Below are 72,089 nucleotides of genomic sequence, written 5' to 3'. Positions count from 1 at the left end.
TCTAAATCTTCAACGATATCCTCAAAGAAAAAAAAAATTAACAACTTTATTTTAATTTGTTTTGATTGAGGCTTTGGTAATATGCATATTACATAATGGCTCACGATATGGACTCATAACTTTGCTTTTAAAATCTAAACAGTTGATTTGAACCGTTCAACATGATTTTTATATAAAAATTTACTAACATACCAAACTTCACATTTTTTTTTTAAGTTTCTTACTGTTTTTTTAGAAGGTAGAAAATCACTTAATTTAAAAATTATGGACTATCTAGAAGCAGTGGTTTTAAAATAAATTCTAAAAATATAAATTTTGGTCTACAAGTACATGCATTTTCAAATGGAGATCTTGTTTAGAGGTTCGAATTGATTATTTGAACTTTGAAAATAAAAATACAAGTCCATAGCACGGATCAATCCATAGTATACATATATATTACCATAATCTCACTCTTTTGGTAAAAATGGTAAAAAAGTTCTACGCATAGAACTAATTAAGCAAACTAAACATAAGAGTCTGAACACATGATGCATTCGAATTAAACTTTAAGTGCATGCACAAATAAGCTCAGTATAACTATTAACACATACAATTTAGAAAGTAAGCATACATGTAGTTATTAAACTTAATCTTAGTTCAGAAATATTATTGTTAATTATCTACAAAATCAGGACATGCAGACACAAAAAAAAACTTATGTACGTTATTTTAGGTTTGATATTGCACTAATTAATTTTGATACCCCTAAAGTTTTGTTAACTTCTAATATAAGTATGTCATGATCAAATATGTATATGAGCCGTTCAACTACATTTACTACAGTATGAAGCTTGAGCAGTATTTTATAAATACTTAAAAAAAAAACCTAACAATAAGACTTGAAAACTAAGTATTAGAGGCTCATCATGTAGATTTTTTAATATATAATTTATATGTATTTGATTCTTGTTATGCATATATATAGGCGCTAAATATAGGAGGGAGTTTTTTTTTTTAAAGAAAATAAGATAGTTGTCATCAAGTCCTAATCTTATATTTTTATTGATAAATTAAAGACAAGATAATATTTTATGGATAAAAAAGCATGAAATTGCTCAATGCATGAGTATTGAGCAAAAAAATTAAATAAAAGTTACTCTAGTAATATTGAAGGATGGAGTTGTCCACTTTTATCGATATTAAGCACCTTTTCTAAATAGGAACACAAGTTTATCTAGAATTTTAGAATCAATAAAGAAAACATAGTTTAATAATTTAATAAATTCCAAATTATAATTCTAGTTCCAACAATATATTGTATATAGGCTCTGCAACTTCGAATAAAAGGAGTCCACCAATTTTTTAGCTTTTTTTTTATCGAGTAAAGATTGGAGGTTCAATCATTCAACTATTCAACATTCGTAAATGATTTTTCTATCCAAATTTCAAACCTGCAACCTCTCATGCGGAGAACGTTATCTTTACCACTAGATCAAAGGCTGACTCTCATTTATGAGTTTTTTTAATAATATATCTTTTTGGGGTAATATGAAAACATAGTCAAATTATTGCATGGAATTCTCAAATGATCTATGAAAATACCAATGTTCTAATTAAATAGCACGCTATAGCTTTTTCGAATCATAAACGCTAAGTTATGAGATAAAAGTGCACTAATTTAGCTACGACTGCTATAGCTGTTATAGCTGGCCGCTATTTCCGCTATGCTACATGAGAGTTTTTTTTGCGATTTACATGGGATTATGTGCTTTTGTTCCTATTTCTAATGCTACATGGCATGCTATGATAAGTATGCTAAATCCAACTATGTGCTTCCTTTTCTATTTGTGATTTTCTCTCATTTTAGAATCAGAAAATATTCAAATATTAATTATTTCTTTTGCTTGTTCTTTGTCTAGTATTCACTTGTAAAATTGTTGTCGTTTGTTTTATTGAAAGTTGATTTTGATTATTATAATATATAAAATATTCAAATAAGTATGCTGACTTTATTTCATTTGTAAAATCAATTGCTCTTCATCTATTATAATATGTAATACTATGAAATATGAACTATTAAATAATGTTACTTTGTAGATCTTTTTTTTTTCTTCTTATTTGCATGATAGAAAAAAAGGTATAGACTTATATTAGTTGTCATTTAGTTGTTATTTCAATTCTCCAATATTGATCATTTGATAATTAGTAAACATATAGAACATAAAAAAAAATTTAAAAAAAAACGCTATGTATGATAGCTTTCGTTATAGCTTTGCTATTTGCAATATTTTTTTTTTATCTGCACACTATGCCAATATAATCGCTATTTAAAACCTTAAATATATATATATAGAGGTTGGCTAAGATCAAAGTGGTAGTTTCTGAGCTTTGGTACTACCAATTCATTTTTTTAATTTTTAAAGATCAAAACGTCGATCCGAACCGTTCAAGTTGTTTTCCATATTAAATTGTGCCTGGAGACCAAATTTTACATTTTTCTAAATTTTTTTACTATTTATTAAGCCACTTTGAAAACAGCTGATCCAACGGTGGCTTCTGATTTTACTGTTTTGTTAAGCCACCGTTGGATCAGCGATTTTCAAATTGGCTTAATAAAAAGTAAAAAAAATTCAAAAAAATGTAAAATTTGGTATCCAAGCACAATTTAATATGGAGAACAACTTGAACGGTACAGATCGATGTTTTGAACTTTGAAAATTGAAAAACGAATTGGTAGCACCAAAGCTTAGAAACTACCACTTTGATCTTAGCCAACCTCTATATATATATCATAAACAAATAGTGTTCTAAATAGCTAGCTATAGTGGCGCTATAGCTTTTTCGGACCATAAACGCTAAGCTATGAGATAAAAGTGCGCTAACTCAGCTACGACCGCTATAGCTATAATAGTTGACCTTTATTACCGCTATATGTGACCCGCTATAGCTACATAGCCTTTTTTTTGCAATTTATATGGGCTTCTGTAGTTCTATTCTTATTTCTAATGCTACATGGTCTTCTACGATAAGTATGCTAAACCAAACTATGTGCTTCTGTTTTTATTTGTGATTTAATCTCTCATTCTATATCGAGAAATATTCAAATATTAATTCTTCATTTTGATTGCTCTTCGCATAGTATTCGTTTGTAAAACTATTATCGTTTGTTTCAATTGAAAACTGATTTTGATTATTATTACTATTATAATATATAAAATGTTTAAATATGTATATCGACTTCATTTACTTTATAAAATTAATTGCTCTTTGTCCATTATAATATATAATATTATGAAATATGAACTATTAAATAATGTTACTTTTTAGATCTTTTTTTTTCCTTTTTATTTGCATAATTGATCAAAAGTATAGACTTAGATTAGTTGTCATTTAGTTGTTACATCAATTCTCTAATATTAATTATGTTGATAATTAGTAGAAATATAGAATATAAAATTTGAAAAGGGAAAATCGCTATGTATGATAGTTTCCGCTATAGCTACGCTATTCGCAATAGCTTTTTTTTTTTTTGTCTCCCCGCTATGCCGCTATAATCGCTATTTAGAACCTTATAAACAATTGAGGAGAGTGATCAGTCTTGTCAAAACTCATGGAAATTGAAATTTCACTAATGGAGCGGAGTCAAACTATCAGTCAGGAATGGATAAAAAAATTATTTACAGGAATTTTACAAATCAGGTATGAGATCTTACGATTTTTTATTAGCTATGCAGGAATTTCGCAAGTCAGACCAGAGACCAATTCAGAGGTATAAGAGCTGAAGAGAGATCTTGACCTAGTTATTTTTTCATTAATTAGTCATGCAGAAATTTTACAAATCAGAATTGAGGTCTAGTTCAGAGAGGCAAATTAGTTATGCGGGTTCAAAAATTAAAGTCTCATGTTACAAAATAAGGTATGAGATTCTAATTTTCAAAATTCAGGATAATTTTTTTTTATGAAAAATAGAGATCAAGTCCCTATTTATATAAAAATTCAGGATAATTAAATAACTGACTATCCTTGTTAAACTTTGGCTCCGCCAGTGCTCCCACTTGAGTAAAATGAAGCAACGCTAGTTCTTCTAGTTTATGTTACAGTTTTTTTTTTTTTATGTGGAATAATAAAAGAACCTATATATAGTTTCACATACCTAAATATATTCAGTTTATTTTACCTATCCTCGTTCAATAAATTTATTAAAAATAAAATGCAGCTATTTTGTATCTTTTATATGAGTAGAACTAGGGTGTTCTTAAGTTCACCAAGTCTCTTGATGAACTCAAGTTTAAAATATGTCAAATCGGCTTTAAATGACGAATTTGACTGTTAAAATCAGTCTACCTTACAAGTGATGCGTCTACATGTGAAAATTTTAAACATTCGAATTAATTTAGTATAAAGTGATCAAGTGGTCAAAATTAGAATGTTAATAAATTAATTAGCTATCAAACAGCACATTTTTTTTTTATTGGAAATCAAGTATTTATTACCTTGTATTGGAGTTGGACTGACCGACTGATTACGACTTTTGGGTTCATAATTTCATATTGTCAAGGTGACAGAAGATCAGATGACATATAGGAATATAAGTTAGGTTGCAAGGACAGCAAAAGCAAGATATGCGGGATGCACTGTTAGAATCGGTCAGACGCACGTGCATTAGCTCAGTCATGATCTTGTTGTGCCATGAACTTTATGTTCCATCATTTGGCGGGTTTATGATCTTAAGTGAGATGGAACCGATTTGTTACGGTCTTGGCAATTTTTAATTTTTTATTATGGCTATGAGCCTATTGTAATAGTATAATATGAAGAAATTTTGATAAATTAATTGTTTGTTGAATTAAGGGAAATTGTTGGATCATATGTTCTATTTTTTTTTTCTTTAGATTGTTTTCTCCAAATTTTTGTCAAAAGGTATTAAGAAATCTTATCCTGAAAAATTATATCTCATAACTTGTAAGATTTTTTTTTATATATAAAATAATGTTAGAAGAGTGGACTGTGAACTTAATGTAGTGTACCCGTTCTTGTCTTTTTAGTTTTTTCGAAAAATATTTAAAAGATACTGAAATATATTAAAATCTTTTAATAAAAAAATTGTTAGAAGAGTGATAGTGTAAGGGTACGATGAAAAAATACACTGCAACCGAATATACATTAGTTTGGGACTGTTATTTTACGAAGAAGGTGCACAAAATACGTATGTGTGCGTAAAATATGCATGTGTGCAGAATCACTAATCAGATATTTCGAATTGTGTGGACAAACCACTTGTAACGTACGTACGTAGTACCTAAAATGCTGGAGTGGAGCGAACATGGCGAGTGATCAGGCATGATTTACGATAATTTTATAAATAAAACATTACTTTTATAGTTACCTTTTAGTACATGTATAGTTCTACAAATATACTTGTAGTTAGTTTGAGCCAGAGGCAGAGGGAGCTAGGCAAGAGCTCCATCCTGCTTCCACCTGATCAGTCCGTCACTTCTACGAGGAAATGATTTTTTATTTTTTTTATTGAATCGATGATGTGAATTTTAGTGATTGAAGGATGCTATATTGGTATGTAATGAAATAGAGATACGCTAAGTAGTGTTTTTTTTTTAATAAAAATATAGTGTTGTACAAATTGGTATGTATGTAATGAAATAGTGATACGCTAAGTAGTAGCAGTTTTTTTTTTGTAATAAAAATAAAGAACAACGTTAGAGGGAGCAACGAAGAACTTGTCTTTAATCTAGTGGCAAAATCGCATAGCTTCTATGTGAAAGGTGGAAGGTGGAAGATTATGGATTCAAAATCTATAAAGTGAGAAAATTCTCTATATTAATACATAGAATTTTGAAATGTATTGGGTGACTTGACCCCAACTCATATTTCTCAAAAAAAAAAAAAATAGAGAGAAGAACTAGGAATATAGAATGGTGGAAGTAGGGCTGCACAAAAAATTCGTAGTTTGTGATTCGATTCGAGATTGATTCGAAAAAGCTCGTAAAAAATTCGATTTGAAATAGTTCGAAATTAATTCAAATCAAATTCAAACTGGACCTGGTTCGTTCGAAATAGGTTCGTGAACTATTCTAGTTCTAATCTCAAAATAACATAAACTGTTGATTTCTACTGATGACTTATGTTCATTAATGACTTAAAAGTTAAAACATAAGGCCGCCCAACCATAAGTCATAACTCGTAAGTTGTAACTCTTGCTCTCAGTTCTAAAACTCTAGATGATTTTCATCTCTCGCTTTCAACGACTACGATCACTCTTCCTTGTTGTAAAAAAGTTCGTAAAAGATTCGAAATTGAGCTCGTAAAAACTTCGATTCGAAATTAATTTAAAACAAACTTAGTTCGAAATTAATTCAAACCAAACTCAAACTGAGGTAAGTTCAATTTGTTTGTAGCCCTAGGTGGAAGTGACTTTCGTTGAAGGAGCAGTCAAGAGGAAAGAGTAATGTTATAATAACAGGAAAGTGAGATAGCCAAACAATTGAAAAGAAAAGAAATTCAGGCTATGGTAATGTATATTGCAGATTAGTCCGTACTCAAAAGTGTTCATCAGGGCAAAAATTCATAATTCAAATACTAGATAAAATTATGTTAGCTTTTCTTATCAAATATAAATATTTAATGCATTTATAAGGGCCAAATTGCATTTTCTATTTCATTATCTTCTCTCTCTTTGTCAATCACCATTCATAGGCTCAAGTTTATGAAAATATGTCTTTTTAGTTGTCTCTGATGTTACTTTTTAGTAGTCGTTGATGTTACAACCTCTTTTGAATATTTTCTCATGTGAATTGTTTTTTTTTTTTTTTGTGCAATACCTCTGTACTAGCCTTTCTTTTTTTTGAGTTGAAGCCCTTAGGCATCTGTACTAGCCTTTCAAGCTTCTGTACCAGATTCTGCTACTGTTTTACCAGTCAAAACTCAAAACAAGAGAATTGGTACTGGTTCAGTCACCAGAAAACTCAATTATCTGACTGTTTGAGAATGTTGATAAAATTCTGTAGGTTTTCCATTAAATCCCCAAGTTTAACAGAGAACTACTTAAAACAAATTTCAACTTAATCTGATAACCCCATAAAAAGATATTGAAATTACAAAATGGTACCCAACATAGCTTCTGGAAATGCTGGAAGTTAAGAGATCATGGATTGAAATTGCAATTTTGGCGATGGATTCAGCTAAATTTCTCTTATTACGAACTTACAAAATTGTACCACTGAAATTTTCTTTTTTGTGTCTCTCCTAAAACTTATTTGTGTTTCTATCAGAGTCAGATGCTGTAACTAGTTAGCAGCGCACCATTTTTTTTTTTACGTATCTTAATTAAACTAATTGGGCCATCTCTATATACAATTTACATAATTTGATAGAGTAGAACTAGGGTGTTCTTAAGCTCACCAAACTGTTTGGTGAGCTTAACTCTAAAATCCATCAAATCGATTTCAAATGACGAATCTGAACCATTGGAATCCGTCTATCTTACGTGTGATGTGTCTAGATGTGAAATTTTTAAACATTAGAATTAGTTTAGTATAAAGTCAATCGGTCAAAATTAGAATGTTAATAAATTAATTTTAGTGCATTCATTTTTTGAACGTTTTTTGACCGCTTGATTTTATATTAATTTAATTCGAATGTTTAAAATTTTCACATGTAGACTCATCACTCGTAAGGTAGGCGGATTTCAACAATTCGAATTCGTCATTTAAAACAGATTTGATGGATTTTGGAGTTAAGCTCACCAAACACTTTGGTGAGCTTAAGAACACCCTAGTTCTACTCTAATTTGATATCTCCATTATATTATTAAGCACGTTGGGTGTCCGATCCGCCAACGGCTACGATTGAGAGATGAAATTTCAGATTTGATCTCAGCTCTCCAATTACATAATTTGTCTTCTTTTAATTAAATACATCTCTTTTATGTATAGAAGTCTAAATTTAGTTAAAAACATACCCACCACATGTGCTGCCACACGATACGTTACAATTAAAATTGAATAAATTCTGAAATTTAGCGATATATTTATCCGTTTTCTTATTCCTTTATTTCAATATTTCTTATCTTCAATTGAGAAGACTCCACCTTCTATTTTCTTATTTATTGTTTCCTTATTTCTTCGTTTCTATACAGATCACAATGGAAATCATTTTTTTTTTAATTTCCTTATTTCTCTTCTTTGTTTCTATACATATTGGTGTGGGCAATTTAGAATATATTTCTAATATAGAATATATCAATGTGTACATGTGTGTGTGTGTGTATTCTAAATTGGAAACAAAGAAGAATATAAATTGGAACATGTGTGTGAATATATATTTTTCTTATAATATGTGTGTGTGTGTGTGTGTCCTATACATACACACGATAACACTTTTTATTTATGTTTTTTGATATTATATTATATGTTGATATTGAATTATTATATGATATTTGATATTAGATTCAAATCGAGCTATTATTTGATATCATTGGTACTTAAAAATAAAAATCATCACATCATCAAATTGTTATTAGAGATCACGATTAAAGTTAATTAAAAATACATAATCATATAAATTTTCTATCAACTTGTATTTTAATTTTTAGATAATTATTATTTTCATTAATATATTTGTTTCTTATAATGTCTCCGTTGCAACGCATGAGTATGATACTAGTATAACATTATTGAGCTATCTCGGATTGGGCAATATTAATTTTCAGCTCTCAGTTGGGCCAACTACGCCTACCAATAATCCATTATCATTTGACATTATCTACTCTTTCAATGGCCTTTTTGAATAATATGTGGCCCAATAACGCCAGAATTCAGTCGCAGGTTGAACATTTCTGATCTGATTGTAATCGCCCCCTTTTTCTCTCTCCACTCGGAATTTTTAGCTCTTCCCTTCCCATGGCCGACTTTACCTGTAGTGGTGTCAACTTTAGCGCTTCTAAAAAACCCTGGAACATGCTACGTGTCCAGAACCTTACACGTAAACTCTCGAACCTTCTCATATTCCACCACGTGTCCACTCTATCTTCTTTAAAAACCAACCCGGGAATCGCATTTTCGGCGTCTAGCTTCTCGCCTTTCAGAAACGAATTCAATGAATCCACACAAGTTATTGGGGGCAACTAATGGCTGATCAAGACGAGACCTTCAAGCTAGTATCTCCATCCTTCGACCACGGAGACCGGTTACCACGCAAGTATACCAACGGCGGTCAAGGTGCGCTCAAGGACTTGTCACCACCACTAGAGTGGTACAACGTGCCAGATGGCACCCAATCGTTGGCCCTCGTGGTAGAGGACGTTGATGCGACGGCAGAACCGGATGGGCCGGCAGTGCCATGGACGCATTGGGTGGTGGCTAATATACCACCGTCAGTTAAACGTCTGCCCGAGGGCTTTTCTAATAAGGAAAAGTCTCTCGGGCACGAGTATGAGCCGATTAAAGAAGGTTATAATGACTGGAAAGTGCTAGGATGGTGCGGCCCAGTGCACCAGTCGAGCGACCACCGGATCGTTTACAGGCTTTATGCACTCGACGATGAGATGCACCTTGGGAACAAGGTATTTCAATTTAATTACAAGGAAAGAAATTAATAATTAAATTGACAAAACTTGCCGTGGCTTGAATCAAATATGCTTACTTATGAAATATGTTGGTAGGGGTGTTCAAACGGTTCGGTTTAATCGGTTTTGGACCGAACCGAATTAGTTCGGTTTAAACGGTTCGGTTATTTCGGTTTATTGGATCGGTTCGGTTGGCTTTTCAAAACCGAATTATAACTTTGGTTCGGTTCGGTTTGAAAATTTTCAAAACCGAAATAACCGAACCGACTAAACTTTCATATAATATGAATTTGATCAGACTCACCCCGATTTATTTTTTAATACTCCGATTTATTTCTTAATCAATTGCTTTAAATACTTGATTTATTTCTAAATATCTTAGTTTATTTCTTAATATTTCAGTTTATTTCTTAATATACTTCGGTTTATTATAAATCAATTGTTTTAAATAAAAAAAATTAATATATTTCAGTTTGAACCGAACAAACCGAAATAAAACTTCGGTTTGGTTCGGTTCTATTTTTAAAACCGAATTATAACTTTGATTTGCCAAGTTCACCGAACCGATGAACACCTCTATATGTAGGAAGTTCGGTTTTAAAGGAGATTGTTTGAATTCTGTTGTACAAAAAGCATGTGTTCGCCATTATATAATTAGATGAATTTAATGAAAGCTATATATTCAGGTCATTTTCAAATAATTTGTATGAAGCACTGAATTTTGATAATACAGGTGACCAAGCAGAAGCTTCTGGAGGCGATCGAAGGGCATGTTTTGGCTGAAGCAGAACTGATGGCTGTTTTCTGAGGAACCAGTGATCCACTAGAAAGTTGATCTTTCATCATTTCTTGTTTTTGTCCACTTCCAAGTTTTTGTTATGTCGAAGACCTTTATTGTAAATTTTTGTCCACTAGAAAGGGGATTATAGTCTCCTTGTTTGTTGTTAAGGTTGCTTCTTATTTGGAGATTCTTGTGATTTATAAGGTGTGTCAACTCCCGAGTGTAAAACATAAAAGGAGTTCAAATTATTAAATGCAAAATCTCGGCCCAATTTGTTTCAGCAAACCGTTCGGCAACTCAAGACCCATGCGATGGCCTATGCAAATCTATATTCGATATAATTCAGTAATTTTAAAATGTCCATGATCCGAAGCTAATTCACGGGAACTCCAGCCGATCGTAAATGGTCCTCCTATAAGTGATTCCATCTAAACTAGATTTTGATATTGGTTTTGATCAAAATCGTAATTTAATATTTTTCAGAATAAAATTATTGTCGTACTATTTAAATAATAATTAATCGAAATTAACCCTATTTTGATTGATAATAGCTCGCATTTGAAGTAATTATATTTTTATTTGTTTTTATCTAAATTTAATTTCTAGCATGTAATTTATAGCTTTCGATTAAGTATCTTTAAAACAAAATAAACAAAATAAATTTGATGGAGACATGACAACAGTTGAAGATTTAATTGATATAATATGGTGCATAAGTCGGTTACGAATTTAGCGGCCATTTTTATTAATATCTCTAAAAAAAAATTAATTTTAAAAATAATTCTGTGTGCTATTTTTTTATTTCTGCTGTGACCGCCTGGGCTTCGGGCGGTCCAAAATACAAAGTGGAGCGCCCCCACTATAGGCGACCCACATGACAAGTGAGGCGCCCCAGGGCCGGGCGGCCCACATGCCAAATGAGGCGCCCCATGGACGGGCGGCCCATAAGCCAACTTATTTAACCTTTTTTTTTCATGTTTTCTCTCTCCTGTCAACTTCTTCCCTCTGCGATTTAAAACTTCTCTCCAGCTGAATAGGTTTTTTTTTTTTTTAAATTATGATAATTAGTAGTTACTGTTCCAAATTGACTGTAGCTAATTTACTGTAACGCACTGTAGCGCAAAATACATTTACTGTAGCCGTAATTATGTCATATAATAATTAGTCATTAATGTTGCAAATTTACTGTAGCAGTTTACTGTAACTGTTGCACGTACTGTAGCGCACTGTACATTTACTGTAATTGTTGCAATTACTGTACACTTACTGTAGCAAAATTGTAATTTTTTTAAATTTCTTTTTAAAAATTTCCCAATTAGCCATATATTACTGTACTCGTAATCATGTCATGTAGTACTCATAAAATTATTTTTTAAATGTAGTTTGTTAAAGAAAAGATGTTAGTTGCACTGTACACGGGCGGCAAGCTACAAAAGGGTGCAGACGGCGTGCAGTACACGAAAGAAGCCGCATTTGGCTTCGAGGTTAATGAAAATACCACATTTCAAGAACTTAAGCAGCTAATTTACGAAAAGACTGCTGTAAACCCCAACATGTATGAAATAGAATTGGCTGCACGGATTGACAACTCACGTGGGGGGTAGACCTTACTTTGTTAGGTTTCCAATAACAGATGCGAATTTGTGGAGAGTTGTGTACACTCAATTTGTGGCTAGTGGGGTCCCGGTAATGGACATATATTCGAAGAGGGTTCCCCGGACTAGGGTTGGACCTTCAAGTTCGGCTGGGGCTGGACCTTCAGGTTATGACAATTCGGGTTATGACAACCAGGGGTACCATCATCACTCCCCTTATGACAACCAGGGGTACCACCAGCACTCCCCTTATGACAACCAGGAGTACCATAAGCACTACCCTTATGACAACCAGGGGTACCACCAACACTCCCCTTATGACAACTAGGGATACCACAGCCCCGGTTATGACAACCAGGGGTACCACAACTCCGCAGAAAATACTAAAGAGTTACCACCACCACCGAGACAGACACCCATAATCCCTAGATTTCCAACTATGCCAGAGTCAGGACCGGTACCCGTTAATCAAACTGATATTGATATTGATATTGATATTGATGTAGATGCTATTGATGCCGTACCAGAAAGGAAAATGGAAACGGGGGATGAATACCAAGGGGTTTGGGAAGCTGATGATTTATGAGATGGTGATGCAAATGTACCAGGGTTGTCCAGGGCAGAAAAATTCTCGATTAGAGGTCGGGAGAATAAGCATCCGGTTGCCACATTCAATGACACCACAGCTTTCGAAGAGGCGGACATTAGTTTCTTTGGTCCTCGTGTTGAATACAATAAAGAACTTGCCGCAGGGTTTACAGTTTAAGCCGCGGATTGGCAGGTTCCATTACCTGTGAACATCTGCAATTTTGCATTATTCATTAGTCATCACCAATTCCTTGAAGATATTGTAACATTCCGTCACCTCTTGAAAAATTGAAATATTATTATTAATTATGGTTACAAAATTTGTCATAATATAATAATGATTATATATCTTTCCTAATGTATTTTGTTTATATTGACACACTAATATGTCTTTTAAAAAGAATGTTTCTAAACCAATATAATTTTTATTAAAAAAAAATATAGAGCTTTTATTTTCTTAGATTCCCTAAACTATGGACTTGGCAACATTATATTTCATATATTAAAATTATATATATCAAAACTTGAATTGCATAATAACTGAATAATAACTTCAATGTCAATATTATCTCATTAAACTAAAACACTGACTTAAAAATCATTTTGATTATTCTCAAATAAAAGGTAATTAATAATTGAATTCTACAATAGATTTAATTTTAGCCGAATGCAAAATTAACATAATTTCCTGGTGGTACAAAAGAAATAATGCATTATAATTATTTTGTTTCTTTTATTTAATAATTGAAGAGAGATTTGTGCAACTTAATTAAGGAATTAATTGGTTGTCATTTAAATATTGCATTTCATTTAAAGCAAGAACCATTAGGATATAATTGATTAATTATTAATTATCATTATTCGAATAGAGAAGTATATGCAATTTACCATTTTGTATGATTCTTGATTCCATACGGCAAGCTAGTTTCTAAATCTATAATCTTGCATGAAAATCCAAATTGTAATTTCTCACACATAGACAACTGGATTGAGCAATTGATTTCATTCTATTTTGACCTAATTGCCATTATTTCTAAGGAGCCGTTCAAATAATATAAATATGTATTGAGAATAAAGAAAATGCTCATTATTCATTCTATCATACCTCTCTGTCTCTCTCTCTCTCTAAATAAAATTTGTGTCGGCCACCAATCAAAGCCCGGTAGCCATCACAACTCTGTGCGCGTGTCCTAGTTCATACGTTGATCGTGAGGCGCTTCCCCGCCGTACATAATCCGAGGCCACTGTCCCTACTCTGACCTGCAGCTATCATTCTCTTTTATGTACGTTCCAAGCTCCCAAGGTAATCCAAGACCGTTAATTAGATTTAAACGTTTAAGTTAGTGTTTCGATTTAATTTTATCTCAAATAATAAATATAAATCATAGTTTGAATATTGAGAAATTAGTAAAATTGTGAGTTTATTCTAATATTTTGGTCAAGACCCATAATCCGTGAATGAACTATTTTAACTGCACAAAAATATAGTTTGAGTTATTTCTACAGAAATTATAATTCAGTAATTTCTATATTTATGAATAATTAATACATTACATTTTGAAACCCGTAATATGATTTATTACTTTTAATATCTAGACTATCATAATACTTTTTAAAATAAAAGCTTATAATTAAAAATGTGTTCTAAATTGATTTCAAGTATCTTCATAAGTATAGTGAATGATATACTCTGGTATTGAGAATTTATTATTGTGTATATGTTTATTAAAATTATTTAATTTACCTTTTCAAAATTAGATGTTTAAATTTAATGTTTTGGCAAAGGACGAATGAATAAACTATATTTTCCTACCGTAAATCTTGTAGATTAGTAATTAATTAAGTTTCGACAAATATAAGTTCGGAGAATTCTTTCTATAAATTATAGTAGATTAAAATATTATTTTCATAACTATAGATATTCGTTATTAATTAGTACTTAGCATATTCTTTTCTGGATTTGTTACTATCGATAATAAAAGTTAAAAGAAATTAGGGTTCATGATTTGTAACTATAAAGTTTCAGTTTACTTTTGATTTTACTGTCTCGAGTTCATTAAAAGTCCATATATATTATATAATATGATTAAACTAATTAAAGTGTAAGAGTTAGCACCATTAACATTAATATCATGTGAACATCATAATATATAAGTAATATATATATTAAGGAACCGTAGGAAATGAGAACACGTAGATTTAAAATATTATTAATTAGTGGTATTTGTATTATTTATTAGGTTTAGTTTTTGAAGAATTAGGAGATGTGAGAAACGATCAACGATTTGCTAAACTAACAAGTGCAGGTTTCCTAGACTTTATAAAACTATTTTACTTTCCTATTGTCATTCAATTATTTATTATTATTGCATTAGTTGGATTTATGCATGTTGTTGTCGAACCACTCGTATGACTTGAGTAGACACAAATAACTTGCATGAAATGATAGGATTCATATATTAACCAATGAACTTGCATGAATATGATGTGTTGAGCATGGCATGAACTGTGTGATTGAATAAATGTGTTTTTGAAAAACAACAAATATGGTAATTGAACAGGGGCCAATATGCTTGCATATTGGGATGTATACATTGGATTTAGTTTCGACTAGACCCCTCGTTAACGTGACTGTAGGTGAAAGCGGTCCTGTCACGGATGTGATTGTAGGCTGACGCGGTCCCTTCACGGACGTGATCGGTAGGCACAAGCGGTCCTTTCACAAACGTGATTGTAGGCGGAAGCGGTCCTATCACGCCAAGACCTAGCGGCATATGAATTCACCGTCTAATGAGGCAAATGAACAAGATTAGCGGATTTTTCTTTAAATAAATGAAAGTAGTAAGTAATGATATAATATGCATTGCATTAGAAGAAGCATACGTATTTTTATTTTCTTATCATATTTGTGAATGTAAGTAAAGGTTTTATAAGCTCTGGGCTGGAACTAAATCCCGCACTGAGAGAAGGTTCGATCTCTCACCTGTTTCAATTTTATGTGGGTTCCAGATAATGAAGAGGAAGGATTCGAGCAAGGACAAGAGTGAGGCTGAGCGGGAAGAATTATGATTGATAAATTGCCACATGTTGTTTAGTTTTGTTTTTCATAATTCAATAATTGATACATTGAGCAGGCATGGCAGTGCTTGTGTTACTAGCCATGCCCGCCAGGATCGTTTGTTTAAGTCGTTTGATTTTGAAATAAATGTGGCTTTATTTATATTTTTATTGATAATGTATGTGATGTGCACACGCCTTACGTAGAAATACGTGGCGGGTTGTCCCGGGGTGTGACAGATATCAAACAATTCAATTCATTATAAATTGAGGGAATTTCATATATATACCTCAAAAATTTCAATATTACATATTTATCCCTCCAAAATAAGAAATTACACATTTATCCTTGAAAATTATACAAACTCACATATTTGTCTAATATAACTGTAACACCGTGAAAATAAAAAAAAAATAATAACATAAAATTTTAAATGCAAATTGAATTAAAAGCCTAAGTGTTAAATTAAATTGTATATATATATGTATATTCTTCTTTTAGTAATATCAAACAAGTGGAGGGTCTATTTTGAAAAATGTCCAAAATGCATGTAAACAATTCAACCCCCTCTCTCCCTTCGTTGCTTCCTTGTGTGTTTGCTGCCAAAAGAAAGAGAAGGAGAGATCATCTCTTCTCTCTTAAAAATCCACCAAGAAACCTTGAGAAATTGAAGAAAAGAATGAAAATTGTTGAGAATCTCTCTCTCTAGTGGCCATCTAGCTTCCCCATTGGTATTCCTTTTCTCTCCTCTCTCATCAAAAATCTGAATTTTATCTCCATTGCTAGGGTTTTGCTCAAATCTGAAATGTTTGTATAAATGATGAGTAATCTATCTCCATTATGCTTCTAGGTTGTTAATTTAGTGATTCTCTTCTCAATTCTATCTTAACCTTGATTTTCTATCTAGGGTTTGGTTCAAATCCGAAAATTAGAGAAATATTTTGATTTGCCTAGTCTAATCCAACAAACAAAGGTGTTGATTGGTAAGTTCTTCTCTCACTCTCTTAAAATCTGAAATCAATTTGGTGTTGATCTCTTTTCTTTGTTCCCTCTTTTGTGTATGGTGATAATTAAACAAAGTCATAATATTTTTGATGAAGTGCTAATATTGTCTCCGAAAGGCTTAATATTTATTGTGTATGGTGATAACTAAACAAAGTCATAATATTTTTGATGAAGTGCTAATATTGTCTCCGAAAGGCTTAATATTTATTGTGTATGGTGATAACTAAACAAAGTCATAATATTTTTGATGAAGTGCTAATATTGTCTCCGAAAGGCTTAATATTTACTGTGTATGGTGATAATTAAACAAAGGCATAATATTTTTGAGGAAGTGTTAATATTGTCTCCGAAAGACTTAATATTTATTGAGAAAGGCTTGATTATTTATTCCAAAATAGATGATACTGATTGAGAAAGTCTCTATACTGATTAGGAAAGTCTTCATATTAAATCAAAAGGAATTTTAAATCGGAAGGCTATTAAATATGTCTCTTTTATTTGTTCCCTCTTTGGTGTATGTTGTTGTTCAATTGGAATCCAAAAAGGTGAACTTTGCATATTCTATGATGTCCAACGTATTGAATCAAAATAGCAAGTGTTGATGAATAAACTTGATTTACCATTAAATTTGTGACTGCACAGTGGGCAGATTTTTAGGCTGATTAAGAAGCTAATTTGAATGGGCAATTCTAAATCATTCTGGACAAATGAAGAGTCTATTTGATGCGTCTCGGAGTCTAGTTTCTAGTGGTTCAAGTTTCAAGTTGTTTGGAGTTTCCTATAAAAAGTTATTGCAGTTTTAGTAACCAAGGGTCAGAATTTAGGGCTGCTGTCTATAATTCCCTTTTTCATTTATTTTGTGTTCTTGTTTACTCTTTCTCCAATAGCGCTCTCTATTTTTAACACCAAGAAGGTGGATACAAAGTTATATGGATTATGTTAAGGAAAGTATATAGAAAATAATATCACTCAAGTAAGCATATCAATCGTCGAACAAATATTGAATTAAGTATATATGTTAATATAGGTGTAGGCTTGGTTGAGCAAGATTTTGCGGAATCTTTCGAGACGTTCGAACCCTAAGTGCGAGATACGCTCTTCATAATCAGGTGCGGGGGTTCACGGGATCTGTTTTGGATTCTATTACTTAGAATTAAATAACGGTACATGTATATATATATATATATATATATATATGTGCTTATATATATATACCGATTGAATTATTAATTGACTTATTGTGCATGACCTCATGTTGGATCTCTATTGTTAGCATTATTTGCAGCATTGCATGAAAATAAGTAATGATATAATTGAATTGATATGATATTGTTGATCTAGCATGTTGGTATTGTTATTCGATTGATTGTTCTATCGTTTTGATAATTGAATGGAACCACAGTACTGAAATGTGAAGAGGGCAGAGGATAAGTTAATTGTGAATGAAATGAGTGAATTGTAGGGACAATGTCTAGCTAGCTACTAGACTTTGTCTCAGGGCCCATATGCGCATACGGTGAATAACCCTAATTGTGGAGGGTATCGGTAACCAAGGAGAAAGGCAGAGCTAGGTTAACTGATACCAAAAAGGTAGAGTATAGCAGGAGGATTGAAACTGTGGATAATTGATTGTTATTGGTCTCTCTTTGGAAGAGTGACAACCCGTTGTATGATCGGGAGATATGCAATCCTAAATTGGAAATTGACGAATTGATATGGATGTTTGACTATAAACCAGACCAGAGAAATGTTAAGCCAAATGAGATGGATAGTCGATATCTATCAATTGTAACCGGACTTAGCAATTGTATCTGTTATACCAAACCATTCTATGAATTCTTCGATTTCATTTGATTGTGATATGAGTTGGATTTGAATTGCTTCTATATATGTTGCATATGCATTTCTTTTATCGAATTGTTGAATTGAAACTCGTTGCGGGTTTATTTAGTTCCGGTAATGGATTTCTTACAAATCCAGTAGCCCTGACTAAATTCCGCACTGAGAAAACGGTTGACAAGTTTTCTCACCCCCTATCCCCTCGGGGAACTTTATTCTTTTGTATGTGTTTGCAGGTAAACGCGAATAGAAGGGATTCGAGTGCTCGACCAGTGAAGTTTAAGCGGCATAGCGATAGGGTATGCCTCACATTGAGTCCATTTTGATGTCGATAGGGTTTTGGTATGGTATTTGTGTATAACCATGTTATTGGACCGTGTCGAGTGGTTTTGTAAACCTAATTGTATATTAAACGTTTACTGTGATTTAATATGAATTTTTTTTTTGTTTTAAACTGTGTATAAAATGTTAATGGGAATGGTTTATATTGATTTGGAAATATGGGGATCGATCGAGTTGAAATCGGGAAAAAGAAATGGTATAAAATGGGAATTGATTTGGGATTGTTTAATCTTTCAATTATATAGTTATTGCACTAATTTATATATACTATTGAGTATATTATCATAATCTATAAATGTATTTGTATAAACATGATTTTAAATCGAGTTAAATGAGAAGTGGTGATGTTGTAAACCGATATTATGTTAGGTTTACACCGTAATTGCCTTGTGAATGTATAGTCATCTATATATTCACGGCGTAACTGCACGACCCCTAGTTCCGGGGTGTGACAATAACTCTAAAACATATAAAATATCTCCAAAAATAATTAAATAATATTTGTTTTAACTTTAAAATTTATTTTACAATATTAATTAATAATACGTTGACCATTATACCCGTCGGTTTCTTCAGTCCGTCTGAGATCTCTTATCTATAAGGCGTCAAACCTCTCCCGCCTCTCTCTACAAATACGCCAAATCATAAATTTCTCTCTGCCTTCCCTAATGTAACACTATGAAAAATGTAAATTTAAATTTATAATTAAAAGTAATATACAAAATGTCGAGATATGTTTTTAAGTGAAATAGGTAATATTTTAAAAGTAATTTTTTATTTTATTTAACAAATCGATAAGATAGTTAAGCTATTTAAAAGTGAATCACTATGAGATTCTCTAGATATCAAACTGATTATATAAAGTGAATGTTACTTATCGAAAAGTTCTGAAAAATATAAAGAGACAAATATTTGAAAGTTAGAAGTGGTATGAGATAGATACATGTAAAGAATTAACATTGCTAATGTACAATCTTTTTTCTGAAGTAATTTTGGACCAATTTATAAAATTTAGAAGTTTATAGGATAAATGTATAAGATGAATTTTTAATGGTATGTGGGACCGACGTTTTTGTTTCCATCTTTATCTCTTTCTTTTCTCTTCTAATTCCACCGTGTACCTCTCTCTCTCTCTGGAAGGCTCATTTTATTTTATTCATTTCAATCCTCTTTTGTAACTCTCTCTTTTGCTCTTCTTACCATGCGCAAGAGAAAAGGCAACGGAGAGATTTTCTCTCCCTGTAGTGAGCTACTCTCTTCTTATTCAAATTGATGATCATGATACTCTCTCTCATAGAGTTGTGTGGTATTGGTAATCTCTTCTTTTTCTATTGGTTGTGATTTTCTTTTTCACCTTATATGGGTTTGTATGTTGTGAAAAAAGTAGTAAGCAAACTTTATCATTGTTGTGAATTGACATGGAAATGAAACTTGTCTAAGTGTATAAATGAATTAAATTTGCTTGAGGCCTCTCTTCAACCTTTTAATCTTATAATCCGGTCTGGACCAAATAACTTATTTTATTATGTTATCTTGTTTTCTTGTTTGTGCTGGCTGAACTGAAATTTATTGGATGTAGGGGGTTTGTGAGATTGATTGAATTTTTGAGCTTGAATTTTGAGATTAAACTTTAGCCATACCTTTCGGTATCAAGCTCAAATGGTTTACCAAGGGTACTTATAACATTTTCTTTGTTATTTGAGATTATTCAGGGGTTGACATGTGTTTTAGGGTTGTAGATGAAATCTAAACATTGGTACCTATTGGTACCAGTTTATTTATGGTTATTGGTACACCTAATTAAACTTCTAGTAATTTGCTTATAAAGAAAAGGTAAGGTTGAAGGTGTTACATGAAAATGTCCATGATTTGGTAAATTGAAACTGTCAGAGGGGCCTTGATGCAAAATTTCATATATAAATTTTTGATGGAAATTAAAGAATGAAATATGATTTAGAATGTGAGCCTTCGGGCTTTGATTAATAAATAAAAAAAAGAGTTGAGTTAAACTTTGGACTTAGCTGACACTTAATAACAAGAGGAATGAGCCTTATATATGTTAGGCTTTAGAATTTTATAGATTAATAAGAAAAAAAAAAGTTGATTTGGATTCTTGGACTTGAACATACTAGAACATCTAAACAAAATAACTCAAGTTTCAAATAAAATGTAATTAATAGAACCCTGATGAATGTTTATTGGTAATACTAAACAAGATTTATTAAATATAGACATATTTAGAAGTTAAATATTGAAACACATTATGATATGTTATATTAAATTGTTTCAATTATTGATCAGTATATATATGTATTGTTTTAAACATAGGCGTAATTACAAAAGGTACAGATGAGACTGAATGTTCAGGAGGAAAAGACTATTGGTGACCTCACCTATTGCCCTACGATATTAGGTGTGAGATTATTGGATTAGTCTGAGATTCATGACTAGGAATTAAATCGTAACTCGTTGTGCATTTTGAATATTTGATTGATTGCATTGATTGAACTGTTGCATCATATGCATAGCCTAATACAATTGAAACTGAATTACAGGTAAGTCTGTTGACTGTCATGTTGATATGGTTTATCGATTGATTGATTCTTATTGAAAATGATTGATTGAGACCACAGTGACTGAATTAATTGAATATGAAATACTGTAATCCTTGAACCTCCATATAGTGGAGAAAAATGATTAATATATCGTAAAGTCTAGCTAGCTACTAGACTTTACTCCAGGACCCTTATGCGCATATGGTGAATGGCCCCAATTGAATTCAGTACCGGTTGGATAGGGGATATTGAACAAATGTAAATTGTGACTGTGAGACTAATGAACTGTGATAACTGTCTTATCATTGATTTTCTTTCCGATAATGGCAGTCTGTAATATTGATTTCGTATTATTTCCGTTAAACCAATTGTAAGGATAGTTATAACAGTATAAGCCTGACACGACAGATACATGTTATGGTATCTTTCAGTGTTACCAAACTAGAAATTGTAGAGTTAAGAAACCAAATATTACTAGACTTAGTGTTTGTAAAGATTAGGTTTCAAACGTTACAAGACTTTATGATTTAAAAGACTTTGACCCAAACCATCTATTCTGATAAGATTCTTAGAGTTTTGATTTATTTATCTAATTTTTGTTGTTCAATTGGATACTGTTATTGAGCATTTGCATTCGTTATTATATAATGAACTGTTTGTTTCTTGTGCGGTGATTTCATTCTGAATATGGATTTCCTTCGAATCCAATAATCTGAGTGGCAAACAACACTGAGAAATAATTTATTATTTATCACTCGTTTTCCCTTGTGGGTTACAGGTTCATTATGCGAAATCAGAGAAATGCTTCTGGATTATAATTGACAGTAGGGCCACCTAAAGGTATGGGATTTTGGTTTATTGTATCTGACAGGGTGCAGAGAATATATTTCTAGCATCATCCACTATAAAATGTCAGATAATTATTGTAAATAAATTGGGATGTGACAAAAATAATGGATGTTATTGGCAATGCGTAAAAAGATCCATGCCTTATGTTAAATTAATTGAATGATAAATAGACGCGGCTGTATCGTCGCACCTCCGGATCGGGGGTGTGACACCTAGTTGGTCGCCTCCCCCCTCACAGATTTCTATCGCCCCTCGCTATTTTAATTTTTCATTTTCGTTTGGAGAGAGAGACGAGAGGTTTGACGCCTTAGAGAAAAGAGAACTTAGATGGACTAAAAGACAAAAACGAAGAGAATAATAGTCAACATATTATTAATTAATACTATAAAATATTTTATTTAAGTTTAAAAAATATTATTTAATTATTTTTGACGATATTTAATATGTTATAGAGTTAGATTGGACAAATATGTGAGTTTGTATAATTTTCAAGGATAAATATGTAATTAGTGATTTTAGAGGGATAAATATGTAATATTGAAATTTTTAAGAGATATACATGAAATTGCCCCTAAAATATAACAGTTACAGTTGATAAAAATAATGAAAATATTTTCCTAATTACTATATAAAAATAATTCTTGCTTGGTATGCAAGAAACGTAGGATGAGTGCATCATCTCTTTTAATCTTTGGTCTCAAAATTTTATATTGTCTTTCCATTTTCCATTAAAATAAAAATATATATTTTGTATAAAATTAATAAAATTATGCCAAAAATATGAACAGCATAAATTCAGAAGTTCTTGATGAACATGTGTTCAAATTGTGAATCTCAAGAAGCACAAAGATCTAACTCCCTGCTGTTTGTATTTAAAACTTTGGAGGATACATTTAGATAACATTTAATTAATCAAGCATTCAATTTTGTTGTAAATTTAGAAATGGACTACTTGTGAATTTTCCTAATTGACGGGACCGACAATAAGGTTATAAACATCAATTAAATGAGGAGAGCTCAAATGCCATAGTATTTCATGCTTCAGTCGTATTCCAATATTTTTATCTTTAATTTTAAAGTTCAAACAGATAATTCAAAGTGTTTAATATGATTGGAGATCAAATTTTATATTTTTTGAATTTTTTTTAATATTTTAAAATAGACACAAAATCATTGTTTTTAGATGATCATAGTTTCTGAAATAAGCTTCAATTTAAGAGGAGAAGTCCGTAGCTTATCATTGTTTTTTTTATAAGTTGGAATATTTCAGTGTAGTCAGTTGTGATGTTGTTACTATATTAGAAAAAGAAAAACTTGAGATTTGAAAAGTTTTTTCAGCTCCAAACTATTTCCTCAATCTATCTCTGTATCGTAATTCCAGGGAACTATTTTTTCCTCTCTTATTTTAATGTTTTTTTTTATAAATGAAAAATTATTCCTTTCCTCTCTTTTATTTTATAATGAGATTGAACTAATTAGTTCAATCCCATTGATTTTTCATTGTATGGTCATTGGTACAGTACTTGTGGAAATCAATGAGACTATATAGATCCATAATTTGGTTCCAATAGTATGCCTTCTTTGGATTGAAATGTTAGTCTGATCCCATTTATTCTTCGAAGAAAAAAACAATCGTTTTTTAATAATAAAGATAGAGTTCTAGTCTATTAGTCTATCAACTCACATTTAATATCTGTAAAAAAAAACTCCACTCTAAATTTTAAATCCACATGTCTCGCTCAATTAAATTTTAAATATCATCGTTCTTGTTTTGAATATAAAAATGCAGTAAGTTTGGGTCCAACTTACGCCCCTATCTTTACGAATGCGTATCCTCCGCATTAACTCCAAAAAGAATATTTTGAATTAATGAATCTCAACCGTTTGATTTTAAATGGAGTAAATCCAGTCTCTGCTTATGATATAGAGGACTTTTTAATATTAGTGCAGATCTATTCTGCACGAATTTTAAAAAAGATCGGATGGTTAGGATTCATTAACTCAAAAGATTTCCTTTTGAGTTAACGTAGAGGGTACGCATTCTAGCTTTACCCCATCAGGCACAGACCGTTACTATGTATATTATAGAGAGAGAGACTAATGTGCATTCGAATGTATATGGACCGAAATACATGCGGTCCAAATTTAACTTTTTAAAATCCAAACAATCAATCCGAACCGTTCATCTTGTTCTCCATATTAATATGTGCCTGGAGACTAAATTTTACATTTTTCTGAATTTTTTTACTATTTATCAAGTATTTTACAAAATTGTTGATCCAACGGTGGCTGCTGATTTTACTGTTTTGTTAAGCCACCGTTGGACCAACAATTTTATAAAATACTTCATAAATAGTAAAAAATTTCAGAAAAATGTAAAATTTGGTCTCCAAGCACATATTAATATGGAGAACAAGATGAACAGTTCGGATCGACTGTTTGAATTTTGAAAAGTCAAATTTGAACCGTGTGTATTTCGGCCCATATACATTCGAATGCACATTAGTCAATCTCTATATGTATATATATTTTATTTGATATAAAGTTACTAGCTCTGTGATTCTAATATCATGATTCAGTTATTTAACAAATTTAAAAAGACAAGGATGCAGATCGTACTTGCTCTTAAATCGGGTAATTATGATTACCTTTGACCGGAGAGCGTTTCCGTACAGAATCGACTCGCTATGCTATCTATTGTAATTTGTAAGTTTGTAACGGAGTAGCTATCACTGTGACTAAGAGCCTTCACTAAAACAAAAAAAAAAAGAAAAAATAGCTATCACTAATTATGATATCTGTTGTGTCATAAATGACGTTATGACCATTCCAGAATTATTATCATCACGCAAGCAACATCTGACAAGTACTTGCTCCGGAGCTTTTCCATCAGTCCCCGTCTGCTGCAATTAATGAATAATGACACTGTCAATCAAACGATCGATACCTTTTTTTTATTTGTCATTTTCGTGCAATAGATGTTGAGTTATTTTTGTGACAATTTTTTGTCTTTCTCTGGTATATTGGAAAAACGAATAGCATTTTCATTTACGATTGAATAATTAAATTATGCCGAGAGTGAAAATCTGATTTCTTATATACACAGATGACAGATGAAATTGGTATTTTAGATGCAGAGGGTTCAATTTTCAATTTTCTTTGAGGTATAACATTGAGTGTATTCAATTTAGTCAAAATTTAGTCAAATGGTTTTCAATTTTGTAAAATCTTGGATAACGGAAATAAGTAACCTTTTTATCATTCACTAAAGAGTGTAAGAAGCTTTTGATCCCAACAAAATGGTATAAATCGAAATAAAAATTTGATTAAAAAATAAATAGTAAAATCTTACGTAGTTTTTAACATATATATAAAAATTATCATTTTCTCCTGAGCAATAAAAAAATAATCTCATTTTATCAGATACAATATCCAACAAATTATATATCTATAAGAATTTTCTTCCTCGGCTTTAAAATTTGCAACTTTACATGCGAAAGATATTATATTTGCTACAAGAATATAAACTAATTCTGAGATATAATAAAATTATTACGGTAACGCGTAGGGCCATTTATTTTTATACCTAGAAACTTGGACGAGCATAATTTTTAAGCTAAATACCAAATTATTAACATTGATTCTTTTAATTAATAAAAACGTGATTAAGGACTTTGCCTTCAATCCATTATCCATCTAACACTTTGTCTTCAGTTGACCTAAACACGAAAACACTTTCAAAAGAAAAGTGCACGAGTAGTTCGGTCTAAACTTCCGACAGGTCCAACTCACCCGATCTTTGTTATTTTTGTGAGAATATACCAGTTAAAATATCTAATATTTTGTGAGCTTATTCTTTTTCAAAGTTGCGTGTATGTTTCATCAAACCTCGTTTAGTCCAATTATTTAGTTTTATATTAAAACAGAGATTCCGACTGATCATTTATAAATGACATACGTATGGTATGGCACCTAACTTTATTACACATTTACACCGACCTCATATGGTCTCTCTGACTGTTTGTCATGTAATTAATATCATGTGATGGCCCTCAATTAAATTTTAATTGACATAGTGCAACGCAACCGTGCCTCTACTCCACCTTGTTGTTTTTCGGATTCTCTCACGGATACGGAATATGTGGTTGGACATTAAATTTTATATTTTTATGAATTTTTTATGATAAGTATTTTATAAAACTGTTATTTTTTAGTAATTCAAAATTGTCTAAAAATAACCATTTTGTAAAATACTTAATAAATAGTAAAAAATAAAAAAATGTAAAATTTGATCTTCAAATACATTTTAATATAGAGATCATGTTGAACGGTTTGAATCAACTATTTGAACTTCGAAAATTACTAAACTAAAAATAAATATAAATTTCTTAAATTATGATTGTTTATATTAATTATAAGCCGGATATTGAAAAGAAAGAAGTCAAAATATTATTTTTTTTATCAAATACCCAATTAGTTAATGAGTTTAAATTCGATAAGCTATTTAAATCCGATTCGATATTTTTTTGTCCCTGACGAAAATCCTGAGCCCGCCCCCTGCATGTCAGTCTTTTAATAATTATTCTTGGCCTTCCTCGGAACGAATTTGTATCCTCTGGAACATACATTAACAGATCTTATCCGTCCGATTGAGACCCACACAAATATTAAAGAACTCCGTCCGTCGTAGCCATAGGCCAGACTGGCTCCAATCCTGATCAGATAGCCGAACTCAAAAAATTTTCTTTTGAGTTACTGCAGAAGATGGCGGACTCCCTCGAAACAGCAAAGAAAATATTGGTTCGGATTTTGTCCGTGCCATATGTCTTGCCGACTCTAACGCACAGGTAGTACAATTTGTCCACATGTCGCGTGCTCAGTGCGGAGAAGATATCAGATTATCTGATAAACTGACCAATAAAATACAATAAATTAATGGTTTGGTTCACGGTTACTCTAGATATAGCGGGGTTTCTTTCATGTATAGGAGTAGTTCATGCAGGAAATATTACAAAATACAAATTAAATATATTTGTTCTATTTTCATATATCACGCAACGGAGAAAATTTTGAGCCGAAGTACAAGTCATTTTGTTAAAGAGGAGGGTTCAAATGCACCCAAATTTTTGTGCACTCAAATGCACTCTATCATTTTTTTTCCCGTTTTTAAAGTCCGAATAGTCAATCCGAACCGTTAGATGCGATCTACATATTAAGATGTGCTTGGAGACCGAATTTTACATTTTTTTAATTTTTTTTACTATTTATTAAGCCACTTTGAAAATCGCTGATCCAATGGTCCAGAAAATGTAAAATCAGCGATTTTCAAAGTGGCTTAATAAATAGTAAAAAAATTCCAAAAAATTTAAAATTTGGTCTCCAAGCACATCTTAATATATAGATCGCATCTAACGGTTCGGATTGACTATTCGGATTTTGAAAACAAAAAAAAAGAATTTGAAAGATATGGTGCATTTGAACCCTCCTCTTTGTTAAATGAAGTCTCCAAGACTCCAACAGGAAAGTTACCGAATTGGAGAATTTATCGCTGATTTTTTGCTTAATTGAGAAAACATTATTCAATAGACAAAGATAAATAGAATTGAGTGAGGTTATGTTACTTTGCAATTTGCGGATCGTTTCATGCATTGAATTTATATTTTCATTTTTAATGTCAAAATAGCCGATCTGAACTGTTCAATATTATTATTATATGAAAATATATCTAAAAATCAAATTTTATATTTTTTAGAATTTTTTTACTATTTTTTTTGTAGGTAGAAAATTACTATTTTCGGATGGTTTAGAATTTTCAGATCAAGTGATTTTCTAATTGTCTCAAAAAATAGTAAAAATATTTAAAAAATATATAAAATTTGGTTTTCATGTATATTTTCATATGATAATAATGTTGAGCGGTTCTGATCGACTATTTTAACTTTAAAATTGAAAATATGAATTCAATGCATGAAACGATCCGCACATTCAAAAGTTTATTTTTTACTATTTAACAAGATATGTGGGTGCGATTATTATTATTTAACAATCATATGAGTTCAAATTTATAGAATTGAACTTTACAAAATACTAATATTTTGTAAGGTTTTAGAGTACTATGCATTTCAACGTTGGAAGCATAATAGAATTTAGAGAAATAACTATGCATTTCAATACTAAAAACATAATAGGTTGATCTTATAGTAGTTCGTTTATGAAATAAAACTAAGAGATGAGAAACAATATTATGCTTCATGAAAAAAAAAACGAGATATGACCTATTTTTAATATTTCTATGATATTTGTTCTTGGTTTCATCAACCATAATACTATTCAAATATAAAATTGAACTAACGAACAAGACATAAAAATAAATAAATAAACAGTTGAACAATTATTGTAAAATCTGATAATCTGTCAACATCCAAACAAACAATTTGTAAAGAACATATATATTTTTTTTCGCCAACCCTCCGACGACTATTATATTTTGTGTTTTAATCGTAGACCCATTCCACGTGTTTAACTATTCTTGATTAAATTCAAAACAAATAATATTGCGTATTTGCTCCTGAACACGAGTTCAAATCTTGTTAAAGCCTCTTTCTTCTCCGTCACTTTTGCACAAGTCCCTTTAGCCTTTCGCACCTCTCTCGCTCTCTCTCGTCTCGATCCTTGCTTCTATTGCGAGGAAGGAAGCCTTTCAACTTCAACACATCCCACCAAACCCCAAATTAAAAACCATCGCTTTCCAATTTATTCCTCTCCTCTCTTTACCCACGTTTTCATACCTTTTGATTTGGTTAATAAAAAGATGAGACGATCATACACCAAACCATCACCTTTGGATAAAGCAAACAGAGGAGGGGTTGATTGGGAGCTCCGTCCAGGAGGAATGCTGGTCCAGAAGAGGTCCGGTCACTGTGGGGTGGGACCCGCTGCGCAGACCATCAAGGTTTTAGTCTCTCAGGGTTCGTACCTGCACGAGGTCACTGTACCACCTCAAGCTACCTTTGGTATTGTTTTTTTTTTTTTTTTCCGTTCATTTTTGCACTTTCCATTGGAAAAGGTTAGAAAAAGTTTCTAGCTTTTATTTCATTTGGGTTATATGTTTGATTTTGTTAATTTCTTTGGTGAAGGTGAGTTGAAGAGGATTGTTGCTAAACCCTCGGGATTAGGGATGTGTGAACAGAGGATTCTGTTCCAAGGGAAGGAGAGGCAAAATAATGAATTTTTGCACATTGTGGGGGTGAAGGATGCATCAAAGGTGGTTCTAATGGAGGACCCCGCGAGCAGAGAGAGAAAGATGGAAAACATTAGAAGAGACCATGGCAGGACTAAGGCAAGTGAGGCTGTCGCGCGGGTCCGTGCTGAGGTGGACAAGCTTTCTGAGAAGGTAATAATTAATAAAGCGATTAATATTACTATTGACCAATTATTTGTTTAAATTTTTGAGTACTTAAGCTGATGTGGATGTGGTTTCTTTATTTGTTAGTGATAATTCTAGAGAGAGTCAAGAGAAAATGAATCTTATATAATTGTGTACGATTTGATTATCATTATATAGATCTATTTGTAGGCTTGAAATTTTTTTAAACATCTCCAACTAATTATCTTTCACAATATACAGTTATACACCTAATATCTCCTATTTATTATCTCTTTAGTCATATAATATTATTTTTTGGCTTTTAGTTGATGTAAGCATTGACCAAAGTCATGGGTAGAAATAAATATTGGGAATAAATTAATTGATGAATTTGGTTGTGCTTGGATTTGAGATCAGGAACTCTTACAGTATATCCTGTTAATCAACAGTAGATGTTAAATAGAAAAGATATGTGATGAATAATGTGATTTTACAACTGCAAACTTGTAGATATCATTCAGCTACAGAACACCACATTTACGCAATTGACCAAAAAAGAAAAACCTAAAGAAAAGTCATAAAACGATAATTAAAAGAAACATATATGTGTATTGTGGCCATAATTGAGACTTGATTTTGTACAATACCACCTATTTCTCCAAAAGAAATATTTTGAGGGCATGATATCATGTTGTAGGTTTCTATTTTGGAATCCAGCATGCGTGGTGACAAAAGAATTCCTGAGAAGGAAATTACAGTTCTGTCAGAGTTACTGATGGTGCAGCTGTTAAAGCTGGATAGTATAGAGGCAGATGGTGAGGCCAAAGCTCAGAGGAGGATTGAGGTATATCTCAGCAACACTTCCCATCTAATTACTACTATGCATTTCTTACTTTTCCCATTTGATATCTGAATTCAATTTCCAAGAATAACAATTTCATTGTACCAGTCTGTTCCAAATGCTGTGATACCAAAAACTGTCCAAAATAGAAGAACAAACGAAAAAGTTCTCTATTGCTATTAATTGTTAATTGGTGTACGTTCATTTATAAATTATAATTCTCCGTGGTTACTGTTTAAACAAGTTCCAGATCAATCAACTTATGTCTGAAAATTCTAGGTGAGGCGGGTACAGAGTCATGTGGAGAGACTAGACATGTTGAAGGCAATAAATGCAAACCCTTTCAACAAAACTGACAGGAGCATGAACCGGTTTGATCTTGCAACCAAATGGGACACATTTGGGTCTTGACTGATCGAGCAAAATTGTGCCACTTATAAAGTGAATGAAAACTCCCAAATGTATGTCGTATAGCTGTTTCATACACTGTTATATAATAATCTTTCGCTGTGATTACAATGTGTCAATGAAGGCTCAAATATCTCACCAGCTCATGTCATGCCTTTGCTATTAGAGTCTGCATCCTCTGCATTAACGCACCATTTTAGTTTATGTTTGGACAGTCCGATCAGAATTCGGGTCAATCCGGCTCATGCACGTAATACACGGTAATATTTGTGCGTGCGGATTTAAATCGAAGAGTCCAGATTTAAACTCAAAATTCGAGTTAAAATCACAGGATACGAATTCTTTGCTATCCTTTTTTTTTTTTTTTTCATTTTTTGTGATTCGTTTCTTTTTTCCTTGATCACAGCTGAGATGGGAGTGATTGCAGAATGACTGTATCATGAAATAAACATTTGATCTCATGATCTTTTTCTTTTTCTGATCTATGATTTCCAATAGTAAAACTAACAATTTCAATTAAATTTTTTATGTATATATTTCAAAGTAATTACCATAATGATGTATTATTTATTAATATAATCTATTCACTATGCCTTGCTCATTCTTTCGACCTACTTTAAGCATAACTTTTTAATTAGATAGTAATATTATGATAATCATGCCCTCTCCTGGATTTCGAGTTTTAGTGATGATTTATTAGTACCGATCGACTTTGCACCTCCCTAGAAATTTTTTTCCCTCCTCTGGATGTTTGATTTGTAATTCGGGTTAAATTTAGTATTAAAATCAAAATAAATTACTTGAATTATGATTAGTAATATTAATTATAAGTTATAGGATCATAAATTATAAGTCAGGGTATTGAAAAATATAAGTCAAAATATTTTTTTTTTATCGAGTACCCAATTAGTTAATGAGTTTAAATCCGATAAGCTATTTAAACCCGATTTAATATTTTTTTGCTCCCCTGACGAAAATCCTGGGTCCGCCCCTGAATGCATTATAGTCTATACAAATCATCATTGTTTTCTCATTTAGGCAATATAAAAGTATGAAGAAACTAAATCAACACGAAAACCTCTTTCTCCTCTTATTTCTTCTCACAAACAAACTAATAAATCCTTCATCAACTATTTTTATGGACGTGTCCCTATAAAGAAACACAACCCGCTGAATGCACATCTGGACAAAGTTCGCTCACTCGAATAATTAAACACGTTTTAGCACAAGTATTTCATTTAATTTATTTTTATTCTTAGTCATAATACGGTATTTTTAGCCAGTGTTCTAGAACAAGTCTTCAATAATTTGTTATCACTGTGGGCATGTGACATAAGTGTTGCTAATTGATGACTATCATCGTGAATTAGTTGTTGGTTGTCATCATCTTGATTCTCTCACCAATGGTCTAGTTAAGTTGAGGATATATCATCGCACGCCTGGCACTCTGTGTGCTTGTTCTATCGGTTTGGTCCAGACCGAACCGGAACTAGCCAAGATGAATTTACTTAAAGATATAAATTAAACTAAATGAGTATATTGACCTTTAATTTGTATATTATGATGTGGAAAATTGTGCACTAGCATTGTGATTTTGTCAGCTTCTTGTTTTTTGTTTTGTTTTACTTTTAGTAATTAAGAGGAGCCACAAAAATGTAAACTGCGCTACTATAATTATTTATCGGACGTAACAAAATATTTAAACCAAAATAAAATTGGCTTTCCAAAAGCAAAATCACTGAACTAAATGAAAAATGGCTGCAGTATGGAGTTCAGCTATTTTCATTATTATGAATGGAAAGAAGAACTATTAGCAAATAAGCCTCATATTTGTAGGTTTAATTTCAAAAATTAATAAAAATCGGCCTATTAGCTCAGCTGGTTAGAGCGTCGTGCTAATAACGCGAAGGTCACAGGTTCGAGACCTGTATGGGCCACGTTTTTTTATTGTCTTGAACAGTTTTGTCATTTTAACCTTTCTTTTTTCATAAGCTTTGTAGTTCTAAAATCTTAAATAGAAAAAAACAAATCGGCCTATTAGCTCAGTTGGTTAGAGCGTCGTGCTAATAACGCGAAGGTCACAGGTTCGAGACCTGTATAGGCCAATTAAGTTTTTATTTTTCAGTCAGCAGAACAAACAACCAATTAAACTTTTATTTTTCAGCAAAACAAACAAAAAATATTGGAAAGTTATTGAAGGGCGTAGACGTGATAGCAAACCAAACATGATACGATGAATAAATATTCTGATCGGACGGTCAGGATCTAAACAGAAATATGAAATTCAGGTATTGTAATTAGCAGTGAAAATGTTACAAACGCAATATTCTATTATTCAAATAGTAAAATAACAAGAAAATGTTACAAAATAATGTTTAAAAAATTGGTCACGTGACGTGATGTAACATGATTAAAACGATGAATGACAGTCACGTCACGCGACACGCGAGTTATATCATGCGATTGACACACGTGATGTGACTGATAACGGCGTGACTAAATTCTTTCTCTAGGAGCATGATTATTTTATTTTATTTTTAATTTTGAAGATCTTTTTTTTGTGCTAAGACATAAATAATGAACCGATTTTTTTTTTTTTTTTGCATCGATACCTTTTTGCAATGAAGTATTGGTGGTTGGTGCACTTGTGCTGAAATTAACCAATGTATAAAACATCAACACGTTATCAATATTTTTTGCATTAAAACATCAATACATTATTCAAATTTTAAACAATCATAACTTTTTAGCATAAAACTCTTATTTAAGCGTTTGAACACAATTCATAGATTGCAAATGGAGTCTACCCGACACACAGAAGCCAACACAATCAAGAATAAAAAAAAAATCATTTTAAGACCTTAATACTTTAGTTGAAGTGTTTGATTCTACGATTTGTTAATTATTTATCAAAAAAAAAAATTTACAATAATTAACATTCTAATTGAGTATCAATACAAAAAAAATTAACCGTACATGCTCCAACTCAATTTTTAGTTTTGTTTGAGTAGTTTTTTTTTTATAAACTATCTAATCCAGTGTTTCCGTTTTATTCTGTTATTTATTCACATAACAAAACTGGTAATCTATACGCTATTTGTTTTGAGAAGTTCCTTTTTTTTAGACCCCATATTCTACCGCAATGCCAGCTGTAGTTGACAGAGTCAACTGTGGTAGGAATATTTTTTGAAATATTAAAAAAATGAGGGCAGGTTTGGAATAACTTTGTTTTTTTGGAGGATATGATAAAGAAGTTCGGTAACAACTGACAAGAGACATGAACTAGTCAATAGTCAATTATGTTAAATCACTTGTTAACAACAACTGTGCAAAATAAAATAAGCAGTTCACACAAAACAAGATATCAACATGACAACATTAATACATTCTGATAAATAATTTAGTCTAGGTTCACGACAAAAAAAAAAAAAGGAAATTCCTAATTAGTTATGCCCACAGTTTTTAAATCAGTCTTTGTTATTTGACAAAACATGATACCAGACTTTCAACAGCTCTACTTGCAAATTAGATGGGTGGTTCTTCAAGACATATTTCTCACTTTGGTCCCAGAAGTTTATGTCATCTCATCTTGGTCCATAAGCTTAGCATGTAATTAGAAGGATTTAATGAAGATAGGCATTTTAAAACATTGTCCAATAAAACAAATCAGGAGTGCGGAAAAACCTTTTTCAAAGTAATACATCACATATTCAGTTCATTTTTAACTCCAAAGGTTCTTAGGGGAGCTAAAGATCACCCAAAGGAAAGTGTTTAAACTTCAGGTACCAAAATGGTAATCATTTTTATAGTAATCGGGCACAAGTGTAACTCATTGCTTACTTCAGGTATCAGCATCATTCATATCAGCACAATCACCTATAATCCTACCGTGCAACCTAGCTGTACATTTTTTTTTTATCTAAGTCAACACTACTTTCAACGACAATTTGATCACTACTCTCATTTAATCCATTGGTTATATCGACATCCTGATGCAATTTTGGACCATTGGACACAACCTTTTCTGGAATGTCTACTGCCATCGGCTCAGAGGGGCGGATTTCTAAAATCTCATCTTCTATGATGTCATCCTTTTTATCATTCGATTTATCAACAGTCTTATCTGCACTATTGACAGCTCTGGCATCAGAATAATAATCGGTTTTTTCAGTATTGGATTGTGGGTCAATATCCATCATAGACGTCTCCCCTTCAAGATTCAAGTAACCATCACCAGTCTTTTCCATACCATCGTTTTTCTCTGATCTTTTCTCAGATGCCTCCAATTCATCATCTCTAGAAAAACTTGTCTCATTTTCTCTCTTTTCAGGGGACAGTTGAAATTCTTTTACCCGAGTCTCTTTATCCTTCTTTCTCTTTGTAGAAAGCAAAAAGGCCAACTCTTCTCTAACACGCACTGTCAGCCCAACTGCATGGTCCCGCACCAAACAATCAGTAGGCACACAATCTAGCACGCTCATTAAAGCACGGTTGTAACAAATCATACTTATTGATGGACCTGCAAGGCCCCTTTCACGGTAAACCCTAGTTGAGCTGACAACATGCTTGCATATGTAACCAGCCTTTGAACAGGTACAGTCGCACAAGGCAAACTCAGAGCCCGGGTTGAGTACCACATGCACCACCTCTCTGTTGTCCTGAGAAACCACTTTAGCACAGTTTTGTTCAATTTTTATGTCTGCGGCTGGAATTTGTGACCCCTCCTTCCATGCACCGAGTCCTCTTTTCCATTCATGTTTCCAGTACCTTGAGAAGATTTCTTTTTCAGAGTACTCGTCTAGCCAGTAGTAGGAGTGCACCTTTGTGCTGAGTTTCTGTACCAGCCAATCTGCGCGCTGGTACACATTCTGGTCTTCTTCATTAAGGAGTCTAATTTTCAAGAGGCGGTGGTAGCTCTCTATGGCGGAAGCAACCTCTGACGTAGCAGTTGGAAGGGATCTTAGGGCCTTGATCCACACCCCTGAGAAAAAAGTGGCATACAAGGTGAATTTTTGTTCAGCGTTGGTTATATTATTATTTCTACCATTTAGGATGCACTATGTTGTTTCAGGAAATTATTTCAACTTTATAGTATCAATGATGCACAGGTATCTTATATAAATGTTTTCATAAAAGAGCTCATATTACAAACCTAGTCGAGGAAACCATGTAGCCTTAAAATAATCTGAAAATTCAGCACAACCCACAATATTATCTAGAAAAGCCTCAAAGAGGCCCATGTCTCCTGTACCATCACATATGCTGTGCACTGCTTCTCCAAGTTGTTTTGAAATCATAGCACATATCTCTAAATTAGAGCATTTTGCTAATAGATTTTTGTACCATGCATGGCGCAACCGCCAAAAGCTGATCAAGACTGAGCAATGCAACAATTCCCTGTCTTACAATTTACAAGATCAGACAAATATTAAGAATTTAATTGGCAGAGATAGAGGGATTAAAATATTACTTGATGGAAAACACATCAGCTAGTGGATCATCAATGATAAAACCACCCAACTGCCATGTGGGGTCTTTGGTGCGAACCCGGTGGTAAAGTGCTCCCAACCATCTGTGTATATCACCATTTGAATAATTCGGCGTTATGATCCATGCCACCGGAATAGGATTCTTGTCAGAGTCGAATACAAGTACACTGTAAACAGGATACTAAACAAAAAAAATTATATACCTGATATCAACAAAAGTAATATACTTCTAACCAAGCACATCAAACCACAAAATATATGCTTACCTTAAGTTTGTTGGAACCAAACTTGGAGGTTGAGGCAAGGAGGCTCCGGTTGCCAAAGCGGATCATCTGTTGCAGTTGCCAATCGGTTTGGATACCAATAACAAAACTGTCTGACTTTGAGTAATCCTCAAAGAAAAAAACTTGGTCTTGGTTATTTTCTACCCACATACTAACACTCAGTGCATCATCCAAGTCTAGTTCATATGTAGTCCGTCTTATTTTCCTCTCCATCCTCCTTACACACCTAATTCAACCAATCAACAATAAAAAAAGGAAATTACAACAGTATCCATTAGAGAGATTTAAAACGGATAAAAACAAAGCATCCTAACTACTTAAATTTACATAAATAAACCCCTTATTTATCTCTCTTTGTTAATAGTACTTTTCTTCTTTATTAATAAATATTTAATAAATTTTTAATACATACACCACTTTCAATGAATTCTGTCTTTTTTGGATCCTCATGAGGACTACTAAGAAAAACTAGACCAGGATCTGATGTTACCTGTGAGTGAGAAGATCATCTCTATTGGAGGGCCCACCTTGCCTCTCCACCGCCTCAGTATGCCTTTGCATTATCGTTTCAACTGGGACACCCACATGTAGCAATGACATGACCTGAAGCTTAAACTCGTCAGAAATGTAGGGAGCGAACATGGCTCGTGTGCCAGCTGCCTTCTGATCCATAGGGCCATGACATGGCAACCCATTTTTGTCTATATGCTTATCTTTGTTGTATATTATAAGGGCAACAGAGGGCTCTGCAATTAGCCGTTTTACGATGAAGTGGCATGTGCAACCTCTTTTTGTATTGGGCCTACCAGCTGGAGTTTTTCTACGTACAGCATAAGCCCGACTTGGACGCACCGCACCACCTTTTCTGTGGTCGTCAGGTCCGAATGAGCACCAGTATCTGATTTTATGAACTTGTCAGATTGTCTAGTTACTGTTGCACATATGTTTGTCATGCAAATTAAACGCAACATCATACTGGCTCTACAAAAGTACTGAGCAATTGCTTGGACTTTTTCAAATAAGCTGATTAAATCACTCCATAACCAGTTCGTACCAAATAAAAAACCAACATCTGAACTCACATGCTCAATTTAATGTTGATACTGCAAAAAATATGTTGCACACCGGCTAACTAGAGAGGTGGAAAACTCCCATTATTTACAGAATGCCAAATTTACACCGTAATAGTCATTAATTTGGAGCAATCAACATATTTGAAATAAGGTTGCTACGAGAAACAAATATAATAAAAACTTGGATGTTGTTTGCAAATGCCAATAAAAAATACTAGGGATAACTTGAAACCATACAAAAGCTAGAAAAAAGACCAACAATACAAGATAAAGATAAAAGATAGAAATGGTACTGACAGAATATATTCAAGGATGCCATCGACTTTAGGTTTACAACTTGACTCAGTGGAGCGCTTCCTCCTCGCCTCAACGTGAAAACGGGTTGGGCACTCTTTGTTGTTGGATTCGCCTCTCACAAAATCATTAATCCGTGAATAAGGTATTAGTGCAAGCCGATCCATGGTCTCTTTCCAACCCTCCACTTTAGACCATGTGATGTCAGCTGCAGAGAGCTCGGGAGTTGGTGGGTTCTGTACAGGTAAGGATAGAATTTCATCCCATCTTGCCATCTGTATAATTGGAATGTAGAAGTGGTGTGTGCCGTGCGGGTAGGCCTGCTAATGAGTGTCGGCCCGGCTCAATTTATGAACTCTGTAAAGCCCGTTCGAACTCGGCCTGACCAATTCATGTTCAATACTGAGCCCGGTTTGGACTCAGCCTGTTTCACCTTAAGATTAGTTCAGAGAAGCCAGTCCAAATCACATGCAGTTCGGGAAAGCCCGTCCAATTCACAATTCATTAACATTCCTATACAATAGTGCTGTGAATGACACAAAATTGGGATACCTGTACAACAAAAAATTTATAAACAAATTTATCAGAATAAAGTAGCTATTCTAAAGAAGGGATACCAGTTAAACCTTAGTTGGTAATGAGATGCAACATGAAGTTAGCTATAGACAGCAAATGGTACGATCTCACTAATATATCCTTTTGTGATGAATTTTAAGAAACAAGTCCACTGAGCCACAACAATAACAGTACTGGTACACTTTCCCTGAATCTGGTGTGTTCATTGTACAGCCGTGGAAACACTTTCAAATTTCCTCCTTGTTTCCCCTTGAGACCAACACAAATTAGAAATTAGGTTCAAAATAAGTATATGCCAAATAGTTGTGTTTGTGGTAGCATATGACACTTTTATATGACCTGCATATATGCCACTTTTATATGACAGCATTAATAATTTGACCTTACACAAGTAAAAACATATATTTGACTATGTACCTGAACTGTCAATGGCAAGTGGAACATATATGCGACTGGTATCAAAATTACAAACTAACCGTTTACTTTTAATGAAGTTATATCTGTTCAATCCCACCATCATTTTTTCTAATTAACTCTTATATCCCCATAAGATTAATTAATATGAAAGTGATACAAAACTTGAGCACTCAAATACAAAGACCAACAAAATTCTGATAAAATTTAAAAAAATGTGTACTGTACAATTGAACAGATTGTCCCAAATCACAATATGTCAAGAATCCAATAATGGACCTCATTGAATTGATATTTATACATAGTAAATAAGTCCTTGATATTCAAAACATTATAAACTATCACCCGATATCAATAACAAACTAAATTGTAGACAACTAATGTTTTTTTATTGAGTCAATTACCATAAAATTCAACTGAAAAGGTAATATTATCAAATGCCTATAAAAGAAAAGTCAATTTATCAAATGATCTTCAGTGAATTTTTTTTAGTGCTTTTCACTGATTGACTTGATTCAATAAAGTTAAAATAATAGAAACTTTTACTGACCTTCAAAATGAGCAGTGTTGAATCTACAGGCAGAGGGATAGGTATGATCCGATCAAACTTTCCCTTACAATCCTTGCACGTGCGGAGCGGACGCTGTTTCAGGCAGAGGGATTGATGCAACGGTACAGTCTCAGGAAGGGTGGCGCGCCTCTAGGACGAGAGAGAGAGAGGCGAGTGGCGGACTGAGAGAGAGGTGGCGAAGAAGTGAAATATCGTTAATTGTTCAGACGGGCTATAGAGGCGCTCAAACGGGAGAGAGAGAGGCGTAACCTAGAGGCGCTCAAATGGCTGCTCGAAGCCCGTTCATTGGATTTGGGGTGTTCAACGGACTATTCAATAATTGTTTCAGACCAGTCCTGAACATGAACCCAATTTTGAGCCTTGTCTGTATCCCAACCTGTCCAACATTAATTTATCCACGGGCCATTTAGCAGGCGTGTGGGGGTGGAGAGGTAGAGGAGCGGTTTGGTGGGGCTCTGGCCCAGATGGTTTCAGCTTCAAATTCTTCAAATTCTATCAAATTTTTTGGGACCAACTAGCTTATAAAATGTAGTTTCAAGATAATATCTAAAATATTGACCTTTTGATTAAAATCTATTATGCATAGAATAATTGATAATAGCCAAGCCGCTTTTATTAAAGGACGATACATTTTAGATAATGTGGTACTAAGTCAAGAAATATTACACTCTTGTCAGAATAATAATGACGAAGGTGTAATTATCAAGGTAGATTTCGAAAAAGCATATGACAAGATTAATTGGCAATACATTTTAGATATACTTCATAGTAGAGGTTTTGGACCCAAATGGATAAAATGGATAACAGAATGATTAGTTAGCTCCTAATCTTGTATAAATATAAATGAGGAACTTACTAATTATTTCTTTTGTAAACGAGGGGTAAGGCAAGGTGATCCCTTGTCCCCATTCTTATATATCCTAGCAGCCAATACTCTTAGTAATTTTTTTTTAAGAAAGGCAGTGATACAAATACTTTAGTTGGACTAGGGCCACCAATTTTAGATACTCATGCTCATACAAACTGTCACTATGCCGACGATACAATCATTTTTCTTAAAGCTGATGAAGCTAACGTAGAAAATGCATGGTGGGCTCTTATAGCCTTTGAAGCATTATCAGGTATCAAGGTCAACTATACAAAAACTTACATGTATCCAATAAATATACCTGATGTCACCAAATACTCATATTTCAGATGTATTACTGCCTCCTTTCCAATACAATATTTAGGCTTGCCATTACATACACAGAAATTGACTACCTTGGAATGAACTTTTCTTACTGATAAAGTAGAAAAGAAACTACAAAACTGGAAGGGTAGTCTCTTGTCTATAGGTGGGCGATTAACGCTATTGAATACAGTCCTCTCGTCAGTTTCTTTATATTTCTTGTCTATCTACAAAATTCTTGATACTGTAATAAAAAAATTGACCAAATTCGTCGTCGATTTTTGTGGCAAGGGACTAACATAGGAACAAAAAAAATATCACTTGATAAGTTGGCAGAGAACTTGCTTTGCCAATGAATATGGATTTAAATTTACTTATGAAATGGTGGTGGAAATTTAAAGACCCCATTTATAGTAGTCCTTGGAAAGATATGATTATCTACATGTATAATATTTCCTCTTCACACAAATCTGAGTTTTGGTCTCAAATTTTAACATTACATTCTTTGGGGGCAATTAGTGTGACATATGAACCGGGCGCCAACACACAAGTCCTATTCTGGACTGACATATGGTATAAGAACTGTCATATGGCTTCTTGATTCTCCTTTCTTTTTAATATTAGTTCCAATCCAAACATCCCTTTGCAAGCTGTTATTAACTCCCAAGGAAGGGTCTTAAAATTTCGTAGGTCTGATGGTATTTTTGGTAGCTTAACAATTTAATCTCTAATTCTAATACAATTCGGTCACAAGGGCATGACCTTATCGCTTAGTAATTTGGGTATCGAACCACAGAGAGGTATTGTAAGTACTGGTTTTCCGGTTTTCAGTAATCTAGACAAGCAAATATTGAGTGGTTTTCTTTTAAACTAAATTATAAAAATGTTGGATAAATTAACTAAATGCAGAATGAATTATAAACTAATGCAGACTAAATTCCAGAACCTCAGCCTGAATTCCAGACAGAATGCAGATTGAATTATCAAAATGCAACTTGAATTAACAGAATGCAGAATAAATTCCAGAAACAGAAAATGATGAGAAATATCAGAGGGAATGAATATCTAGGGTTATGGTTTCACTATGATACTTTTAATTATGTATTTCTAATATTTGGGTTGCAATTATTGAGGGGGTGTTTTCCTAAGGTAGATGTTTATCCACTTTCGTGGCTTCGCACCGTATCTAGATTAAATAGGTCTCCTACGTTCGTGGCTTACCAGTTTTAATCTAAACCCATTAAGCTATTTGATAACCCATGTTTTTCCCCAAAAGCCTTTTGGACTACTTTCGTAGCTCCGAGTACTTAAGTTTATTTATGTTGTTCTAGTAATTCAATTTCTCCTTTCGGTCCATCACCAAATTTACCTAATATTGTTTGCATAACTATCGCTATTTTAAAAAGTACTTCTAATATAAATTTCTCCTTTCGGTCTCAATTTATTATTAGCAGATCCCTTAATAAAATGAGAAATAACTAAACAAACCATTCAAGCATTCATAAACAAATCAACATCACAACCACAAATAAAATTCAAACAACTAAATTAACATAACAAAAGTATCAAGTTACTCCCATATCCCTAGATAAAATGTTTAGCCAAGCATATTTTCAACACAAGCACAAGTCATATTTGATTTCATTAAAATCATAAAAATAAAAGAAAAGGAGAAGAATAAAAAGATTGCTAAAACCGAATTCGAAGAGTCGGGCTGCCGCTTTCTTCTTTTCCTTCGATTTTTCCTCTCACCGAGTCTCCCCTCTTTTTCTTTGTCTCTGGCCGAATTCCCTCAAAATTCAAGGTGCAAAGATTAAAAGCTAAAAAAACAGAGATGCCCTGGTTCCAAGCCAGAGCCAAATATATCAGCTAATCAAATCTCCCCTTTTTGGTAATAAATTCAAATGGGCTAAATAAGTCATCATGCACTTAAATCAAAATGCCGCTTCATTTGGTAACCAATCTGCGCCAGGTGAAACCAGCCAAATAATATGCCTTAATTGAATTTGATAAGAATTATTTCCTCCATTCGGCTTGGTATTCTTGATCTTCTGTGCAAATGCAAATTGCGCGGTTTCGTGCTCCAACTCTGCAATAATTAACAACTTGCGCAGTATCTTGTGTCTTGACTAACATTAATTAAAATTAAACAAAATAATAAATAAAATGCAATAAAACATGACAATTAGGACCAATTTTAGGCTTAATCGTATGTCAAATAATGCGTCAAGTTATGATTCATCAAACTCCCCCAAACTTAAACTTTGCTTGCCCTCAAGCAAAACAAATCCAAACTAGGGTACGCGGTTGATACCTAAGCTAATTTTATTACCATGAATTCCTTGAGAAAAATGTGTAAGTGAAAAACCTAGAAATCATGTTTGAGAATCAAATGTTTACCACTAAAGGTCAAATAATACTAAGGATATAATTAGGGTAATTTTGGTTCACACCACACATAAACAACAATTTTGTCATGATTATACTACAATACGAATAATAAACCTCCTAAATTATTTTCTCCTAGATCATGTAATTGAGAACTCTAAATTTTCTCACAAATTGACTTTTGGGGAATTGTTTCAAAGTTGGGGCATAATAAGATATTATTTATTTATTTTCTTTTTTTTTTCTTTTTATGACACAAGCTTCCCTATTCTCGATAAATTGACAATAATTAGGGTGCTTTGCATACTCATAATCCCTTTTTCCCTTATCTTCGCGCGAATGCAAACATGGGGCACATGAATGCACCCGGCTACTTATCGGGCCGAGATCAGCGGAGTAGTTTGACATTTTTTTTTGCCCTTTTCTGTTTTTGAGCTTTCTGTTTTTCTTACACACCCCTTCTACCAATTCTAACATATTTTTACAAAATTATTTAGGTTCTCAAAGAAAATGAATTCCAAAGAGCTATTATTCGAGCAATTTAATCAAAACAATTCGAATGTGTATTGTGGTGTTATTAAAACGTCTCCTCACTACATCTCTTGATATCCTTTAAAATTCAGTAATAAACATCCAATACCAAGCATAATTTCTAAAATTTTGCCATTTCCAAATTTATCCCAAGAGAAATCATAGTTTAACTTAAATGCAATATGAAACCTATGAAACCTAAATAAAACAAAGAAAATCAAAGAGACTTTTAATTCAACTCCCCCAAACTTAAAATCTGCATTGTCCCTAATGCAGTCATAGAGATAATGAAAAAAATAGGGAAGCTGAAAAACAATACCTGATCATGGCTGTGGTGGAGGATCAAGGCCTTGCTTGATGAAGTGGTCGTACAACTCCTTCTGCCAGTGGAAGTTATGCTCGGTTATAAGGTCCGGGTGTTCAGGTGGTAGGGGTGGACGTGGGATGTGCTTTGGGATGGCACTCATTGTTAGTTTGTAATAATCTAGAAGTCAATAATACGATAAATTATCATAAAGCTCTGTTCATGAATTGAATGTTTATTTATATATCATTTTGTTGCCTTGAGTATTATTGAAATTATGGATCATTTCGAGTTCATGACTGAAATTGTGAAACTCCATAATATAGATAATATATACTCTTAAAAGTCACTGACCAAGGTAATTAGCAGGAACACTAATTACCGCGATAAGGTTAGCATGTGGATTAAAAGATGGTTAAGTTTTACAAACCACCTGACACGAGATGTCATTTTAATCACATGGATACATATTCTAGGAACATGGTATTTGACAGACCCCGAATGAAACATTAAATAGAATTGTGTTCGTGTCATTTATGTTTTCATTCAGTGTCAAGTTCTACAGTATGAGGTATTTATCGTTCCCACTAAGAAATATGTATGTGTGAGTGTTATCTAACGCTGTCCGTAAAAAGCAGTCATAACGGTAGCATTTCCATATGTATAGCTTAGCTGAGGAAGTGATAGTCTGCCAAGAATACTATTTGTCCCTCGTATCTCTATACGAGCTATAGCATCACTAGGCCCCTTGGTAGAGTTAGATTATCTGCATGCGGTATAATTACAAGAGTAATTATATTTGATAATCTACTCAAGATCAAGAAAAGATACAGTTAGCAAGGATGACACACATCTACCTTGAAACTGATTTGATAGCTATGAGACAGAAGAACAGACACAAGTAAATTGTTTACTGGATCGTGATATTGTACAGTACATCATCATCTGTGTAATTGGATGGTCATAGTGTATACTGCCAGATGCCTCCTATGATTATAGAAGTTAAAACAGTTTTAATTCTATTTACCAACATAACACATATCCTATTGGGTCACACCATATAGGAGTTAATCGGAGAATCTTATTGTGATTGATTATAAATTGGTTATGATCAATATTAAGATGGTTATAATTAATTATACGTGTTATAATTAAATTATATTTGTCATGTTAAAAATGACAAAGCAAAAACTAATGGTTATAATTAGTTATACTTGGTATAATTAATTATAATTAATTGTACGTCATTTAGAATGACAAACAGAAATACAGGTTTGTTTATAAACGTGTTTGACATGTTATATAAAAATTACCAAACGAAAACCGTAAACGAATATAATTGTACATGACAATTATACATATTTGATATTGGATAGTTACTATTTACTATTCCTTTGGGTTAATGGGTTTAGAATCCATTAAACTAATCTAACCAATATGAAGTTGCAAAATCAAATTTGAATGCCACATCCAAAATGGCAAAAATGTAATTTTGTCAAGTACGGGGGTATTTCGGTCTTTTGGCGAACCTCCTCATTTGCCTATAAATAGAGGGGCATAGGTGAAAGAGAAAAACCACTAATTCACGTGTTAATCTGATTACTTCGTTAATTGGATTTCTCTATTTACGGTTTTTCGATTGGTGAATAGTGTTTTACCGAATTTTCGCGGTATTTCAGATTTGGTTTAATTAGCAAATCTGATTGAAATGAATTTTTCGGTGAATAGTGTTTTTGCAGAATACCGCGGTTTATAGTATTTCTGGCAAAAGAAATAAATCGCTCTCTGGTTAGTCCTGGTGGATAACCAATAGAGGTATCACACGTGTGATACTCCGAGTCGATTCCTTCCCTGGTGAGGCTCTACTCGCTCGGTCTGCATTCCAACTATGATTTGGAAATAAGGTATAAACATGTTATATTAATCTATTTAATTGATAAGTAGATTTAATGTTTTAGAAAATCAATTATGGAGTAGATCTGTAAATAGGATTAAACGAATCTTCTTGATTCATTTAATCCTTAGCTTAAGGTAGATGTAAAAGTTTTGTTTTACTCTTTCCGCACCTTAAGCATATAAATGGGTTTGAACAGTCAAAACCCCAACATGATTAATCAATGGGTTTGAACAGTCAAAACCCCAACATAATTAATCAATGGGTTTGAACAGTCAAAACCCAACACTCATTTGTCGAATCGGTGGTGGTGCGTCGTCTTCAATGTCGTCTGTGGCCACTCCTTGGACTGTAGCTGCTGATGTCCGAGAGAGAGAAGAGGCAGTCACTGTGAGAGAGGGTGGCAGTGGGGACGGTGAGAGGGAGAGGGGTTTCGGCGGTGGAGATTGTGGGGGCAGCGTAAGAGAGGGTGGAAGTGGGGGCGGTGGCTGTGTAGAGAGAGGGGTTTCGGTGGTCGGTGGTGCTGTCGGTGAGAAGGAGGAAGGTTGAGCGGCGGCTCTGTAGAAGGAGGAACGGCGGTGCGGCAGTGCTGTGTAGTGGTGGCGGGAGAGAGAAAGGTGGAGCGGTGGCGGCGCTGTCGCTATAAGAGAGAGAGAGAAACGACGCTGTGTGGGAGAGGGGTTTCGGCACTGGAGAGAAAGAAAGGAAGAAATGAGGGGGGTTCGGTTGGTAGGGTTTAATGGGATGGGGTCGGTTCGGGTTGGTTTAAGTCTGAGTCTAAGTTTGATTGCCATCAAAGTGTGAAAGGGAATGCAACATGCATTATTCTGGATGAAGCCTGCATTTTCAGCAATGGTGCCTGAATTGCTTGAAGTGCAGCATGCATTTTTCTGTGCAGGCACGCGATCATCAGTGCAGCCTGCATTGTCAATTCGGGCTACACTTGCTGGTGCAAGTAGTTTGGAGTTGAGAGAGTCATGCTCGATCTCATCCTCTTCACCACTCGGGGAAGATTGGTCTTCGGGATTACTCGAAAGGGATTCAGAAGTGTTTTTCGAAATAAGCTCGTCAAAGAACTCTGTGACAATCCCATCAATCGCCTTAATCATGTAACATGAGTTATCATCATCAGAGGGATATTTGATGGTTTTAGAAAGATTGAATTCCACCTTTTGTTTTCCTGAGTTCAGGGAGAGCTTGCCATTTTTCACGTCAATTTGAGTGCCTGCGGTCGCAAGAAAAGGTCTCCCTAGAATGATAGGAATGTGTGAATCTTCTTCCATCTCGACAATCACAAAGTCCGTGGGAAAACACATTTTGCCCACTCTTACAGCAACGTCCCTAAGCATCCCCTTGGGATATCTAACTGATCGATCGGCTAATTGAAGAGAAATGCGAGTGGGCTCCAACTCACCGAGGCCAAGCTTCTCAAAGACACTTAGGGGCATCAAACTCACTCTCGCTCCAAGATCGCACAAGGCTTTTTTTAATTTGGTGTTGCCAATGACACAAGGGATTGAGAAACTCATAGGGTCTTTCAATTTTCGGGGCAACTTGTTTTGAAGGACTGCACTACACTCCTTCGTCAATGCCACTGTGCTACACTCTTCGAGTTTTCTCTTATTAGACAAAATGTCTTTCAAGAACTTAGCGTAAGAGGGCATTTCTATCAAGACATCGGTAAATTGAATGTTGACTTGCAACTTTTTCAACATTTCAAGAAATTTACCGAATTGTTTGTCAAGTTTTGCTTTGATAAATCTTTGTGGGAAAGGAAGTGGGGGCTTGTATAGAGGTGGTTCGACGTACTTAGGCTCTTCACTTTCACTCTCTTTTTTCTTTATGACACCTGCATTATCGTCAGTGCGGCCTGCATTTTCATCAGTGCGTCCTACATTTTGTTGTGCAGGTGTATCTTTCCCGATGTAGCATGCATTGTCACCAGTCAATACGAGCTTCATTGGTGGAGTTGGATCAATCGTTTGCTTCCCACTTCGCAGAGTCACCACATTGCATTGCTCTCGATGATTGATTTCTGGTTGACCAGGTAGTGTGCCTGGAGCTCTTGAAGAGGAGCTCGCTTGTTGGGAAAATTGGAAAAATTGTGTTTCTAGCATTCTATTTTGGGTTGCTAGTTGGTCAATTTTTGATGCCAAATTGGAGATATTCTTGTCCTGATCGTTTATTCGTTGGTCTTGTTTTGTCACAAAATTCTCAAGCAAGGTTTCTAGACTAGACTTTTGTGGGGCTGGTTGAGGGTTAAACTGCTTTGGAGGGAAACCAGGAGGTTGATTGTTCTGTTGGGGAATTGCATTCGGGTTATTATTCTTCCAAGAGAAATTCGGGTGATTCCTCCAACCAGGATTGTATTTGTTTGAAAAAGGGTTATTTTGGGGCCTACCAAAACCATTTAAAGCGTTTACTTGTTCAATTTCTGACTCTCGAGATTGAGAATTGCCAAACTGGCACTCAAGAGTTGAATGGTCACCAATCCCACAATTGCCACAAGAAAAGAGGTTACCTGTGCTGACTGCATTTACGTTAAGTTTATCTAACCTGGTTGTGAGAGCATCAAACTTGACAGAGAGAAGCGTGATTGCATCGACCTCATGCCTACCTGGTGTAGCCCTTGGTGCGGCTGGTGTAGGCCTTTCTGAAGTCCATTGATGGTGATTGAGAGCCATGTCCTCAATCAATGTGTATGCATCATCTACCCCACGATTCATTAATGCTCCATTTGCAGCTGCATCAATGGTTAATCGAGTGTTATAATTCAATCCATTGTAAAAGGTCTGAACTATCAACCATTTCTCTAAACCATGATGTGGACAGGACCTAATCAATTCCTTGAACCGTTCCCAAGCCTCATAAAGAGACTCACCATCTTTTTGGACAAAAGAGGTGATTTGGTTCCTGAGTTGAGCTGTTTTGCTAGGCGGAAAATACTTAGCAAGAAAGGCCTGAGCAAGCTCCTCCCAGGTAGTGATGGTACCAACTGGTAACGAATGTAACCATGCCCTAGCCCTACCTGTCAGTGAGAATGGGAATAACCTAAGTCTAATGGCATCATCAGACACACCATTAACCTTAAAGGTATTACAAATTTCAAGAAAAATGGACAGGTGCAGGTTTGGGTCCTCATTTGGTAAACCAGTAAATTGGTTATGTTGGACCATTCCCAAAATTGCAGTTTTAATTTCAAAATTGTTTGCAGCCACTGTAGGTGCACGGATGCTGGAAGTGATGTTTTGCGTGGAGGGGATGGCGAACTCGCGCAAAGATCTCGGTCGTTCCGCCATCGGTGGTGGTTCTGTGCCAACATGGATGGTTTGATTGGTGGGGTCAGCCAGTTCTGGATGACTTCTCAGAAATGCACGAGTTATCGGCCGATGAGCAACAGGGGCCAATATCGTGCGAATCTAGAAAAAAAGAAATAGATTAGTTTAAAGAAAATAAGGAAATAAGAACAAAAAGAAAATATCTAGTCTCACTTACAAACCGGTTGTACCAATATTCCGTTACCTCCCCGGCAACGGCGCCAAAAAAGCTTGATGGTATTTTTGGTAGCTTAACAATTTAATCCCTAATCCTAATACAATTCGGTCACAAGCGCATGACCTTATCGCTTAGTAATTTGGGTATCGAACCACAGAGAGGTATTGTAAGTACTGGTTTTTCGGTTTTCAGTAATCTAGACAAGCAAATATTGAGTGGTTTTCTTTTAAACTAAATTATAAAAATGTTGGATGAATTAACTAAATGCAGAATGAATTATAAACTAATGCAGACTAAATTCCAGAACCTCAGCCTGAATTCCAGACAGAATGCAGATTGAATTATCTAAATGCAACTTGAATTAACAGAATGCAGAATAAATTCCAGAAACAGAAAATGATGAGAAATATCAGAGGGAATGAATATCTAGGGTTATGGTTTCACTATGATACTTTTAATTATGTATTTCTAATATTTGGGTTGCAATTATTGAGGGGGTGTTTTCCTAAGGTAGATGTTTATCCACTTTCGTGGCTTCGCACCGTATCTAGATTAAATAGGTCTCCTACGTTCGTGGCTTACCAGTTTTAATCTAAACCCATTAAGCTATTTGATAACCCATGTTTTTCCCCAAAAGCCTTTTGGACTACTTTCGTAGCTCCGAGTACTTAAGTTTATTTATGTTGTTCTAGTAATTCAATTTCTCCTTTCGGTCCATCACCAAATTTACCTAATATTGTTTGCATAACTATCGCTATTTTAAAAAGTACTTCTAATATAAATTTCTCCTTTCGGTCTCAATTTATTATTAGCGGATCCCTTAATAAAATGAGAAATAACTAAACAAACCATTCAAGCATTCATAAACAAATCAACATCACAACCACAAATAAAATTGAAACAACTAAATTAACATAACAAAAGTATCAAGTTACTCCCATATCCCTAGATAAAATGTTTAGCCAAGCATATTTTCAACACAAGCACAAGTCATATTTGATTTCATTAAAATCATAAAAAGAAAAGAAAAGGAGAAGAATAAAAGGATTGCTAAAACCGAATTCGAAGAGTCGGGCTGCCGCTTTCTTCTTTTCCTTCGATTTTTCCTCTCACCGAGTCTCCCCTCTTTTTCTTTGTCTCTGGCCGAATTCCCTCAAAATTCAAGGTGCAAAGATTAAAAGCTAAAAAAACAGAGATGCTCTGGTTCCAAGCCAGAGCCAAATATATCAGCTAATCAAATCTCCCCTTTTTGGTAATAAATTCAAATGGGCTAAATAAGTCATCATGCACTTAAATCAAAATGCCGCTTCATTTGGTAACCAATCTGCGCCAGGTGAAACCAGCCAAATAATATGCCTTAATTGAATTTGATAAGAATTATTTCCTCCATTCGGCTTGGTATTCTTGATCTTCTGTGCAAATGCAAATTGCGCGGTTTCGTGCTCCAACTCTGCAATAATTAACAACTTGCGCAGTATCTTGTGTCTTGACTAACATTAATTAAAATTAAACAAAATAATAAATAAAATGCAACAAAACATGACAATTAGGACCAATTTAGGCTTAATCGTATGTCAAATAATGCGTCAAGTTATGATTCATCAAGGTCTTTAGATGAGATTCAATATGCAGAATGGTTAGAAATTCTAGAAATTATTAGTCACTTATCTTATACTCATTTGCAGGTAGGCTCAGTTGGAGATGTGAAACAAATGATAACTTTTCTGTCAAGTCTTTATATAAATTTATGAATTTTAGAGGAATTACTCCCAAACATGCAATGTCATCGTGGACATACCTATCCCTATTAAGATTAGAATTTTTATGTGGCTAAATCATAAAAATTAAATATTGACCAAAGACAATTTAAAAAAGAAAGCGTGGAAAGGATCTGATATGTGCCATTTTTGTAGTAATCATGAAACAATAAACCATCTCTTTGTATCATGTCCATTCACCAAACAGATATGATTTTATCTAGGGTCATGTCAAGAGATTAGCATAGGATGGAGCGGGTTTGCCGATATTATTAACTTTTCTAATCAATTGCCAAAAAATCACAGATCAGCCTTTTTATTAGTTTTCAGTGCTGCAGTTTGGACAATCTAGAAGTACATAAATGATCTTTGCTTCTCGCAAGGTAAGAAAAAAAACAGTGAGACAAACTATTTTACTAATCATCTCCCTTGTTCATTATTGGTCAGGCAAAGTCAAGCACCCAGTTTCATCCATGACAGCCATGTGGCCAAAAGACCCGAACATTCTACCCATATCAAGTTGGCATCCAGATGAAGATGTTGCAGAGCACCCAGTAGAAGAGGACACAGGGATGCAGATCGTGCCTTATGCAGGATAGGACCAGCAGCTAGAACACGGCTTGTCAGCCGAATTTTGTGTTTTCTTTTCTTAGCCTTAGCCCCATGGTGTGGCCTATAAATACAGCCTTTTGTTTTGATACTGTTGCTGTGGTAATTTGGGTATATGAAGTGTGTCAGGTGACTTTGCTGCAGTTTGACTATTATGTTGGTATGCAAGTTATCAGGTTGTCTCCAGCATGTATGCTGAGAGTTTTTGGGTACCAGTTGGTTTTTGTTTTGATATGAACTTTAGGACTATGTAAGTTAACTATTTTTTTCAATGAAAATGAACTTCGGCCTTTTTAATTAAAAAAATAAAAAAATAAAAAAGAGGAGCAGTTTGGTGATTTTTCCGACGGAGAGGAGGAGACTGGAGGGATGTTTTTTATTTAGTCAGGCTGCTGTGCAATAATATTTGGGTTTGAATTTAGTTAGTAATTGAGAAAGAAAAGCCCAGTGGTTTTGATTCGTAAAGTCCAATCACTAACGCTAGTGATCTTGGATTGGGTTTAACTTTAACACAAGTACCCCAAAACCCACTAGTTGGGCGTAGATACTAGATTTTCTTTTTCATCAAAGTATCTTGTGTTATCTCATCTGGCTGTATCTGTCTGATGGAACAAGCTAATTACCGTTATGTTATGAAACTTTTTATTTTTTGAAGACTGCATCATGCAATTTTAATGAAACTTTATTTCATTTAGTGAATTTTTTGAAATGAAAACGAGAGTGGAATTTGTAGGTATTTGCTTACAAATGACAAATTATTGTTGGTTAATGTATAAGGTACAAAAGACAAAATCATCCATCTTGCGGTCTTAAAAATTTTACAAGACCAAATGAGAAGGTTTGCAACCTTAAACAAAAGACATTGGGAGCTCTCCTTGTCAAACTAACAAATTAGGAGTAAGAAACAGTACAGTAGCTATATAGATGGCACAATAAAAAAAACTAAAGGAAATGCGCTGATTCCAATTTAACATAATTGGCAAATTTTCAGCACCAATTCCTGTTTGACCTGTAAAAATGTCTTCTCTAAAAGGAATTGTCTTAATAATTTTTTTTTTTTAAAACTTGGTAGATGGAGGGTTTGTATTGAATATAAAGCGTTCTTACAAATACATCTATCTGCATTATACAAATTAGAATCGGTACGTCTTATTAATATTCCATAACACTCTCTTGCAAGTTGCAGTTCGCAATAATGGTCATTTGTTGGTCTCACACAAATACATGAACCAAGTTATGTTCCTATAAAATAAAGAAATTAAATAAAAAAAAATAGAAAAACTATCAAAGAAGCTCAATGTTATGATCTCTCTTTCTTTACAACATTTTCCAATCTACAACTGAATAGTGACTCCCCGGGCACCCATGATGTTGAGTTGCCGCTGCACATTATCCTCATCCCCGGCTGTATTACTCACCATTGTCTCATGCCTGGTTGCATCAAACTTATCTCCATCCCCCCACAGTGCGTATGCCTCCTCTCCATGTGCCGCATCATCACCGATCATTAGCTGCTCGTCAGGCATCCTAAGGGGAATAAACAATCCAATTGCAAGTAATATGACGGTCGTCACAAAGATGTTCCACCCAATGATGAACAAAGCGCCGACAATCTGTTTGAATAGTTGGGAGATGCCTCCGCCGTAAAATGTGCCTTTCTCACCAACGGGAAGATCGAAGCTGGAGAGCTCAGAAACGGCCAGAAGGCCGGTGAGGACACCTCCAAGCAAGCCGGCGACTGCGTGAGTGTGGAAAACTGCGAGTGTGTCATCGACTTTTTGAAGCAATGCCGATTTCTTGTGGAGGACCATCATGGTGAACCAGGGTACACAGCCAGCGAATATGCCCATGACAATTGCTGCCCACGTATGCACAAGCCCTGCAATATAGAGCATAATTTGTTCTAACTAATGCTTGTTATTAATTATTTTGTTATTTTTTTCTTTTAACTCATTTTGATGTAAAGAGGAAGGTAAGAATATTGCAATATGTTTATGATTAATTCTGTAAATGCAAGAAACAATATTCTTGATTGTTAATTTAATAATATCTTTCTAGCACTACTTGATGCAAGGAATGGTGGATGTAGCTTTTTGGTTATGTCTTTTATATTTTCTGACAAAAATATATCTTTATTTTTACAGCAGGGTTTGGATAATGTAAATACCAAATATAGCTGTGAAAAAGTTCAGAAGCTTTGGTTAATTATCCCTTTCTTTGTTGCATCTAATAGTTGTCAATCTGTTTATGCTATTAGACCTTCTTTAAGGTTAATCTGTTTATACTAATAGTTGTCAATCTGTTTATACTATTAGTTGTCAATCTGTTTATACTAAAAAACAGAGCACACAACTTTTGACCGACAACTTGGCAGATTAGACCTTCTTGAAGGTTAATGACAGGTTGGAAACGTGCGCACAAGAATAACTTCTATCTTCCTAATAGAACACCAAATTTCTATGTTCTTGTACAGCTAGTACCTCTGTTTTATTCTAATTTCAGTAATTAACAAAAATTGTTTGGTGGCAAGCGAGTAGTTTATGTATTAACAGCTCAGCTCAGCCACACTCTAACATGGTTATGCACTTATGCTTTAGCTTTATCAAATTGTACTGTACCGCCGTATTAAATTGCTCTGTTAGCTACACTAGACACCCGCTAGCAAGATTCTCAATTAAACCTTTGAATTATGAGTAAATATATAGATATTCAGTTTATTTTGTCATTGTGAAGTAGAAAACAACTAATGAGATCTCTATACCTGCTCCTGGAGTGATGCAAACGAGGCCGGTCATCATGCCCTGGACGGCACCGATGACCGATGGCTTGCTGAAGAAAATTACATCAAGAAGAGTCCACACAAGGAGGCTCGTGGCCGCACAGACGTGCGTATTCAGAATGGCCACTCCGGCGGTGATATTAGCAGCGTAAGGTGCACCGCCATTGAACCCCGACCAGCCCAACCAGAGCATACCAGCACCGGTAAGCATGAGCAGGATGTTGTTCGGTGAAAACCGCTCCCTGTCACTCTTCAGCCTGGGACCCACCTGACAATGCCATTGGGGTGCATCATTAGAAATAGTCTACAAAGTTCTGTAGAAGAATATGGAGAATAGTTTATTTAGATCACAGGGGCGAATTAAGTAACATTTTTTATGGAGTATGGCTAATATAACATCAGTGTCATTTCAGTCTATATAACACCAACTCCAAAATCTATCAAATCGAGTTCAAATGGTGAATCCAAACCGTTCAAACCGATAGACTTAATTAGTTGTGCGTTTACATGTAAAATTTATAAGTTTTTTAGTTTATTTGGTATCAAGTCAAGCGGTCAAATGTGTGAGTTTTTAAGTTAATTTAATACATTCATTTTTCAATTTTTTTGCCGCTTGATTTGATACTAAAATAACTCAAAAATATAAAAAGTTTGCATGTAAACGCATCACTCATAAAGTTAATAGGTTTGAACGGTTTGGATTCGCCATTTGAACTCGATTTGATAGGTTTTGGAATTGGTGTTATATAGACTTAAATGACACTAATGTTATATTAGCCATACTCTTTTTTATGTCAACAACAGGGACAGATTTGTTTGTAACGGTCAAATTTATAAATACAGCAGGGCAGCTAATTTGGTTATGAAAAGAACACTTGAAAGTAACAGAATGGAAATTGCATCAGTCTTCTTGTATTAAAAAGATATTATTAATTAATTAATTTTATCAAATGACTCTTTTCAAAAATGAAAAAAAAAAAAAAAGATTCGCCAAACATTTTATTGTGGTGGGACCTTGATTTTGACATTTTAATCCCACTAAAATCCAGTCGGTCAATATTTTCGCTTGATTCCGTACCAGCTAGGCAGTTCGGCATAGCCGCCTAAAATGGCACACGTGAACTCTTTACCAAGAAATTTCCAAGTCAACAAAAGAGAAAATTAAAAAGGAAAACCTAAATGGAAAAAAAAAGAATTTGTACCCAATATGCGGCGGTAAATCCAGAAACACCCGAAGCGAGATGGATGACATAACCGCCGGAGTAATCGATAACACCCCAGTGGTACAAAAATCCTCCACCCCAGAGACTAAAAGCTCCAATTGTGTACGAAAGCAGCAGCCACAGCGGCGCAAAAACCATCCATGCCTTGATGTTCATCCGACCGAGCACCGACCCGGCAAGCAATATTATAGTGATCGCAGCGAATACAAATTCAAAGAATACAAGCGTCGCCTGGGGGTAGAATGGCTCCGTCATGGGCGTCTCTATAGTACCGTTTTTGTAGTGGAGTGCAGTGGCGGGGAGGTGTGCACGATGGATAAGGTATGACTGGGAGAGCGCCGTCCCCGCCTTGCCCCAGAAGGGAAGAAGCCGGTCACCGAATGCCATTTTGTAACCGACAAGGACCCATACGATGAGGGTGGATGCGAAGGCATATAGCGCCATGAAGGCTGAATTCACGGCCCATTTCTTCTTCACAATGCTACCGTACAGAACCACGAGGCCAGGCATCGACTGCATCCCGACCATTGTTGCGGCAATCAGCTGCCATGCGTTGTCTCCCTTGTTCAACCAGTCAGGCACTGATGGTGGTCTCGACTGGTATGCAATTGGAATCGTTGCGTTGTCCATTGTTACGATTTCTCAGCTGATGGAATTAGTGATTGGAGATATTAATTAGCGTCGTATTAGTGTTTTGAAAGAGAATGAGAATTGGCGGATTGATAACGAGGGGAGAAAAGTAATCTGATTGGGATGATATCGGTGGGGTATTGCAAGGAATATATCATAGGCCGTGTCCAGTAAGGTGGAAAGCGAGAGGGAGGTGATGAAAGTGATGGTTTTACCTTCTCTCCAAACCTAAAAAAAATTGAGAACCCAGTATTTGTCGATTAAAATAAAGTATATCCATGGTATCCAATTGAATCTCAGATGCTCGCATCTTGGCTGGCAGTATGGTGAATCTATGTGGGGTTAAATCACTGAAAGTAGTGAAATCAGATCTCCGATTCTTATGATAATGGAGAACTGTGAGAATGAGGAGAACCTATGGAGGCTTAAAAGGCTTGAAAAGTCAAATTTGTTTATCTTAAAAAAATAATTAGAATCACAAAAAGAGATGAATAGCAGCAGCCCACGGGGGTGGGGTGGGGTGGGGTTGTGGTATCAGTAAATTCAATAAATGATCGATACGGGATCAGGACTTCGAGCTCTAAACAAAATTAAAACAAAATTCAAATATGGAAAAAAAAATTAAGAAATTAATTAATTTTGTCCAGACAAAATATCTCCACCCTGCTCTTTGACCTTCTAGTAGCCAATTATTTTGAACACACACATATATATAGAAAGACTAATATGCATTCGGTAACGTATGAATCGATATGCATACGGTTTAAATTTGAAATTTTAAAATTCAAAAAGTCGATCTGAACCGTTCATCTTGTTCTCCATATTAATATGTGCTTGGAGACCAAATTTTATATTTTTCTAAATTTTTTTTACTATTTATTAAGTCACTTTGAAAATTGCTGATCCAATGGTGGCCGCTGATTTTACTATTTTGTCAAGCCACCGTTGGATCAACAATTTTCAAAGTAGCTTAATAAATAGTAAAAAAAAATTCAGAAAAATGTAAAATTTGGTCTCCAAGAACATATTAATATGGAGAACAAGATGAACGGTTCAGATCGACTTTTTGGATTTTGAAATTTCAAATTTGGACCGTATGCATATCGGCCCATATGCTACCGAATGCATATTAGTCACACACTCTCTCTCTCTCTCTCTCTCTCTCTCTCTCTCTCTCTCTCTCTATATATATATATATATATAGAGTTAGGCTGGGGTGCTATGGATAGCATAGTGGTCTCTATGCTACGGCTCAATATTCGAGTTTTCAAAATCCAAACGGTCGATCCGAACCGTTCATCTTATTCTCCATATTAATATCTGCTTGGAGACCAAATTTTATAATTTTCTGAATTTTTTTACTATTTATTAAGCCACTTTGAAAATCGCTAATCCAACGGTTTTACTGTTTTGTGCAGCCACCGTTGGATCAACAATTTTGTAAAATACTTAATAAATAGTAAAAAAATTCAGAAAAATGTTAAATTTGGTCTCCAAGCAGATATTAATATGGAGAATAAGATGAACGGTTCGGATCGACCGTTTGGATTTTGAAAACTCGAATATTGAGCCGTAGCATAGAGGCCTCTATGCTATCCATAGCACCCCAGCCTAACTCTCTTTATATATATATATATATATATATATATATTATATAGAGTCCGGCAATATACAAACCTAATTGTTACCGATCTTTAACGGTCTTCAAAACCTATCAGATAGGATTCAAACGAAAATCTAAACCGTGCAAACTAATTTATGCATTTACATATAAAATTTATAATTTTTAAAATTATTTACTTTGAAGTCAAACAGTAAAATAATAATAAAAAAATATATTAAAATTAACTTAAATATCTTTATTTGTTAACCCCTCAATTTTATATATAAATACATTACTTGTGAATTACATCGGTTTGAACAGTTTAGATTCGTTATTTCTAGTATATCCAATATATTTTAAAGTTGGTAGCACTTAAGCTAAAATGTCACCGCTTACATAGTAGTCGGACTCTATATAAATAAAATTAAGTTAATTATTTTTAATATTATACTATTTGATTTTTTTAGCATGAAATATAACAACTTGATGATACGGATTTATATGTTTGTTCATAATTGCTCTTGCAATAGTACTTAAAGAGACATTTAAAGTCTTCAAATGTCACTTCCATCAAAATTAATATATTCTTTGTATAATTCTCTCCACATATTAATGACTATTGTTTTATTATCACAAACTTGGCTAATTGCTTTTAACATGTAAGTGTTTCTAAGAAACAAATAAATTTTCCTATTTAGCACATGATATAAAGTTACAATCATCAAGGCATATAATATTAACAAATTTTATTCCTGTAAACACCTAACTTGTTTATTTTAATATTTAGACAGTTATATTTAACACGTAATACAAATATAAAATTATAATTCTTAAGGCATTTCTGCATGTCTGGATAATTGTACAAATTCATATATTTGACTATCATTATTCAAATATTTGTTACGTTAATCAAAATTGTCATTCTTTTTACACCGTTATGATCACTTATGAATTAAGAATATTTAATTCATAAAATAAAAAAAAATAGTTGTTCTGGATACTTTATTTTAACAGTTCGTTAGTTTCTTACATTTATTAGCATACTATTCTTATTCTTATTGCTTGATTGGAAAGATAAAGTCAGGGACGAATTTACATTCATCCGTACGGGTGTTAAACCACCCTATAATTTAAAAAAAAAAATTAGTTATGTATATTGAAATTTAATTGAATTTTATTTTTTTGGAACATTTTATACAGTTTAATCCATCTCATAAAATATCATATATCTACTTGTAGCCTAGTGGTTGGAGCTTACTTTGTTGTGGTGGAGAACTTGGATTCAAAGTTGGTTTGGAATAACATGAGATATAGTAGATGTTGATTAGTGACAGAAGGAAGGCATTTAGATGTTACATGTTACAAGTTCTTTATTTACAGTACTTTCATTAATTAGTTGTAGTTATTTTATAGCTTCCTTTATTGTAATTTAAATTTCGAAAATGTACTTTTGACACCCCTGGTGTCTACATATCAATAGGAATTTGGAGGCTGGACCTCCATATTTCATCTCAAAAAAAAATTCCCACAAACAATATATTGCTCATTTTAAGAGTAAAGCTAATATACACTTAAGTGTACCGTACTCTTAAGTTTAGGCCGTTCGATTTCTTTAAAAGTCGTGTAGATTCTTTAAAAGTCGTGTCAGCACGAATTTTAAAAAAATCGAACGGCCTAAACTTAAGAGTACGGTACACTTAAGTGTATATTAGTTTTACTCCTCATTTTAATTTTAGCACCTCCTATCATAAATTTCTAGTTTCGTCTCTGAATAGAGTACCATCAAACAATTAATCAGAAATAATTGAAATAATCAGTTATAATTGAAAATAATCGATTGATTATTCAAAAAAATCTGTAATAGTTTAGTCGTTGTCAAACACCAATCAAAATGCCTTTAACACTGTCCGAAGCTTGTCCACACCATCCAAAAATTTTAAATTGACAATTTTACCCCATCTAATTCTTCCGTCTCTCCTTCCTGCTACTCTCTCTTTCACTTTATTTAATGCAAAATTCATGTGACCTGATTACAATTTACAAAGCAATTTGAAATAGACAAGACTCTTACCCAACACCCAAGGCAAAGAAAATTCATTAAAACTGAAGTAAACGTGATTACATTGTTACATTAGAAGAATATAAATTAGGAAAGCAAATCAAATAATTGAAACCTCTTCCCTTCTGACCCTATTTGTCAAAATATAAGAAACAATAATGTCCTGAGAGTTAGTATCAATAAGAGAGCTCGCGAGAACTTAAAATATGCAAAAATATTTTTTTTGAGAAATGGAAGATTTAGATGTGGTAAAACTATACAGAGACGGAACTAGAAATTCAAAAATAATTAAAATTATTGCATTAAACATAGGGATCGGAAAGGGTAGCGGGAAGGAGGGATGGAAGATTTAGATGGGGTAAAACTATACATTTAAAATTTAATTAATATTAAATTATAATTTTAAGTAATTAAATATAGAAATGTGTATATTAATAAAATGAGTAAGTTTAGATGGAGAAATAACTAAATTTCTAATTATGATCGGAAAATATCTAAATCATGAAGTTATAATGAATACATATATAAATATCTCAAATTAATTAAAAAGTACTTTTCGTCTCTTTTCCCAATCTTTCTCCCCCTTTACAACGTCTTTCTTTAAACGAAATAATACTAACACCTTCCTCCATTCCATTACATAGAACCTTTACGTATATGACATGTTCGTTTGTTACGAGATTATATCGGATATAATTTGACAGAGATAAGAACTTACATTGAAAAAGTTGGAAACCCATAAATACAGATACACACGAAATTATAGAAATATGCTAAATGAGTGTTTGATTGTTTTGAGAAATCATATTTTTCTTTCTAAATGTTATAACATGTGCGGCATATTCAAATATGTGGTTAAAAAAAGTTTATCTAGATTGAACCATAATATTAATCCCACAATAACAAATAAAACAAGAAGGACCTTATATATACATCATAATATGTGTGTCTGGACAAAAGAGAAAAAGAGAGAAAAAAATTGTTCATGTGTGGAAACATAAACTTTTTTTTTAAAGGAGAACTGTGGGCCCAGTTCGGTGAGATAATGCTTCCCTTTGCATTATTGCATATCAGCTTTTCTGAAGTGATTTGAGAAGAGAAGACGAATAAACTTTTCTTTCTAACGGATAAGAATTAACAGATGTTAATTATAATCAATTAATACTATTTTGGTGAAGTTTTAATCGTACGGTGTAAGAAACTTTTGGACATATTCTGAACCCGACATTTAAAGCATTAGATAATAATAATAATATTATTATTTGAGTTAATTAAGATGTAAATAATTTTCTTTATTACAATTGTCATCGGCTTTTGGCCAACAGACCTTTAAAAGCATTATTTGAGTTAATTAAGTTCTACTTAATGCGTTTTCAGTTTTTTCTTAAAAAAAAGGAAATATAATACCATTTTGTGCAAACAGATTGCAGGTATTTCTTTTTCATATTTCATTTTGTTATTATTGTTTTGGTAAAACTTATACAATGATAAGTAAGGTGTGCTTCTGGAATTGAGAGAGGAGGGAAGATGAGCCGATTTTTTTATATATATTCAAAAAATAAATAAAATTAAAAAAAATAATCATCTAGCTGGTGAAATTGTAAAACTACCCAAACCGGTTAACCAGTAACCGGACTCAAATCAAATTTCCGGTCCTCCATTTCCCGGACTCGTTGAAATAGTCCGGTTAGCCATTAACCGGAAATTTGATTTGAGTCCGGTTATTGGTTAATCGGATTTGTGCTTCTTCTTTTTTAAAACAGAATTTTTTTTAATTTTTTGTATTAAAATATTAGAAATGTTGAATATATTTTTTTGAAAATAGATGAAATACAATATAATTTGATTTATTAGAAAGACTGCAACAAATAACCCGGATCAATATTTTTCAGGCCGGATTTTTCGCGGCGGTAAGAAAAATTAATATATTTCTTTATGTGCTATTGGAAAAAAATAAAAATGCTTAGATTCTGAGTTATTGATCCCGGTTCAAAAGTCACTTCTAGGTAATCTAGAAAATATTGTGATCCATCTAGTACATTTAATTAATAAAAAGTTGTTTCTATTTTGAGAATTCTTTTTGAAAAACAATTATTAAATAAATTAAAGTTTTTGTTTTTGTTTTTTTTTCAAAAATAGATACAACTTTTTATTAATTAAATGTACTAGATGAATCACAATATTTTTTAGATTACCTAGAAGTGACTTTTGAACCGGAATCAATAACTCAGAATCTAAACATTTTTATTTTTTTTCCAATAACACATAAAGAAATATATTAATTTTTCTTACATCCGCGAAAAATCCGGCCTGAAAAATATTGATCCGGGTTATTTGTTGCAGTCTTTCTAATAAATCAAATTATATTGTATTCCATCTATTTTCAAAGAAATATATTCAACATTTCTAATATTTTAATACAAAAAATAAAAAAATTCGAAATTTCTGTTTTAAAAAAAAAAACTTTCCGGTTAGTGATTAACCGGTTTAAAAAAAAAATAAAATAAAATAACTTTCCGGTTAGTAATTAACCGGTTATATTTCTTGAGTTCGGTTATTGGATAACCGGACATTTATCCCAAATCCGGTTATTGGATAACCAGATTGGGTAGATTTCAAAATTCAACGGTGCTTCGTTTTTTTTTTGTAATTTGATTTAATTTTTGGATATAAATAAAAAAATCAGGAAGATGAGAGGAGTGATCGAAATGACTGGAATTGACCGGGTCAAGTTAGGAATTAAGCCATTCAATTCTTTTTAATATTCATTAGGAATCTTTATCCAGATTTCGACCTACGATCTTCTACTCGGAGAGTATTGTTTTTGTCACTAGATCAAAGATTGATTATTCGGACCATGTTTACTTGCTCAAAAACATTAAATTTTGAAGAAAAAAAAATGAGAAGAAAGAGAGTGAACTCTATACACAAACAATTTAAATATTATAATCTTCAAATTAAAGTACAGAGGGAGTTAAGCATTTACTCTTACTTTTTTTCTTCTCCTTGTTTTTCCCTCTTACACTCTTAGGACCTATTCAGCAACAAGAAAATTTTGTAGGAATGAAAATTTTAATATGGGAATGGAAATTTTCAATTTATCAAAATCAAAGTTATTTAATCTATGAAATTTTTTAGAATATAGATGTTTGATAAATGCATGGAAACTTTGTTAGGAAGTTAATTTCTTTTTACTTTTTATAGAAGACGTAATAATAAAATAAAATTATATTATTTATACTAATCACTTATTATAATTAATATATAAACTTAGCTTAAAAATTAGTCGTGTGTTTTGTTCAATTAAAAATTTCATGTACTTTTAAATTATATTTTGTATAATTTTTTTAAAATTTTGTGCTTAATCAATCATTATTGTACTATTAAAATGCTATTTGTGTATTTAAATGACTTTAAGCTTTGTGTTTCAATTTATGGATTTATGTATTTAAACTAGTTGAAATGCTATTTGTGTATTTACTTATTTTAAGTTTTGTGTTTCATTTTTTTATTTATGTATTTTAAACTAGTTTAACTTTTTACTGTTACAAATCATTTTATATATTTTTGCTTTTTTTTAAGTTAAGGTCGTGAAAATGTACTCATACAAAACAATACAAATTAATACTTCTTCTAATTAATGTTTTCTTGATAACAAAAAAGAAAAAAAAGTACAATAGCTTCAGTTCTTGGAAAAAGAAAGTCGGAGCCTTGATATAATTTTTTTTTCTTACAAGTGATGAAGAAAGAAAATGATAAAAGAACCATGTGGGTATCAAGAATGGATATTACAACTAGTGTCCGAACAGTCAGTAGGAAAAAAAATATGGATAAAGTTATTTTTTTCAAAATTTATGAAATCAACTACTGCCGAACAGGCCTTAATGGATTTCACAGGTTTGGAAACAACAAATATGAAAGAAGAAAAGAAAAAGAAAATAACAATTGTGGGGTACGCTGTGATTTAAACGTAGATTTGGTGAGATTCCATGTCCCGAGGTAGGCGTTGAAGGTCGTTTTAGCTCAAACCGACTTTTTAAAATCATTAAAATAGCTAGAACTATTTTAAAAGATTAGAGAGAAATGTTAAATATGTGTCGCGCCCTCATACGCGACTATCCGCTTGGTTAGGAAAGGGACCTTGCTATTCTGTGCAAACATGCTCGTCTTATATCGTGTGTCTTGTTGTATGTAATACTTTTTATATTTTTTTATGTATTGGTAAAATAATTAAATCTGGTGCAAAAGTCATACATCGGAGGAATACTCTAGGTTCTTATCATGAATGAGATTTTTTTTTTGGTTATAAAGACTCACATAGGCTAAAAAAATCTTGTGTAATTTGCTTCTTCGACGAAAATCTTCTTCTCAACAGTTGCCACGTGCCTCACTCATCTCATTTTTTCTTTTTTGAGGCCCCACCCATCTCATTCTGGACAGCAATATGATATTCGGTGACGTCAATCTTTTATAATTAAAAAATTAGATTCTCGAGTCTCTATTATCATAAAATAATATTTCAATTATTAGACTACCATCACACATGATGATAATAAAATTCTAATTATTAGACTACAATCACACATTTATATAAGGGTTTTTAATTATATAAAAGTTTAGAAAAATAATTCAATATATATAATTATAATTTTTAAAATTATGGAGTGGTTAAGCAAACATCTGGCCTGGCTTGGAGCAAGTGGTATCATCTTATTACATAAAGTTTCTAAAACGGATATAAATTTGCTGTGATTGGAATCACATAACCATGTTATTCTAAATTCATCCATTCATCTGTTTTGAGATTCATACATAAAAAAGAATTGTTTTTGAAATTCATGCAATTTATAAAATGAAAAGATAGATTTGAAATCACATGGTCCTGTGATTCTTTTGGAATCACAGCACATTTATTTCCAAAATGGATATAAATCTGATGAAAGGAGCGGAACAGAAGGATTTTTGGCTCAATGAAGAATTCCCAGCCACTTTCTTTTTAGAAGTTAATGAGGGTGTGTTAGAATAGTTTTTTTTTTTTTTTCCTTCTTCTAACAGTACATTATTTTCCTGTCTCTTTGTAATTGCTTTCATAAAATGTATTAAGTAGTTTTATTTTGTTACCTTCTTTTTGAAAAATAATTCTTACATTATTCTATAATATTGTGTGCCACTTATTGTATTAAAAAAAATATACTTAACATAATAACATGTAAATTGTTTATATCCGAATCAAATAAGTGTTGATTTATATTTAATGTGCATAGTGTTCACAATATTATTTTCTGGAAGTTAATTAGAAAGTAAAAATTAAGCATTTTATTAAATAAAAATATATCTTTCAGAGTTCTCTTGTCTATCAATGTAAGATATACGAACTTTTATCATGAAGTACAAAGGCTATAAATATTTATCAAATAAAAATATAAATACATATGGAGTGCCAGTATCAGATGTAAATGGTGTAATTATGATTTCTTAAAAATGTAAATATAGTTTGGTATAATCTGATAACTGACTGAAGTGGTTGAGATTAATTCATATATTCCTTTTGAAAAAAAAATGTACTTTTGTTTGTATATACCTTGCATATACTTTGTCTGAAGCAGATTCAGAGGCCATCTCCATGCCATATCACAATTTCGTTTGGCTCATAAACACAACATATAATTAACTCAAGTCAATATAAATAGAGAAAAGGTAATGTCTCCCGGGCTACAGTCTTCCAAAAATCTCTGTGTATAAAAGTTTTCCCTTTTTAGCTTAGTTCTGACCCGCTTTCAACTGCCACAACTGCCATAATTTCAAGTACAATATGTATGTTTATAGGATTATATGTGTATGTCCACAGAAGGTGGTCCCCAACAGCTGTCACGCGTTTTTAACAGCTTTTACACGTTTTTATGTTGACAGGATTTGTTGAATTAGTTTACATGATTTAGTATTGATGTTTACAGAATTTTGTATTAATGTTTACAAAATTAGTTGAAAATATTCGGAAATTTTTGAAGAACTGAAGTTGGAGGACTGTTAGCTGCTAAATAATCCACTAAATTATACATTGATTTTTTTGGAGAAACCTCCCATAAGAACAATTAATTTGGGTATGGTTTTTGACATTATCCTTGTTGGATCATGAACCCCTAAAAGTCAAAGAGGATTATACTTGTTTTTATTTTAAGAAATTAAAGATTGGAGAGGGAGTGGGCATATATTTATCTAGCATGGGAGATCTAACTGGAGCAGCCGCTATTCATTAAAATCAAGTACATGCTTCTAGGGTTTCTTATTAGATATGAGGGCAGATCCTCTTTGGCCGCTATGAAATCGATGGTGCCGATGCGAGTTTAGTATACCAGAGTGATCGGACATATGCACACTTTTTTGTCATTGCAATGTAGAATTGTAATTGCAGAAATCTGAATTATTTAGAGAATTCGGAAGAGATCTGATGGACATCGCATTAAATTTAATCAGCATCAAAATTTGCACGATAAGCTATATGATCTATGCGGATCAAGTATACATGATTTTTGATAACAATCAAACGTTCCAACTGAACATCAGACAAAATTTAGTTTGATGTCTATCGGACCATCTTTCTATTTTGCCGTATTACTCTATCTAAGCAAACGACGGAAAAAAGAAGAAGAAAAGAAATGAAATTTATAAACTGCGTGCTACACTACTTGTAACTCAAATGTCAAATTCAGCAGCAGATTTAGTGCTACATGAGAGCAATTTATTTTCTCTAACATAACATTAAAATATGTTATATATTCACGTACAAAGCGACTCGCTCGTAGTTGGGGCATTATCAATAGTAAAAGGAGACATGCTACTTAAAGAATCATTAATAGGCAAATCATCTACTCTTAAACAAAAAAAAAGAAGAGATATGACAATCAAGAGCACCTCTACGTGATAACATGTAATTAATTGGAATCTCAAATCATTGAACGATTAGCGAAGACCTAAAACTAGTTAAATAAAACTAATGGTTGAATGGCTCTTTTCAAATCTATGCACAAGATTTTTATCTCACTGAATCCTTGTCATCTTCTTTTGAGAAAGTGAGGGGACTCTCATCAGTTTCATTACAACCAAATTAAAAAGTGTTTATGTCTGATATAAACAACTGGTATCTAATTAAGACAAACTCTCCAATATAAAGCTATAATTTGTGTTAAAAGAGAGACTATTTTATCTGATTGGGGTATTAGACATATTTGATTCAAGCGTACGTTTCAACATTAATTTTGTTTGATGGTGAAAATAAATAGATATACCGGTGTTGAAATTAAGCAACGCATATAAGACCGATGCTACAATTGGTTAATTTATAAAATGCAGCAGCTTGCCATAATCTATATTATTCATATATCTTGTCTATAAAGTATGATGAAATTTGATGTAGGTTTTATCATAAATCAAGTGATTTGAATTTCGACATTTTGAAATTAACATCCTTGACACATTATCAAATAATTATACTTAAATTATTAATTGTTAGTCTATCTATATGTCAAATAACATACCTTTAAATTAATTTACACTCCAATTTTTAATTTTATTGAATTCTTTTGATAATCTATTGTCAAATGATCTCTCCTCTTTAATTTTATATTTTGTTAAATCACATAAGAAAAGTTTACTCAAAATGAAAGATTATAAACATTAGAAAAATTTAAATTACTGATTACACTTCAATATTCATTTCATTCTTTGAATCAAGATTTCAGTGAGACAAAAAGTATAACACACAGATACTAATCTGAAACAGAGTATTGATACAACAACCGCTGTGCCCTCTCGTTTCACATATAGATAATATATATGCATTACAACAATATTATTATAAGCCAATAACAATAATATATATGCACCCTATCTTAATTATGATATGATTCCATAAAGAAAAGGCGCCTATAATTGGATTGTCACCCCATGGCTATCGTTGTTGCTACAGCGACTGTGTAGAGAGACCTCGTCATTGACAGGTACGTGGTGCACGATAGTCTCATGCCGGGTAGCATCAAACTTCTCTCCATCTCCCCACAATGCATACGCCTCCTCTCCATGCGCTGCATCATCCCCTGTCATAAGCTCATCATCTGGCATCCTCAAGGGAATAAACACACGAATGATCAGCAAAAGAACAGTAGTAGTGACAACGTTCAATAAAATGATGAACATAGCGCCAGCGATTTGCTTCAACATTTGGTCAATGCCGCCACCATAAGCCATTCCCTTCTGGCCAGGGATGCTAGTGATGTTATCATCGCACAACTCAGGTACGGCGAGAATACCAGTCATTAAACCACCAATCAAACCGGCAACGGCATGGGTGTGGAAGACACCTAGGGTGTCATCGACCTTTTGAAGAAGGGCTGATTTCTTGTGGAGGATCATCATGGTGAACCACGGTATACTGCCGGAAACTATGCCCATTAGGAGTGCTGCCCAACTTTGTACCACTCCTGCAATTTTTTTTCATTTACTTTTCAAGCTTAAAGAAGTATACTCTTAACCATATATTAAAACTAATTACGAGAAGGACGGGATAATAACAACACTTTTTTTATAACTCTATGTAGCTGTATGTTGTAAGTGTTTGAAACTTTGGCATAAACTCTAAGCCAACGTACATATAATAGCTAGGAATGTGGCATATTATACTTAGAGAGAGTGATTTAATATTTTAATGTATAGTACAACAATAGTATATATTTTGTCTTTGTTAGAATAAAGGGGCTATGCTTCAATATGATACTCTTGAAGGTGTTTATTGTAAATGTACCAAATCCGAGATATGTATTGTTTTTTTTAAAACCTGGCAGAGGCTGACCAGGGGGAGATATGTATATTGTTCCATGGCACAGTTAATTAATGCTACGGAAAAACATATACCTGACCCAGCAGTAATGCAGACAAGGCCTGTCATCATCCCTTGAATTGCCCCAATAACTGATGGCTTCTCAAAAAATATGACATCAAGAAAAGTCCACATGAGGAGGCTGGTAGCAGCACAGATGTGTGTATTCAGAATAGAAATTGCAGCGGAGATGCCAGAAGACATGGGTTGGCCACCATTGAAACCAGACCAACCCATCCACAACAACCCGGCACCCGTAATCATCAGTAGTATATTGTTCGGTGAAAATCTCTCCTTATCACATTTTAGCCTAGGACCAACCTAAATTTATCAACAATTAAAAGAATGTCAATTATAACATATATACATTTGCGCCATATCAAATAAACTATTTGAATAATAATGCATACCCAATAGGCGGCGGTGAATCCTGAAACGCCAGAAGAGAGGTGTACAACATATCCACCAGAGTAATCCATGACACCCCACTGATATAGAAATCCACCGCCCCACAAGCTAAAAGCTCCTATGGTGTATGAGAAAATCAACCAGAGTGGTGAAAAGGCCATCCAAGCCTTGATATTCATACGACCCAGGACTGATCCCGCAAGTAATATTACTGTTATTGCAGCATATGTAAATTCAAAAAATACCATTGCAGCCTGTGGAAAGAACGGCTCAACACGAGCAGTTTCCAAGGTACCATTATTATAGAAATGCGCTGTGGCAGGCAAACTAGAACGTTTGACAAGAAATGATTCACTGAGTGCGGGGCCAGCTTTACCCCAGAATGGAAGAAGCTTTTCACCAAAGGCCATACGGTAACCGACTAACACCCATACTAGGAGGGAGGATGCAAATGCATATAAAGCCATGAATGCTGAGTTCACAGCCCACTTCTTTTTCACAATGCTTCCATAGAGAATTACAAGACCGGGCATTGATTGGAGCCCGACTAAAGTGGCAGCTATTAGCTGCCATGCATTGTCACCCTTATTAAGCCACTTAGGTAGCATCGGTGGGTTGGAATCATAAGCAAGTATTTCACCGGCTGGGCTTATGGCAGTAAAGAGCAAATGAGTATTGATTGGTCTTGGCATCTTTAAGTTTCTAGAGGATTAGATGTCATGTCAAAAGTTTAGTATCCATCTGTCATTATATAGAACTATAGATTGAGATTCTGTAGCATGCAGCTTAATTCTTAAATTTATTTGGCGTACTTCTCATATTTCTTGGATTGCATATCCACTGCAAATTAGAAAATTTGATATTGGAGAGCGAAACGAGGGTACTGGTTTAGTGGAAATTGTATGGTTAACATTCATCCACCAATTAATGAGGATCCCCTTGCAACTTGGTAAGTCCTACAACCAATGTAAATTGTACTTATTTATATATTTATCTTAACAGATAGAATGCAAAGTTCTTTCTGGATTTCTGCTTTTGAGATCTAGAGAATTGTTTATCGTTATATTACCTAATTCAAGAAAGTTTTGTACTTTTGTTTGTCTCCTAAGCAATCTTTTATTTGTTTTTCATCAAAATAGTAACCTTTCAGGTAGTGGTCCATGAATAAGTGAGACGATGCATGTAATTAAAGGATTCCTGAATAGTGTGATTCATATTGTTTTTGTATAAATTACATCAGAGGTGAGATTGTTAGTTCTATATTGTAACTGGATATTCCAATTGTTGAAACTTCAAGTGAACTCAAAATTTTATATCCGCTTGTATTATTATTTGCAAACTCGAGTACTAAATCGAAAACTATAATCTCATATCTAATCTGGTTGTTATCAACAATTGCAGATTGATTTGCATATTCTTTCCTTGAATTAAAAGAAAAATATTATATATATTAAATAAAACAGGGAGGCATCTCACTCTCTCCTCTCTTTTTGTTTGTTATCCGAGAAGGAAAATATATATATATTTCTCTCACTCCCTCACGTACTTCCGACATTTATCTCAATTGAATTAAATCAATAATTTCAATCAGCTGCTGCTCAATATTACGGAGTTATTATCAGTCGCTCTCATGATCGTGGCTTAAGAAAATACAGCTTTGGATTATTTTGGTGACGATTTCAAATCTTACACGATAAAGACATAATGTGTTTAAGGACAATGTTTCGTACGATCCGGTAATATTATTTCATCTTAATTTATTTTTGTTTGTTTCTATCACAATACCATTCGATGGCTTAATATACATATGAGTAAGGCTACGGTGCTACGGCTCAATATTTGAGTTTTTAAAATCCTAACGGTCGATCCGAACCGTTTATCTTGTTCTCCATATTAATATGTGTTTGGGGACCAAATTTTACATTTTTTTGAAATTTTTTACTATTTTTTTAGATAGGTAGAAAATCAGTTGATCTAAAAAATTCTGCACCATTCAGATATTTGATTTTCTACCTATCTAAAAAAATAGTAAAAATTTCCAAAAAAATGTAAAATTTGGTCCCCAAACACATATTAATATGGAGAATAAGATGAACGTTCGGATCGACCGTTAGAATTTTGAAAACTCGAATATTGAGCCATAGCACCGTAGCCCTCTATGCAACCCATAGCACCGTAGCCTTACCCATATACATATATGTTTTAGATATAAGATAATCTGTTGAGAAATATAATATATCAGCCTCAGAATATTCATCACATACTAGTTTAGGTAACAAATCAAACTAGGTACTAATTATAGCTTGACAGATATACAATTAGAGGCTAGTTTATTTGTTGCCTAAACTAGCCTGTGATGAATACTCTGACGCTGATATATTCTATTTCTCAACAGTCAACATAATCATCTACCAAGCATAAAGAAAAGGTAACACAAATTGAATTTCAAAATTCTGTTGGCACATTTTGTTTTTTTTGAAAGGATTCTGTTGGCACTTTCAATTACACTCTCACCAATGCAGTGTGATTGCTAAGTTTGAAAGATTTCACTAAATTAAAGCCTTTCACTTTCACATATCCACACACACAAAATATTCAATTCCTATTGGTTGTCAGTGTCGCTCTCTCTCTCCTCTCTTTTGTCTCCCTTCCTAAAAGCAATTGCATGAATGTATGGGTTGTGAAATTAATTTGAAGTATTAATTTCGATTGACTTTATAACAGCTGTAATAATTTCACTCTTATTTCATGGATGGAGATGCTTATTCCCCTGAATTATTAGTCCTTCAGTATGAGATCAACATTTAATAATCCAGCCCAATGATCTGGTATTGCCTGTGAGCTGGTGATAAAACTATAGATATCTGACTATTTAC

The 72,089-nt window shown here is 33.4% G+C and overlaps 5 protein-coding genes and 3 non-coding genes across 9 annotated transcripts; 5 read left to right on the top strand and 3 right to left on the bottom strand.

Annotated features, from left to right (window-relative positions):
* The first annotated feature begins 9,045 nt into the window (after positions 1-9,045).
* LOC144550170 (PEBP (phosphatidylethanolamine-binding protein) family protein) lies at positions 9,046-10,468 on the top strand. The gene is made up of 2 exons (XM_078298527.1): positions 9,046-9,559; positions 10,296-10,468. Exons 1-2 carry the CDS (start codon positions 9,125-9,127, stop codon positions 10,368-10,370), a joined length of 510 nt encoding a protein of 169 aa, XP_078154653.1. The 5' UTR covers positions 9,046-9,124; the 3' UTR covers positions 10,371-10,468.
* Positions 10,469-28,807: 18,339 nt separating this feature from the next.
* Positions 28,808-30,820, top strand: LOC144550155 (BAG family molecular chaperone regulator 1-like). Its single transcript, XM_078298526.1, has 4 exons — positions 28,808-29,187; positions 29,311-29,567; positions 30,238-30,384; positions 30,661-30,820. The coding sequence occupies exons 1-4, from the start codon at positions 28,986-28,988 to the stop codon at positions 30,790-30,792; spliced, it is 738 nt and encodes a 245-aa protein (XP_078154652.1). The 5' UTR covers positions 28,808-28,985; the 3' UTR covers positions 30,793-30,820.
* Positions 30,821-32,652: 1,832 nt separating this feature from the next.
* On the top strand, positions 32,653-32,726 carry TRNAI-AAU (transfer RNA isoleucine (anticodon AAU)). Its single transcript has one exon. It is a non-coding gene; the product is annotated as a tRNA-Ile (tRNA).
* Positions 32,727-32,820: 94 nt separating this feature from the next.
* Positions 32,821-32,894, top strand: TRNAI-AAU (transfer RNA isoleucine (anticodon AAU)). The gene has a single exon. It is a non-coding gene; the product is annotated as a tRNA-Ile (tRNA).
* A 1,695-nt stretch (positions 32,895-34,589) lies between these two features.
* Positions 34,590-39,608, bottom strand: LOC144575309 (zinc ion binding protein). Its single transcript, XM_078325406.1, has 7 exons — positions 39,470-39,608; positions 37,933-38,481; positions 37,053-37,460; positions 36,545-36,788; positions 36,260-36,459; positions 35,942-36,186; positions 34,590-35,770 (listed from the first exon to the last, which is right to left on the bottom strand). Exons 2-7 carry the CDS (start codon positions 38,202-38,204, stop codon positions 34,686-34,688), a joined length of 2,454 nt encoding a protein of 817 aa, XP_078181532.1. The 5' UTR covers positions 38,205-38,481; positions 39,470-39,608; the 3' UTR covers positions 34,590-34,685.
* Positions 39,609-48,592: 8,984 nt separating this feature from the next.
* On the top strand, positions 48,593-48,699 carry LOC144550710 (small nucleolar RNA R71). The gene has a single exon (XR_013510553.1). It is a non-coding gene; the product is annotated as a small nucleolar RNA R71 (small nucleolar RNA).
* A 4,165-nt stretch (positions 48,700-52,864) lies between these two features.
* On the bottom strand, positions 52,865-56,619 carry LOC144575302 (ammonium transporter 2 member 1-like). The gene is made up of 3 exons (XM_078325394.1): positions 55,621-56,619; positions 54,401-54,686; positions 52,865-53,518 (listed from the first exon to the last, which is right to left on the bottom strand). The coding sequence occupies exons 1-3, from the start codon at positions 56,269-56,271 to the stop codon at positions 52,974-52,976; spliced, it is 1,482 nt and encodes a 493-aa protein (XP_078181520.1). The 5' UTR covers positions 56,272-56,619; the 3' UTR covers positions 52,865-52,973.
* An 11,203-nt stretch (positions 56,620-67,822) lies between these two features.
* On the bottom strand, positions 67,823-69,904 carry LOC144550129 (ammonium transporter 2 member 1-like). Of its 2 annotated transcripts, XM_078298522.1 has the most exons (4): positions 69,555-69,904; positions 69,216-69,482; positions 68,841-69,126; positions 67,823-68,410 (listed from the first exon to the last, which is right to left on the bottom strand). In XM_078298522.1, the coding sequence occupies exons 1-4, from the start codon at positions 69,819-69,821 to the stop codon at positions 67,857-67,859; spliced, it is 1,374 nt and encodes a 457-aa protein (XP_078154648.1). In that variant the 5' UTR covers positions 69,822-69,904; the 3' UTR covers positions 67,823-67,856. The 2 variants fall into 2 exon arrangements, with proteins under 2 accessions (XP_078154648.1, XP_078154647.1); XM_078298521.1 differs by having other exon boundaries at positions 69,216-69,904.
* Positions 69,905-72,089: the final 2,185 nt, after the last annotated feature.

The sequence above is a fragment of the Carex rostrata genome, chromosome 2 (genome assembly GCF_964058835.1).
Source record: "Carex rostrata chromosome 2, lpCarRost1.2, whole genome shotgun sequence".
Taxonomy (NCBI): domain Eukaryota; kingdom Viridiplantae; phylum Streptophyta; class Magnoliopsida; order Poales; family Cyperaceae; genus Carex; species Carex rostrata.
This window is presented reverse-complemented; position numbering and strand designations above follow the sequence as displayed.

Excerpts from the sequence above, each read along its gene's own strand:
- LOC144550170 (XM_078298527.1), top strand. The coding sequence starts at position 9,125 with ATGGCTGATCAAGACGAGACCTTCAAGCTAGTATCTCCATCCTTCGAC. Across the intron at positions 9,560-10,295 it reads AGATGCACCTTGGGAACAAG|GTGACCAAGCAGAAGCTTCT; the intron begins GTATTTCAATTT and ends TTGATAATACAG.
- LOC144550155 (XM_078298526.1), top strand. The coding sequence starts at position 28,986 with ATGAGACGATCATACACCAAACCATCACCTTTGGATAAAGCAAACAGA. Across the intron at positions 29,568-30,237 it reads TGGACAAGCTTTCTGAGAAG|GTTTCTATTTTGGAATCCAG; the intron begins GTAATAATTAAT and ends ATCATGTTGTAG. Across the intron at positions 30,385-30,660 it reads AAGCTCAGAGGAGGATTGAG|GTGAGGCGGGTACAGAGTCA; the intron begins GTATATCTCAGC and ends TGAAAATTCTAG.
- LOC144575309 (XM_078325406.1), bottom strand. The coding sequence starts at position 38,204 with ATGGCAAGATGGGATGAAATTCTATCCTTACCTGTACAGAACCCACCA. Across the intron at positions 37,461-37,932 it reads GGCATCCTTGAATATATTCT|ATACTGGTGCTCATTCGGAC; the intron begins GTCAGTACCATT and ends TCATAAAATCAG. Across the intron at positions 36,789-37,052 it reads GATGATCTTCTCACTCACAG|GTGTGTAAGGAGGATGGAGA; the intron begins GTAACATCAGAT and ends TGGTTGAATTAG.
- LOC144575302 (XM_078325394.1), bottom strand. The coding sequence starts at position 56,271 with ATGGACAACGCAACGATTCCAATTGCATACCAGTCGAGACCACCATCA. Across the intron at positions 54,687-55,620 it reads GATTTACCGCCGCATATTGG|GTGGGTCCCAGGCTGAAGAG; the intron begins GTACAAATTCTT and ends TGGCATTGTCAG. Across the intron at positions 53,519-54,400 it reads TTGCATCACTCCAGGAGCAG|GGCTTGTGCATACGTGGGCA; the intron begins GTATAGAGATCT and ends TCTATATTGCAG.
- LOC144550129 (XM_078298521.1), bottom strand. The coding sequence starts at position 69,821 with ATGCTACCTAAGTGGCTTAATAAGGGTGACAATGCATGGCAGCTAATA. Across the intron at positions 69,127-69,215 it reads GATTCACCGCCGCCTATTGG|GTTGGTCCTAGGCTAAAATG; the intron begins GTATGCATTATT and ends TGATAAATTTAG. Across the intron at positions 68,411-68,840 it reads CTGCATTACTGCTGGGTCAG|GAGTGGTACAAAGTTGGGCA; the intron begins GTATATGTTTTT and ends AAAAAATTGCAG.